The sequence below is a fragment of the Hypanus sabinus genome, assembly GCF_030144855.1.
Source record: "Hypanus sabinus isolate sHypSab1 chromosome X2 unlocalized genomic scaffold, sHypSab1.hap1 SUPER_X2_unloc_30, whole genome shotgun sequence".
Taxonomy (NCBI): Eukaryota; Metazoa; Chordata; class Chondrichthyes; order Myliobatiformes; family Dasyatidae; genus Hypanus; species Hypanus sabinus.
The window spans coordinates 21,758-93,846 of record NW_026779002.1 but is presented as its reverse complement, the minus strand read 5'-3'; the positions used below and the strand labels follow the sequence as shown (position 1 = coordinate 93,846).

Sequence of the window (72,089 nt, the reverse complement as noted above, 5' to 3'; positions counted from 1 at the left end):
AGAGATTTCTTTGTTTGAATTTAAGAAGTCTATTAATAATGCAGGTCAGGGGTCTCCAGGAAAGAGCGATATTTGAAATTGTAATTGTATATAATTCACTTTTGTAAAATATTATATGTTTGAATTGTGCATCTACTTTCCTCATGGAAAATGGAAATAGCAGTGCCTGTTCTAAAACCTGGCTGATCCCCATTTGATCCTTCTAGTCATGGGCCTATATCGTGAATGTCTCATTTAAGTAAACTTATGGAATGTATGGTAATCAAGTATATTTTGGAAAGAGTGGTAATGAAGTTTTTTATTCGAGTTGATTTTTGAAGGGTGAAATGACATAAGAGTCAGTTTTAGGTTTGGAAGATGATATTCGGAAAACACAATTAAATAACGATGTTGTAATAGCAGTATTTCTTGATACTGAAAAGGGAAATGATATGGAAGAAAGGACTTTTGATTAAATTAGGAGTGAGGGGGACATTGTATAATTTTTCTGAGTTTTTTTTTGGATGGACTGTCCAAGTACCGGTCAGCATGTTATGTGTGTGTTTCTATGAGATAGAGAATGGGATCCATCTTCAAATTAACAATGTTTGTATGTGATACAATTACAGGCAGTATTTGTAGCCCTTTATTATTTAATATTATGATGGGAAAATGGGATTCCCTGGGTAAATCACAATATACAGATGACGTAGCTTTATAGATTAGAGGTATTAATCGTAATTTGCAATTAATAGGTCACAGTGGACAGATTGATGAGGATTTTAAGCTTTCAGTTGTTAAAACACATTATGTGGTTTACAAACAGCATTAATAGGCTTGCACTTGATTTTAAATTATATGATTAATATCCTGAGGAAGTGTATGGATGGATAATAAGCTAACGGGGAAGCACCTATCAGTGAAATAATTGATAAATGTAAAGGAGCTTTAAATCTCCTCAGACATCTATGTGGGTATTCTGGGGTGCAACATGATTATGTTATATTATCTGTACTTGATTATGTCTGTGTGGCTTGTGGATCACTTTCATCTTCAAATTAGAAATGTTTGTATGTGATACAATTACAAACTTTAAGATTATGTTCTGGTGTGGTAATATTATCTCCTGTTTTGGCTTTACTGATTGCAATGGGACAATTGCCCTCAAAGTAACAGAGGTTCAAGTTGATGTCAATATACTGGATTAATTTGCAGGGGCAAGGAAATGATCATCCTGTTAAAGGTGTGCTGGAGGATGGTTGGGGACATCACAAGAAGAGTGTTTTTTTTTTTGTTTTGTGTGGCTTGGTTCTTACCACGCTGCGAATATGGGTGTATTTGATGATACAGTATGTCCCACTGTAGCTTTCTCCGTAACCCCACCTTGTTTTTTCCAATGACTTCAATTGATTTTATGTTACACGATCGGATTCAGTTCTGCCTGAGAGTCTGTTGGTTCATCAGTATATTCATGAAAGTTATTATCATACAGTAGCCATTTTTACAGATGAATCAAAAGGTAAGTTAACTGGGGATGTTGGTGTGGCTGTTTATGCGTGCCTGAATTGCAGGTAATGATAAAGAAATTACTTATAGCCATTTATCAACACAGGAAGCAGAATTCTTTCCCAATAGGAAATTGGTCCTTATAATTTGTTCAGAATACATTTCGGTTTTGATGACTCTTAAACAGGTCATTCTGGCAGTAGGTCAGATTGACTGTTGGAAACTTGTCAAACGGTATTTCATATATAAAGTTTGATTTATATGTCTGCACATTATGGGCCCTGCACATCACACTGTTGAGGGAAATGATGATGTTGACTGTTTAGCACCAAAAGCTGTTAAATGTTCTGTGGATATAGATCTTCCACTTAGCAAATTAGAAGCTAAAAGGTTGGTAGTGTTAAGAATTAGGGGCTTATGGCAAGACGTAGGATAATGGACGTAAAGACAGACACCTTTCCAGAATACATAAACCTGTTGGGTTTATAGAAGAAGGGCTTAAAACAACTGAAGGAATGATATTCACATGACAGAAATATCCACACTATGCTTAATTATGCCTTGTAACTAATTGGAAAACTTCATTCTGTGTCGTGTACATTTTGTCATTATGAAACCGTCGAAACACATACTATTTCAATGTGAAGCGTACAAGGCTGAAGAAAAATCAAATGCAGTCTTCAGTACAATCTTTGCGAGGGTAGATAGTTCCAGATAAAAACTTAATTAAATTATGGGAATGACTAATTCACCGTTTGAGCTGGAAAAGGCTTGTAATAATTGTGTTAAACCTCAGGAAATGGCATATAGGACCCGGGGGAGCTCAGGACCGGCCGCCCGCAGCTGCTGCTGATTCCCCGGTGTTTCTGTTCGGTTGACAGATGCGGTGAACAAGTTAAAATTAATTGATCGATAATTCTCATGTTGTGTTTATTTCACTCCATAAAACCATAGAACACTGCAGCACAGAAAGCAAGCCATTTGGTGTTTCTAGTCTGTGCGGAAACTTTTATTCCGCTCGTCCCATTGACCTGCACCCAGTCCGTAACCCTCCAGACCTCTCCCATCCAGGTACCTGTCCAATTTATTCCGAGAACTTAAGAGTGAGCCTGCATTTACCATGTCAGATGGCAGCTCATTCCACACTCCCACCATTCTCTGCGTGAAGACGTTCCTCCTAATGTTCCCCTAAACCTTTCCCCTTTCACCCTAAAGCCATGTCCTCTCATATTTCCTAATCTAAATGGAAAGAACCTACTCGCAGTTTCTGTCTATATCCCCCATAATTTTGTAAACTATCAAATCTCCCCTCATTCTTCTACGCTTCAAGGAATAAAGTCCTAACCTGTTCAATCTTTCCCTGTAACTCAACTCCTGAAGACCTGGCAACATCCTAGTAAATCTCTGCACTCTTTCAATCTCTCCAACCTCTCCATGGATACCTCATGTCTGAACTTTCTGAACTAACCTCACATGTGGGACCTTGTCAAAGGCCTTACTAAAGTTCATGTAGACAACATCCACAGCCTTTCCTTCACCTACTTTGTTGGTAACCTCCTCGAAAAACTCTTCAAGATTCATTAAACACGATCTACCATGCACAAAGCCATAGTGACTATCCTTAATCAGCCCTTGGCTGTCCAAATACTTGTAAATCTAATCTCTCTGAACATCTTACAATAATTTACCCACTACTGATGTCAGGCTCACTGGGCTGTAATTACCTGGTTTACTATTGGAGCGTTTTTTAAACAATGGAATAACAAGAGCTACCCTCCAATCCTCCGGCACTGCACCCGTGGCTGAGGACATTTTAAATATTTCTGTCGGGGACCCTGCAATTTCAACTCTAGTCTCTCTCAAGGTCCGAGAAAATATCAAGTCAGGCCCGGGGGATTTATCTACCTTTATGCGCTGTAAGGCAGCAAGCATCTCCTCCTCTTTAATCTACAGATGTTCTATGACACTACTGCTTGTTTCCCTTCCTTCCATATACACTATGCCAGTTTCCTGAGTAAATACCGATGCAAAAAAACTGTTTAAGATCTCCCCCATCTCGTGAGGCTCCACACATAGACGACCACTCTGATCTTCTAGGGGACCAATTTTGTCCCTTACTATCCTTTTACTCTTAATTTACTTTTGGAAACCCATCAGGTTTTCTTTCACATTATCTGCCAAAGCCACCTCATGTCTTCTTTTTGTCCTTCTTTTGTATTTTCTTACGTATTCTATACTCTTTAAGTAACTCATTTGCACTTTGTTGCGTCTACCTGCGATACACTTCTCTCTTTTTCTTAACAAGATCACCAATATCCCTTGAAAACCAAGGTTCCCTATGCCTCTTAACTCTGTCTTTAATCCTGGCAGGAAAAATACAAACTCTGCACCCTCAAAATTTCACATTTGGAGGCCTTCCACTTACTGAACACATCCTTGTCAGGAAAAAAAAAATTATCCCAATCCACTCTTCCTAGATCTTTTTTCATTTCTACAAAGTTGGCGCTCAACTCGAGGACCAGACCTATCCTTATCCATAATTAACTTGAAACTGATGACATTATGGTCACTGGACCCAAGATGTTCACCTACAGATACTTCTGTCACCTGACCTGTATGGTTTCCTAATTCGAGATCAAGTATTGCATCCAATCTCATAGGTACCTCTATATATTGATTTAGAAAACTTTCCTGAAAACATTTCACAAATTCCAAGCCATTTAGCTCTATTACAGTTAGGGAGTCCTAGTCAATATGTGGAAAGATAAAATCCCCTACTATTACAACTTCCTGTTTCTTACATCGGTCTACTATCTTTATACAGATTTGCTCCTCCAATTCTCTCTGACTATTGAGCGGTCTATAATACACCCCTATTAGTGTGGTCATACCTTTCCCGTTCCTCAGCTCCCCCCATATGACCTCTGTAGACAAGCCCTCCGGGCTGTCCTGTCTAGGCACAGCTGTGATATTTTCCCCGACTAGTAATGCCACTCCTCCCCCTTTCATCCCTCCCCCTCTATCATGTCTGTAACAACGAATACTTTAATCATGTATAAACCTTAGGTGAGAGGTTATCTTTTTGTATTAATGTATTAAAAATAAATTATAAATTCTACCAATGGAGCCTCTTACTAAAGGATTCATATTCAAAATAGTATCCAACAAATCAGATTCTTGCATATATGGAAACTGGGATAATTATTTTTGTAAAAAATATCTAACCTGAGGATCTTTCAGTAAGTGTGTATGAGAGAGAGAATATTTGCTAATCAAAAGTCATCAATCGACCATCACAAAATAAATGAAAATAAAAATAAATAAATCTGCAAAAGAAAGCAGATCCCCTTAATCACTAAAGATTAAACAAGTTTGGGAGAGAGAACTTAATATGACCTTTGTTAATGAAGATGGTCAATTCTTCTTTGATATGTGCCAATCAGTGTTTAATTCAATTTAAAATTGTTTACTGTTACTATTGAACAAAGGAGAGACTATCCAAAATATTTCCTAACATAGACAATTATTGCAATAGGTATAAAACTGAAGTAGCCACTTTTTCACATATGTTCTGGTCATGTTCTTCATCAAAATCTTTCTGGAAATCTTTATTTTCTACAATTTCTAAAGCTCTGAAAATTAATTTACAACCTAATGTACACACCTTTGATTTCTGTCTATATATGCAGTCCTCGCATGACCTTTAGCCTCCTCCACCTCACTATCTACTCTAACACTCTGGTTCCCCTCCTTCTGCAAGTCATTTTTACACACCCCCCCCCCCTCCCAGCGGAACTGCAAATTTACCTGCCAGGATGTTAGCACCCTCCAGTTCAGGGGCAAAACGTCCCGTCGGAACAGGTCCCACCTTCCCGGGAACAAAGCCCAATTGTCCAGAAACATGAAGCCCTCCCTCCTGCACCATGTATTTAGCTGCACTCTCCGCACATTTATATTTACAGGGACTTTACTCCGGACGCCGGTCCCGGGACACGACCCGTTTACAGACCCGGAGCGGAACCGGAGCAGATTCTCAGCCACTGATTCACATCCACAGTCCGGAAGAGAGGATAAAGTTTCCCCGTGAATTTATTCCCAGTGAAGGTGTGGAGATGGGACATAGTCTCCGCGTTGTAAAAGGAAACTGCCCCGGACTCGTAACTAAGATAAACTCCCACCCTCCCGGGGATGGGACCGGCAGGGAGACGGGCCCCGGGGGAGGTGAGATCACGGGACACGTCACAATCACGATGTAACACGTCACAATACCGCCCGATGACCCAGAACCCGGTCTCCGGACTCAGTCTGACCCATTCCTTCCTCTCCACAGACTCTGCGGCGACTCCCAGACCCCAGAACCGATTCCCCGTCACCTCCACCTCCCAGTAATGTTTCCCCGATGTGTATCCCTCCGATCCCAGCACACAAGGCCAGATTGTGAATCTCTTCCCGGAGTCATGGAGATTCCTCCAGGTCTCGGTCCGTCTCACACTCTTCCGATCCTCAGACACCTCGAGACACGGACCCGCCGTTTCCACATCCAGATTGACAGAGACTGGGGGGAGAAGCAGAGAATTAGAGAGTCCCCGGGGATCGGGGGGGGAGACTCGGACAGCGCGGCCCCGGGGATCGGGGGGAGACTCGGTCAGCGCGGCCCCGGGGATCAGGGGGAGACTCGGGCAGCGCGGCCCCAGGGATCGGAGGGAGACTCGGGCAGCGCGGCCCCGGGGATCGGGGGGAGATTCGGGCAGCGCGGCCCCGGGGATCGGGGGGAGACTCGGACGGCGCGGCCCCTGGGATCGGGGGGATACTCGGGCAGCGCGGACCCCGGGATCGGGGGGAGACTCGGGCAGCGCCGTCCCGGGGATCGGGGGGAGAATCGGGCGGCGCGGCCCCGGGGATGGGGGGTGGCGGAGACTGGGACAGCGCGGCCCGGGGATCGGGGGGGAGACTCGGGCGGCGCGGCCCCGGGGATGGGGGGTGGCGGAGACTCGGACGGCGCGGCCCCGGGGATGGGGGGGGGGGGAGACTCGGTCGGCGCCGTCCCGGGGATCGGGGGGAGAATCGGGCGGCGCGGCCACGGGGATGGGGGGTGGCGGAGACTGGGACAGCGCGGCCCGGGGATCGGGGGGAGACTCGGACGGCGCGGCCCCGGGGATCGGGGGCAGACTCGGGCAGCGCGGCCCCGGGGATCGGGGGGAGAATCGGTCGACGCCTTCCCGTGGGTCGGGGGGAGAATAAGGCGGCGCGGCCCCGGGGATGAGGGGTGGCGGAGACTGGGACAGTGCGGCCCGGGGATCGGGGGGAGACTCGGGCGGCGCGGCCCCGGGGATGGGGGGTGGCGGAGACTTGGACAGCGCGGCCCGGGGATCGGGGGGTGACTCGGGCAGCGCGGCCCCGGGGATCGGGGGGAGAATCGGTCGACGCCTTCCCGTGGGTCGGGGGGAGAATAGGGCGGCGCGGCCCCGGGGATGGGGGTTGGCGGAGACTGGGACAGCGCGACCCCGGGGATCGGGGGGTGACTCGGGCAGCGCGGCCCCGGGGATCGGGGGGAGACACGGGCAGCGCGGCGCAGGAGATGGGGTGGGGGGGGGGGGAGACTCGGTCGGCGCGGCCCCGGGGATGGGGGGTGGCGGAGACTGGGACAGCGCGGCCCGGGGATGGGGGGTGGCGGAGAATGGGACAGCGCGGCCCGGGGATCGGGGGGAGACTTGGACGGCGGGGCCCCGGGAATCGGGGGGTGGGGGGAGACTCGGTCGGCGCCGTCCCGGGGATCGGGGGGAGAATCGGGAGGCGCGGCCCCGGGGATGGGGGGTGGCGGAGACTGGGACAGCGCGGCCCGGGGATCGGGGGGAGACTCGGGCGGCGCGGCCCCGGGGATGTGGGGTGGCGGAGACTGGGACGGCGCGGCCCCTGGGATCGGGGGGATACTCGGGCAGCGCGGCCCGGGGATCGGCGGGGAGACTCGGACAGCGCGGCCCCGGGGATCGGGGGGAGACTTGGGCAGCGCGGCCCCGGGGATCGGGGGGAGAATCGGTCGGCGCCGTCCCGTGGGTCGGGGGGAGAATCGGGCTGCGCGGCCCCGGGGATGGGGGGTGGCGGAGACTGGGACAGCGCGGCCCGGGGATCGGGGGGTGACTCGGGCAGCGCGGCCCCGGGGATAGGGGGGAAAATCGGTCGACGCCTTCCCGTGGGTCGGGGGGAGAATAGGGCGGCGCGGCCCCGGGGATGGGGGTTGGCGAAGACTGGGACAGCGCGACCCCGGGGATCGGGGGGTGACTCGGGCAGCGCGGCCCCGGGGATCGGGGGGAGACACGGGCAGCGCGGCGCAGGAGATGGGGTGGGGGGGGGGGGAGACTCGGTCGGCGCCGTCCCGGGGATCGGGGGGAGAATCAGGCGGCGCGGCCCCGGGGATGGGGGGTGGCGGAGACTGGGACAGCGCGGCCCCGGGGATCGGGGGGATACTCGGGCAGCGCGGCCCGGGGATCGGCGGGGAGACTCGGACAGCGCGGCCCCGGGGATCGGGGGGAGACTTGGGCAGCGCGGCCCCGGGGATCGGGGGGAGAATCGGTCGGCGCCGTCCCGTGGGTCGGGGGGAGAATCGGGCTGCGCGGCCCCGGGGATGGGGGGTGGCGGAGACTGGGACAGCGCGGCCCGGGGATCGGGGGGAGACTCGGGCGGCGCGGCCCCGGGGATGGGGGGTGGCGGAGACTGGGACAGCGCGGCCCGGGGATCGGGGGGAGACTCGGGCGGCGCGGCCCCGGGGATGGGGGGTGGCGGAGACTGGGACGGCGCGGCCCCGGGGATCGGGGGGATACTCGGGCAGCGCGGCCCGGGGATCGGCGGGGAGACTCGGACAGCGCGGCCCCGGGGATCGGGGGGAGACTTGGGCAGCGCGGCCCCGGGGATCGGGGGGAGAATCGGTCGGCGCCGTCCCGTGGGTCGGGGGGAGAATCGGGCTGCGCGGCCCCGGGGATGGGGGGTGGCGGAGACTGGGACAGCGCGGCCCGGGGATCGGGGGGTGACTCGGGCAGCGCGGCCCCGGGGATAGGGGGGAAAATCGGTCGACGCCTTCCCGTGGGTCGGGGGGAGAATAGGGCGGCGCGGCCCCGGGGATGGGGGTTGGCGGAGACTGGGACAGCGCGACCCCGGGGATCGGGGGGTGACTCGGGCAGCGCGGCCCCGGGGATCGGGGGGAGACACGGGCAGCGCGGCGCAGGAGATGGGGTGGGGGGGGGGGAGACTCGGTCGGCGCCGTCCCGGGGATCGGGGGGAGAATCGGGCGGCGCGGCCCCGGGGATGGGGGGTGGCGGAGACTGGGACAGCGCGGCCCCGGGGATCGGGGGGATACTCGGGCAGCGCGGCCCGGGGATCGGCGGGGAGACTCGGACAGCGCGGCCCCGGGGATCGGGGGGAGACTTGGGCAGCGCGGCCCCGGGGATCGGGGGGAGAATCGGTCGGCGCCGTCCCGTGGGTCGGGGGGAGAATCGGGCTGCGCGGCCCCGGGGATGGGGGGTGGCGGAGACTGGGACAGCGCGGCCCGGGGATCGGGGGGAGACTCGGGCGGCGCGGCCCCGGGGATGGGGGGTGGCGGAGACTGGGACAGCGCGGCCCGGGGATCGGGGGGAGACTCGGGCGGCGCGGCCCCGGGGATGGGGGGTGGCGGAGACTGGGACGGCGCGGCCCCGGGGATCGGGGGGATACTCGGGCAGCGCGGCCCGGGGATCGGCGGGGAGACTCGGACAGCGCGGCCCCGGGGATCGGGGGGAGACGGGCAGCGCGGCCCCGGGGATCGGGGGGAGAATCGGTCGGCGCCGTCCCGTGGGTCGGGGGGAGAATCGGGCTGCGCGGCCCGGGGATCGGGGGGAGACTCGGGCGGCGCGGCCCCGGGGATGGGGGGTGGCGGAGACTGGGACGGCGCGGCCCCGGGGATCGGGGGGATACTCGGGCAGCGCGGCCCGGGGATCGGCGGGGAGACTCGGACAGCGCGGCCCCGGGGATCGGGGGGAGACTTGGGCAGCGCGGCCCCGGGGATCGGGGGGAGAATCGGTCGGCGCCGTCCCGTGGGTCGGGGGGAGAATCGGGCGGCGCGGCCCCGGGGATGGGGGGTGGCGGAGACTGGGACGGCGCGGCCCGGGGATCGGGGGGTGACTCGGGCAGCGCGGCCCCGGGGATCGGGGGGAGACACGGGCAGCGCGGCGCAGGAGATGGGGTGGGGGGGGGGAGACTCGGTCGGCGCCGTCCCGGGGATCGGGGGGAGAATCGGGCGGCGCGGCCCCGGGGATGGGGGGTGGCGGAGACTGGGACAGCGCGGCCCGGGGATGGGGGGTGGCGGAGACTGGGACAGCGCGGCCCGGGGATCGGGGGGAGACTCGGGCGGCGCGGCCCCGGGGATGGGGGGTGGCGGAGACTGGGACGGCGCGGCCCCGGGGATCGGGGGGATACTCGGGCAGCGCGGCCCGGGGATCGGCGGGGAGACTCGGACAGCGCGGCCCCGGGGATCGGGGGGAGACTCGGGCAGCGCGGCCCCGGGGATCGGGGGGAGAATCGGTCGGCTCCGTCCCGTGGGTCGGGGGGAGAATAGGGCGGCGCGGCCCCGGGGATGGGGGTTGGCGGAGACTGGGACAGCGCGACCCCGGGGATCGGGGGGGGGGGGTGGTGGACAAAAGCGGGTGGAAAACTAATGTCTCCCCAAGGGTTTTCTGCTGGACAGGGGAAATATCCTCCCTCATTCCTGCCTGTTGACCCCTGAAAGAATTTTGTGTTTCCATGAGATCTCCTCTCATTTTCCGAAACTGGGAACAGAGAACATAGAGCAGTACAGCACAGGAACAGGCCCGTCATACAATGTTCACATTCATTTGTGAGTGTGAAGTGGGGCAGTGTGATGGTTTGAGACAGTAAAGGAGGTGATAATGGGAACCAGTAGGGGAGTGATGAATGGCAGATTGAACCAGGAGGGGGAGGGGTGGAAACCCCGTAGGTGAACTGTGTGTGTAGACGTAATGAGAAGATAGAGGGGGCAAAGATGGCAGATGAGGATGACTTTGTCCCCTTTCCCACAACCCATGCCCCGCAGGCCCTCATTAGGACAGATGTCGAAGAGATCTGGCGAGACCCTTCATCAGGACCTGTGTGGCTTGGATTACCAGCATCTGCAGATTTTCTCCTGTTTGATTTTTAAAGCGGAAGTTAATAAGTAAACTTCTTGATCGTATGGGGAGGAGGCCGGAGAATAGGATTGAGAGGGATAGTAAATCAGCTATTCTGCTAAACTCCGGTGAGTACAGGCCCAGAACCATCTAACACTCCTCATATGTTAACTGTTTCATTCCTGGAATCATTCTTGTAAATCTTCTGGAACCCCTCCAATGCCAGTACATGTTTTCCGATAGAAGGGACCCAAAATTGCTCACAATACTCCAAGTGTGGTCTGACCGATGCATTATAAAACCTCAGAATTACATCCTTCCACTTGTATTCTAATCTCCTCGAAATGAAAGCAAACATTGAGTTTGCCGATCTTACCACTGACACAAATTGCAAGTTAATCTTATGGGAATTTTCGCCCTGTTTCCAGAATTGTCTCTGCCTTTATTCCTTCGACCAAAGTCATACCTGCCTAAGTTTGTACCTGTCAAACTCTACCTGTGCTACAAGATTCTTATTCCGTATACTGGTGCATTCAAATAAGACCATAAGACAAAGCAGCAGAAGCCGGCCATTCGGCCCTTCGAATCTGCTCTGCCATTTTATCATGAGCTGATCCATTCTCCCATTTAGTCCCGCCCCCCGCCTTCTCACCATGACCGTTGATGCCCTGGCTACACACATACCTATCAATCTCTGTCTTAAATGACCTGGCCTCCACTGCTGCAAGAAATTCACAGATTCACCACCCTCTGGCTAAAAAAATTTCTTCGCATCTCTGTCCTGAATGGGCGCCCTTCAATCATTAAGTCATGCTCTCGTACTAGACTCCCCCACCATGGGAAACAACTTTGCCACATCCACTCTGTCCATGCCTTTTAACATTCGACATGTTTCTGTGAGTTCCCCCCTCATTCTTCTAAACTGCACGGAGTACAGTCCAAGAGCGGTCAAATGTTCCTCATATGTTAACCCTCTTATTCCTGGAATCATTCTAGTGAATCTTCTCTGAACCCTCTCCAATATCAGAACATCCTTTCTTAAATAAGGAGCCCAAAACTGCACACAGTATTCCAAGTGAGGTCTTACCAGTTCCTTATAGAGCCTCAACATCACATCCCTGCTCCTATACTCTATTCCTCTAGAAATGAATGCCAACATTGCATTCGCCTTCTTCACCACCGACTTAACCTAGAGGTTAACCTTAAGGGTATCCTGCACGAGCACTCCCAAGTCCCATTGCATCTCAGAACTTTGAATTCTCTCTCCATTTAAATAATAGTTTGCCCGTTTATTTCTTCCACCAACGTGCATGTCCATACACTTTTCAACATTGTATTTCATTTGCCACTTCTTTGACTATTCTCCTAATCTATTCAAGACTCTCTGCAGACTCTCTGTTTCCTCAGCACTACTGTCCCCTCCACTTATCTTTGTATCATCAGCATACTTAGCCATAAAGCCATCTATTCCATAATCCAAATCGTTGATATACAACGTAAAAAAGAAGCGGCCCCAACATGGACCCCTGTGGAACACTACTGGTAATTGGCAGTCAACCAGAATGAGATCCTTTATTCCCACTTTCTGTTTCCTGCCTATCAGCCAATGCTCTATCCAGGATATGTAAATTTCCCATAATTCCATGGGATCTTATCTTGTTTAGCGACCTCATGTGCGGCACCTTGTTAAAGGCCTTCTGAAAATCCAGATACCGAACATCTACTGCATTTCCCTTGTCTAGCCTACTTGTAATCTCCTCAAAAAATTTCAGTGGGTTTGTCAGGCAGGATTTTCTTTTAAGGAAACCATGCTGAGCTTGGCCTCCAGATACTCAGTAACCTCATCCTTGACAATTGACTCCAACATCTTCCCAACCACCGATGTCAGGCTAACAGGCTAATTTACTTTTTGCTTCCTTGCCCCCTTCTTAAATACCAGAGTGGCATTTACAATCTTCCACTCCGCCGGAACCATGCCAGAATCTATTGACTTTTGAAAGATCATTGCTAATGCCTCCGCGATCTCCACAGCTACTTCCTTCAAAACACAAGGGTGCATTCCATCTGGTCCTGGAGATTTATCTACCCTCAGACTATTCCGCTTCCTGAGTACTTTCTCTGTCGTAATTATGACTGCGCACACTTCTCTTCCCTGACACCCTTGAGTGTCCGGTATACTGCTGATATTTTCCTCAGTGAGGACAGATGAAAATACTCGTTCAGTTCCTCAGCCATCTCCTTATCTCCCATTACAATTTCTCCAGCATCATTTTCTATCGGTCCTATATCCACTCTCACCTGTTTTTTTATTCTTTATATACTTGAAAAAGCTTTTAGTATCTTCTTTGATATTATTTGGTAGCTTCCTTTCATAATTCATCTTTTCCCTCTTAATGGCCTTCATGGTTTCCTTTTGTAAGCTTTTAAAAACTTCCCAATCCCCTGTCTTCCCACTAATTTTTGTTTCCTTGAATGCCCTCTCCTTTGCTTTTACTTTGGCTTTGACTTCTCTTGTCAGCCACGGTCGCAACGTTTTTCCATTTGAAAATTTCATCTTTTTTGGAATATATCTGTCTTGCACATTCCTCACTTCTCGCATAAACTCCAGCCACTGCTGCTCTGCCGTCCTCCCGCTAGTGTCCCTTTCCAGTCAAATTTGGCCAGTTCCTCTCTGTCTCCACTGTAATTTCCTTTACTCCACTGCAATACCGACACATCGGATTTCGGCTTCTTTTTCTCAAATTTCACAGTGAACTCTATCATGTTACGATCACTCCCTCCTAATGGTTCATTCACCTCAATCTCTCTAATCACCTCTGGTTCATTACACAATATCCAATCCAGTATCTCTGATCCCCTAGTGGGCTCAACAACAAGCTGTTCTGAAAAGCCATCTCGTAGACATTCTACAAATTCTCTCTCTTGAGATCCAGTGTCGACCTGTTTTTGCCAATCCACTCGCATGTTAAAATCCACCACAATTATCATAACACTACCCTTCTGGCAAGCCTTTTCTATTTCCTGTTGTAATTTGTAGTCCACATCACTGCAGCTGTTAGGAGGCCTGTAGATAACTGCCATCAGGGTCCTTTTACCCCTGCGATTGCTCAGCTCAACACAGAAAGATTCTGCACCTTCTGATGCTATGTCACCTCTTTCTAATGATTTAATATCATTTCATACCAATAAAGCCACGCCACCCCCTCTGCCTACCTGCCTATCCTTCCGATACACCGTGTATCCTTGGACGTTCAGCTCTCAGAGACATGCATCCTTTAGCCACGTCTCAGTGATGGCCACAAAATAATACCTGCCAATCTGTAGCTGTACGACAAGATCATCCACCTTATTCCTTATGCTGTGTGTATTTGAGTATAACACCTTAAGCCCAGTATTTGGTACTTTTTCTTTTGATTGCACTGCAACCCATCCCAGTGGCTCCAAATTTGCTCCATCACCTGCCTGTCCTTCCTGACATCTTTACTGCTCACTATCTTAGATTTATTTCTGCTTTCCCCCTCCTCCACTCTATCATTCCGGTTTACCACCCCCCTGCCAAATTAGTTTAAACCCTCCCTACCAGCTCTATTAAACATTCCCGCAATGGTTCCGGTGTAACCCGTCCTTTTTGAACAGTTAATACTTCCCCCTGAAGTATTACCAATAATCCATGAATCAGAAGCCCTGCCTCCTGCACCAGTCTCTCAGCCACGCATTCATCTGCCTGATCCTACTATTCTTGCCCTCGCTAGCACGTGGCACAGGCAGCAATCCTGAGATTACTACCCTGGAGGTCCTGCTTCTCAGCTTCATTCCTAACTCCCGGAAATCTCTCTTCAGGACCTCCTCCATTTTCCTCTCGATGTCATTGGTACCAACATGTACCAAGACAGCTGGCTGCTCGCCCTCTCCCTTCAGAATATTCTGGAGCCGATCCGAGACATCCTGTACCCTGGCACCTGGGAGGCAGCACACCATGCGGGTATCTCTACCAGGCTCACAGAATCTCCTGTCTGTTCCCCTGACTATGGAATCCCCTATGACTACCGCATTCCTCTTCTCCCTCCTTCCCTCCTACACAACAGCGCCAGACTCCGTGCCAGAGACCCGGTCACCGTGGCCGTCCCCTGTCAGGTCATCCCCCTCAACAGCATCCAAAACGATATACTTGTTGCTGAGGGGGGCAGCCACAGGGGTGCTCTCCACTCTCCGGGCATTTCCCTTCCCTCTCCTGACAGTCACCCAGTTTTCTGACCCCTGTAGCCTATGGATGACTACCTCCCTGTAGCTCCCGTCTATCGCCTCTTCATTTTCTCTAATAAGCAGTAGGTCATCAAGCTGCAGCTCCAGATCCCTAACACGGTCTCCGAGGAGCTGAATCTCGGTTCACCTGGTGCAGATGTGGCTATCAGGGAGGCTGGAGGTCTCCCAGGATTCCCACATCTGACACCCTGAACAAAGCACTAACCCTGCAGACATGCTACCTAATTCTACAGGAATGAAACAAAGAAAGATAGGTCTACTCACCCACTTACTTCGGCAAGCACACGGACTTTTTAAACCGTTAGCTAATGTGCCCTGCTGTTCCCCCGTCCGTCCAGGCCGATTTGCCAAGGGGAGAAAAAGAGTCGGTGCCTCGCTATCGCCTCTTCCCGTTACCGCCTAAGCCCGTTGAGCCAAAGCCCTACACTCTGCTACCACCCACTCCGCTGCCCGCTGTATAGGGTGGTCATCTTTTTAAACTCTCCGCGCTGTCCTGCGCAGTCTCGCCGTTCTTGTACGCAAAGTTTTTTAAAAAACTGCCTTCCTTCAGAATTTAGCTCCCACGCCGCCCTTCTTGTCCCAATCTAAAAAAAAAACACCTTCAGTCGTGTATTCATCAGCCTATTCCACACAGTCCACATGAAATTCAGCAAGGCCTTTGATGTCGATGACAGACCACACTTGGAGCATTGTCTGCATTTCCGGTTCCCGAATATGGGGAGGATGTCATTACACTGGACAGGAGGCTTCAGGAGGACGTTACCAGGACTGGGGGCTTGGGTTAAAAGCAGAGAGTGGATAAGCTTGGGCTATTCACCTGTAGTGTAGGATGTTCAGGTATGACCCCTTATCGAGGTAAATAATTCATAAGGAGCTTAAAGTTTCTTTTTCCAAGAACTGGGAGCACAGAACCAGAGGCCTCAGACTGAATGTGAGACGGGAAATTTTTCTGAGTGGTCTATCGGGTAACATTCTCATAGAGAGGGAGGTTGGTAAATGGAATTTGCCGTCAGACACTGTAGAAACAGGTAAAAATAAAATATTTTAAAATAAATTTCGGCTGGTACACAGATGGGAAATGGTTAGAGGAATGGTGGGGGGAAACACACACAAATGGGCCATGCTCAAGAAGACATCTTAGTCTTGCAGATTGATGAAGTGGGCTGTGAGTTCAACATCCATCAACATTCCTGAAGAATCTCACCCGGGAGTCTGTCTGTGAAGTGTTGATGTGACGTCACATCAGAGGGCAGCTCAGTGACACAGAACAGACAGGCTGGGTAAGGACGGCAGATTTCAATCCCAAATGGGAATTTGTGCCTATTTCTGTGGCCGTGTGTCACACTCTGATAGTATATCCGTGTGTGTGTGTGTGTGTGTGTGTGTGTGTGTGTGTGTGCGCGCGCGCGCGTGTTGATTGTGCTAAATATCCGTCTGGTGCGTATACACATTGAAGGAGAGTGTGCACATTGAAGAATTTGTATGTCACAGTGAGTCATCACATGTCTGGTGTGTGTTGACAATGTGTCACACGTGATTGAATTGTTTAAATCAATAAATGACTGTCGCTGAAGAGACTGGTTTCCAGGTTACTGAGGGAAATAACTACGTACATTGCTGAGGCTCTGACTACAATCTGCCAATCCTTCCTGTGTGTGTGTGTGAGGGAGCTTTGCCAGGCCGGTTATGCTGTGTGTGCTTCTCCCGAGATGAAATCTTGACCCATGTCAATGCTTGTTGGTGTGTCCGAGCTCATTCTCTCAACACTTCAATGTAGTGGTCTGATCACCAAGGCATAGGAGCAGAATTAGGCCATTTGCCTATCGAGTCAGCTCTGCCATTCAATCATGGCTGATCCTTATTTTTCCTCCTCAGCCCCACTCCCTGGTCTTCTCCCCGTAACCTTTGATGCTGTGTCCAATCTGGAACCTATCAAGCTCTGCCTTAAATACACACAACAAGTTCCACAAATTCACCAGCTGCTGGCACAAATTTCTCCGTATCTGTTTTAAATAGACCCCCCCCCCCTCTATCTTGAAGCTGTGCCCTCTTGTCCTGAACTCCACCACCATGGAAAACATCCTTTCCACATCTACTCTGTCTAGGACTTTCAACATTCAAAATGTTTCTAGGACTTTCAACATTCGAAAGGTTTCAATGAGATCCCCCCTCATCTTTCTAAATTCCAGCGAGTACAGACACAGAGCTATCAAACGTTCCTGGTATGATAACCCTTTCATTCCTGGAATCATCCTTATGAAATGAACCTTCTGCAATGCCAGCACATCTTTTCTTAGATGATGAGCCCAATATTGTTCACAATACTCAAGGTGAGGCTTCATCAAATCCCTGCTCTTGGATTGAATGCTAACATTAGGGTTTAACCGCAGATTAAAATCCAGGAGCAACAGCCTCCAGGACAGCTTCTTCAACCAGGCCATCAGACTGATTAACTCATGTGGACACAGCTGTATTTCTCTGTTATATTAACCAGTCTGTTATGCATATTATTCTTCATAAATTGCACATTGCACATTTAGACGGAGATGTAACGTAAAGATTTTTAATCCTCATGTATATGAAGGATGTAAGTAATAAAGTCAATTCAATTCAAATCAATTTCTTGTTTATTTTTTTCATCTCAATCATTCTTTCAGTTCCTCTCTGTAGATATTTAAAAGCTTCCCAATCCTCTGTCTTCCTGCTAATTTTTGTTTAGTTGTATGCTCTCTCTTTTGCCTTTACATTAACTTGTCTTCCCTTATCAGCCACGGTTTTACTATTATGCCATTTGAGTATTTATTTATTTTTGGAATACATCTATCCTTCACCTTCCTCATTTTCCCAGAAACTGACACCATTTCTGCTCTGCTCACATCACTGCCAGCATCTCCTTCCAATTTGCTTTGGCCAACTCCTCTCTCAGACCACTGAAATTTCTTTCACTCCTCTGAAATACTACAATTTCAGAGGATTTTGAAATTCAGATCTCCCCCCACCTCGTCACTGTCTCACCGCCCACCTCGTCACTGTCTCACACCCCCACCTCGTTATCTCCTTATCAGATTTCAAGTTGAACTCAGTCACGTTGTGAGCACTGCTTCCTAAGGTTTCTTTTCACTACTCCCCTCTGGTTCAATACATAACACCCAATCCAGTAGAGCTGTTCCCCGAGTAGGCTCAACGACAAACTGCTCCAGAAAGCCATCACATTGCATTCAACAAACTCACTCTCTTGAGATCCTTTATCAACCTGATTTTCCCAATTGACCTGCATGTTGAAATCTCCCATGATTATCATAACATTGTCCTTTTCATCAGCCTTTTCTATTTCCAATTGTAATCTGTGGGCCACAACCCACTGACTGTTGGGAGGCCTGTATATGACTGGTGTCAGTGTCATTTTTACTTTTGCAGTTCCTTACCTCAACCCACAAGGATTCAACATCCCCCTATCCTATGTCACATCTTGCTGCTGATTTACCAGCAGAGCCACACCACCCCATCGGCCTTCCTTCCTTCCTCCGATACATTGTGTAATCTTGAACATTCAGCTCCCAACTACAACCATCCTTCAGTCACGATTCCGTGATGGCCACAACATCATACCTGACAATCAATAATAGTGCAACAAGATCATCCACCTTATTTCTCATACTCCATATATTGAGATATAACACTTTGTGTACTGTATCTGCTACCCTTTTTAATTCTGCATCCCTAATGCACTGATACTCACCTTGCTAGCTGCAATTTTCTCATCACATCTGTCCATCCTATCTGACAGTTTGACTGCACGCTATCTTTGCATTTTACCATCAGTTCTATCGCTTCACTCCACTTCCAACCCCTCACCCCACCAAATTAGTTTAAACCCTCCCCGAGAGCTCTATCAAACCTCTCTGTGAGAATATTGTTCTCCCTTGGGTCCAGGTGCGACCCATCCCTTTTGAGCAGGTCATTCCCCCACCAGAAGAGATCCCAATGATCCAAGAACCTGAAGCCCTGCCCCCAGCACCATCTCCTCAGCCATGTTTATCTGTCAAATTATCCCATTTCTACCCTCACCAGCAATCCAGAAATTACTACCCTGGGGGGTACTGCTTCTGAGCTTTCTACCAAGCTCTCCAAATTGTATTTTCAGGACCTATTTGCTTTTACTTCCAATATCATTGTCCCCAAATTTGCCAAGATATCTGGCTCTTTTCCCTCCCTCTCTAAAATGCTGCGGACCCGATTCGAGGCATCCCTGACCCTGGCACCCAGGAGGCAACAAACCATTCGGGTGTCCCGTTCACATCAATAGATCCTACTGTCTGTTCCTGATACCTGCTTTTATTCCCTACAATATTATCGTTAGTATTAAATTCCCTGTTCCTCTGGTTGATCCAAACACATGTCCTGGTGTGTTAGTGCATTGTGCCTGGGATCAGGACACAGTGGTTCATCTGCCAGTCCTGTGTATTGGTTGTATTGTGACCCTATGCTGGTGTGTCCAGGGGTCTGACATCTCCAGCTGACCATGTGACAGTGATGCCTCCCAGTTAGTGGGGCAGATGTGGAATAAACTTCAGTTCCCCTTCAGCCCAGTATTACAGACAATCTTTGCCTCAAATTGGAACGAAATTGAGCTTCATAAACAAGGGGAAATGAATCTTTGTAAGTTTTACCTCGATTAATAGCATCAAGTGATTCTCTCAGCACTGTGTTCAATAAATAGAGGTGATCGAATTTTTCAACCGGTAGGGTCTCATCTGTCACTGACAATTCCTGGACATCGTCATTAATCCTGTAAATATTAAACTGCTGGTTATAAATTGCTATTCTGAACTACTTTACAAATCCATTCAGGGTTTCAGTAAAGAGCGTGTCCTACCTGCTGTTCCGACGAGCTTCCTCCTGAAATAAATAAAACATAAATCTGATTAGACTTGGACTTACTGTCCACATCCTGAATTTCATCCAAATCATTACAAGGTGCTGAAAATTCCAACTCCCACAGTCACTCACACACACAGACAATACAGAACCATGGGGTAAATTACAGGGAAAGTTTCTGAATGTGAAACCATTACTGAGAGGATGAAACGTACAGGGAAGACAGGACAGGCTGTGCATTATCATCTGGATATGACGTCAGTGTGATAGGATCGAGGAATTTAAGATCAGTGATGTATGTGATTGTGTGCGGGTGGAGGAAGTACCTCTATTTATGGGGAGACTTGTGGGGAGATGTAATTCCAGATGGATTTTAACAAATTCCACAATAAATTTTGTGAAGAGGATGAGGAACTCAGTGCCACAGGAGTGGCTGAAATGGAACAGCTGAGATTGACTGTAATGGGGAGGCTGGATAAACACGTGAGGGACCAGAGATTTCATGACACTGTTGCTGGTTGTGGTGAGTAGGTGGCAGGAGGATTGTGAAGCAGGGAAATTGCGAGGAGAAAATGGGCCGAATGGCCTGGATATGTTTTGAACGATTGAACGTTATCTGTAAAAGTAAAGAGACAATAATAGTTTCCCTAATTTAATGGAAACCGGATACAGAAGATGTCTGATGTGTGGGTCAAATTCTTTGTTCTCACTGATTGACAGAGAGACGCTCACACCCACCGCACCAGACACACTCACAGCCTTTGACTGGAAATGGGAGTTAATGAGAGTTTTAGAGGATATTTAATGAGGAATTAAGGAGACAGTCAGCAGCTGTCTGTTATGATCAGAGTAAATAATTTCAGAGAGATTTGCATTCTGTCCTGGGATGTACAGAAGTTGTGGAAGTCCACTTTTGGGACAATAGACAATAGGTGCAGGAGAAGGCCTTTCGGCCCTTCTAGCCAGCACCGCCATTCACTGTGATCATGACTGATGGTACACAGTCAGTACCCCGATCCTGCTCTCTCCCCATATTCCCTGACCCCGCTATATATAAGAGCTCTATCTAACTCTCTCTTGAAAGCATCCAGAGACCTGGCCTTCACTGCGTTCTGTGTGAGGTTGCCAGAGCGACAATTGATTTGTTAGAATTGGCTTCGGTGCTGTGTTTATTTCAAATAGACCACTGTTCATTTAGTGCCCTTTGACAGAAACAAATTGAAATATAATCCCTCACCTTGAGAAACATCACACTATCTTTTTGATCCATCTGTTCCTTTAACTTAGTGATTTCTTCCTGAATAATCCTTATATTCTCTTGAATCTTCCAATGATTTTTCTCCATTGGATTGAGAATCCTCTTCTCTTCTTCCCTGAGATCCCTGAGTAAGCTCTGCTCTTTCTCAGTGATAATCTGGCGCAGTTCAGCAAACTGGGATGTGATGTGGGACTGAACACTGTGTGACTGTTCCTGTCGAATGAAAGGTGAAGATTAATGTACTGCATTACTGTGCTCTGTTTCCTTTTGTCGTTCAGTTCGGTCAATTGGAGTCCATGCTACTTCTGAAAGCATTCCCATTAACACCATTCCCTCACCTTTTCATGAAACCTACTCTCACTGATTGACCCATAAACTCCCATCTGATTCACACACACAACCTTCCCACCTTCACAGGGTCAACGGTAATTAGCCATTCATCGGACATGTCATTGGGATGTGTCGGAGTCTCTTGTGGCCATAGGGAGAGCATGCAAACTCCACACAGACAGCAGCAGAGGTCAGGATCGAAACCAGGTCACTGGAGCTGCCATATTCGGCTATTCTGCATAAAAGGGAGCAAAACTCGACAGTAAAATCAGAAATCCCGCTCAGGAAGCCTCACCCAAACTCCGGAAATCTTCTCTTTCTGTTGCTGCTCCTTTTCCTGGAAGTCTGATTTCTTTTTTGTGAGAGAGTCTAAGGAAGATTTTAGCTGATCCTGGAAGTCAGTGAGTGAAGGAAATAGAAACAAAGATGCATCAAAAGAAACAGGTGATCAAACCCGATTATCACACAAAATGCCAGAGGAACTCAGTGAGTCAGGCAGCATCTATTCAGGGGAAATAAAACGGTCGGTGTTCCGGGATGAGACCCTTCATTAGGACTGGGAAGGATGGGACAGGACCCAGAATAAAAAGGTTGGGGATGAGAATCCGCCGACAGGTGACGGGTGAGACAACGTGAGGGGAAACGTGGGGGAGGGTGATGAAGTGAGAAGCTGAGAGGGGACAGGTGGAAGAGGTAAAGGGCTGGAGAAGAAGGAATCTAATACGAGAGGACATTCGACCATGGAAGCAACGGGAGGGACTGGGCTGTTTGCGGCCCTGAATAGTGACGAGGGAGGAGGTTAGGAGTCAGGTGTAGCACTTGTCCCGCTTGCAGGTGTCAGTGTCAGGAGGGAGATCAGTGGGGAGGTGCGAGTGGATCAGGGCGATACAGTAGGGGAAGCGCGATCCGTATAGAGAGCGGAGAGTTGCGGGGTGCGGCGGTTGGCTGTGGGACAGGTAGGTGCTAGAATCCCGTTGGATATGGCGGAAGTTGCAGAGAATGATGTGTTAGTTATAGAGGCTCGTGCGATGGTATGTAGGACAAAGGAAATATGTTAAGTATTAAATTAACGTTTAGTTTTTACCGTGCAGATTTTAACAGCTCCTTTAATCGGCCTGAAGCAGTGCTCTCTGTGTTCCTGCGCAGCTGCACAGATCACACAGATCAGTGTCTTGTCCGTTTCACAAAACAGCTTCAGTTCTTCCTCATGTTCCTCGCAGTGACGTTTACTTTGCTTCTCTTTCGGATTCAGGTTTAGATTTCGAGCTTTTTCAGCCAGATTTGCTAAGGCCCGATTCACCCTGAGGGTGCGGTCAGCAAACTCCTCTCTACATTCCGGGCAGGAGTTTCTCTCCTCCCTTTCCCAACACCGTGTGATACAAGAGCGACAGAAGTTGTGTCCACACTCCAGTATAACCGGATCGATGAAGAAATCCAGACAGACGGGACAAATTGCCTCCTCGCTCAAACTCTCGGCCTTTCTTTTCGAAGCCATGTTAACTCCAGCACTTGCTTATTCAGAATGCTTTCACGTTCAGGGAGCTGCTGATCCTCTGCAGTACCGGGATTGTCCACTACGCGCGCTGCAGACTCGGGGAATCAAACAACACACACACAATGCTGGCGGAACACAGCAGACCAGGCAGCATCTGTAGGGAGAAGCACTGTCGACGTTTTGGGCCGAGACCCTTCGTCATGACAGCTGTTGTGGTATTCCACCCTTTCCTCAGAGTAGTCCTTTCTTTTTAAATCTTTTTATTGATTTTAAGCAAACATAAATGAAACATGAATACAAAGAGCTTGAGATAACATAATTAATAGGTTAAAGTATAAATACAAATAGATGATAACAACCTCCCAAACTCATAGTGGTTACAAAAATTGGAGAAAATAAATTTTAAAAGTTCTAACCGACATGGGCCATTGCATTATATCACTTACACACAGTAGGATCAATAACTCTGCACCTACACCCAAATAATATAGGATATTAAAAGTAAGGTTTCGGAAAAGTAAGTTTAGCTCATATGAAAATGTTGAATAAGAGGTCTCCAAATTTCTTTAATTTTAACTGAAGGGTCAAAGACAACACTTCTAATATTTTCTAAACTCAAACAAGAAATGGTTTGAGAAAACCACTGAAATATAGTTGGAGGATTAATTTCTTTCCAATTCAATAGGATAGATCTTCTAGCCATTAATGTAACAAATGCAATCATCTGCCGGGCAGGTGGAGGGGGGGGGGGAATAAATGACTATTATCCACCATTGGTAAACTGAAAGTTGTAGTAATAGGATGCGGTTGCAATTTGATATTCGGAATTGTTAGAAATAATACCAAAAATATCTTTCCAATAATTTTGCAAACAGGGGCAAGACCAGAACATGTGGGTCAATGAAGCAACTTCAGAATGACATCTGTCACTGGTTCGATTAACATAATAATAAAATTGAGCGAGTTTATCCTTGGACATGTGAGCCCTATGAACAACCATAAATTGTATTAGGCATGTTTAGCACAAATAGAAGAAGAATTGACTAATTGTGAAATGTTCTCCCACTGCCCTGTGGGTATAAGAAAGTGAAGTTCTTTTACCCATTCCTTCTTAATTTTTTCTGATACTCCTGGCTGTATTTTCATGATCATATTATAAATGATGGCTACTAAACCCTTCTGGCAAGGATTCGAGCCTGATTTTTTTCTGTAATGTCCATTGGACACAATTTCAGAAAAGACTAACATTCAAGAAATTTCTAACTTGCAAGTATCTAAAAAAAATGAGTTTTAGGCTGGACAGCTGTTCAAAGGACAGAAAACTGTTATCTAAAAATAAATCAGAAAAACATGTTATACCTTTTGTTTTCCATAACACAAAGGCCATAAACTCAATAACACAAAGTCCATAAAAGAGGGCTGGAAAAAAAGTTAGATATAAGATGGCTTGATAAGATAAACTTATTCAAGCCGAAGAATTTACGAAATTCAAACCATATTCTTAATGTATGTTTAACTATAGGATTAGTTATTTGTTTATTCAGTTTAGATAAAACAAAAGGAGGCAAAGGTTCTAAAGTAGAAAACAATGAGAAGTCTTGTACAGATTTACACTCCAAATTTACCCATTGTGGGTAAATTTACCCATTACACCAATTCTCGTGTCCAAAATATTAACTATCGGATGTTAACTGCCCAGTAGTAAAATCTTAGGTTTGTCAAAGCCAGAAAACCTTCCTACTTAGGCTTCTGTAAATATTTCTTACTTAATCTAGGATTATTATTCTGCCACATGTATGAAGACATTTTGCAATCAATAATATCAAAAAACGATTTAGGAATAAAAATTAGTAATGCTTGGATTAAATATAAAAATATGGGTAATACTATCATCTTGATAGTATTAATTCGACCAACCAATGACAGAGATAATGGGGACCACCTGGTAACAAGTTGCTTGATTTGGTCAATTAAAGTTAAAAAAATTAACTTTAAATAAACCCTTATGTCTCTTGGTAATTTTAATACCCAAATAAGTAAAATGATCTGTGACAACTTTAAATGGTAAGTGTTTATAAATTGGAATTTGCATATTTAATGGAAATAATTCACTCTTATTAAAATTCAGTTTGTAGCCAGAAAAGCTACTAATCTGAGCAAGCAAGGATGAAATAGGGGTCTCGGGGTCAGATACGTATAGAAACAAATCATCAGCATATAATGATAAATTATAACTCCCTTACCCACAGGTAATACCAAAAATATTAGGTGATTCACAAATGGCAAAGGCTAAAGTTTCCAAAGCAATGTCAAATAATAGAGGACTTAAAGGGCAGCCTTGCCTCGTACCACAGGACAACCGAAAAAATGGAGATCTTCGATTATTGGTAAAAAGTGAAACCAAAGATTTATAATACATTAATTTAATCCATGATATAAACTTCAAGCTAAAATTAAAATTCTGCAACGTATTAAATAAAAACAACCGTTCAACTCTATCAAACGCTTTTTCAGCATCTCAGGTAATGACATTCTGGTATTTTAGATGAAGAAGTATAAATTATATTCATTTATTTTCTAATGTTAAAAGATGAATAGCAGGTTTTAATAAATCCGGACTGATCTTCAGAGATAATTTGAGGTAATACATTTTGTCATGTAGTGGCCTAACTTTTGGTAAAAATCTTAGAATCCGTATTCAGCAAGGATATTGGCCGACAGGATGCACATTCAGTGGGGTTTTTATCTTTTTTAAAAATTGGAGTAATGGAGGAATCATAAAAAGTTTGTGGTTATTTACCTACAGCTAACGCATCATTAAAAATATTACAAAGACAAGGAACGAGTATAGAAGAAAAGGATGAAAAAGATTCAGCAGTATAACCATCCGGACCAGGGGCTTTACCTGAATTCATTGAAAAAGGGAGTGGGTTCCCCTTTCCAGACCCTGCCTGTGGACATGTGCCACTCCTCAGGGTTATATATGGAACCTCTTGGGCAGGGACAGGGAGTCAGTTCCCCTTTCCAGACCCTGCCCGTGGACTTGTGCCACTCCTCAGGGTTATATATGGAACCTCTCGGGCAGGAACAGGGAGTAGGTTCCTTTCTGGAGCCTGCCCGGGGACTTGCGCCACTCCTCAGGGTTATATATGGAACCTTTCGGACAGGAACACGGAGTGGGTTCCCCTTTCCAGACCCTGCCCGGGGACTTGCGCCACTCCTCAGGGTTATATATGGAACCTTTCGGACAGGGACACGGAGTGGGTTCCCCTTTCCAGACCCTGACCGGGAACTGACCTGCACTCCTCAGGGTTATATATGGAACCTTTCGGACAGGAACAGGGAGTGCGTTCCCCTTTCCAGACCCTGCCCGCGGACTTGCCTGCACTCCTCAGGGTTATATCTGGAACCTCTCGGGCAGGAACTGGGAGTGGGTTCCCCTTTCCAGACCCTGACCGCGGACTTGCCTGCACTCCTCAAGGTTATTTATGGAACCTTTCGGACAGGGACAGGGAGTGGGTTCCACTCTCCAGACCCTGCCCGGGGACTTGTGCCACTCCTCAGGGTTATATTTGGAACCTCTCGGACAGGGACAGGGAGTGGGTTCCCCTTTCCAGACCCTGCCCGGGGACTTGTGCCACTACTCAAGGTTTATTTGGAACCTCTCGGACAGGGACAGGGAGTGGGTTCCCCTTTCCAGACCCTGCCCGGGGACTTGTGCCACTCCTCAGGGTTATATATGGAACCTCTTGGGCAGGGACAGGGAGTGGGTTCCCCTTTCCAGACCCTGCCCGGGGACTTGTGCCACTCCTCAGTGTTATATATGGAACCTCTCGGACAGGGACAGGGAGTGGGTTCCCCTCTCCAGACCCTGCCCGGGGACTTGTGCCACTCCTCAGTGTTATATATGGAACCTCTCGGACGGGGACAGGGAGTGGGTTCTCCTTTCCAGACCCTGACCGGGGACTTGCCTGCACACCTCAGGGTTATATATGGAACCTTTCGGACAGGGACTCGGAGTGGGTTCCCATTTCCAGACACTGCCCGGGGACTTGCCTGCACACCTCAGGGTTATATATGGAACCTCTCGGACAGGGACAGGGAGTGGGTTCTCCTTTCCAGACCCTGACCGGGGACTTGCCTGCACACCTCAGGGTTATATATGGAACCTCTCGGACAGGGACAGGGAGTGCGTTCCCCTTTCCAGACCCTGCCCGCGGACTTGCCTGTACTCCTCAGTGTTATATCTGGAACCTCTCGGGCAGGAACTGGGAGTGGGTTCCCCTTTCCAGACCCTGACCGGGGACTTGCCTGCACTCCTCAAGGTTATTTATGGAACCTTTCGGACAGGGACAGGGAGTGGGTTCCCCTTTCCAGACCCTGCCTGGGGTCTTGTGCCACTCCTCAGGGTTATATATGGAACCTCTCGGACAGGGACAGGGAGTGGGTTCCCCTTTCCAGACCCTGCCTGGGGTCTTGTGTCACTCCTCAGGGTTATATATGGAAACTCTCGGACAGGAACTGGGAGTGGGTTCCCCTTTCCAGACCCTGCCCGGGGACTTGCCTGCACTCCTCAAGGTTATTTATGGAACCTTTCGGACAGGGACAGGGAGTGGGTTCCCCTTTCCAGACCCTGCCTGGGGTCTTGTGCCACTCCTCAGGGTTATATATGGAACCTCTCGGACAGGGACAGGGAGTGGGTTCCCCTTTCCAGTCCCTGCCTGGGGTCTTGTGCCACTCCTCAGGGTTATATATGGAAACTCTCGGACAGGGACAGGGAGTGGGTTCCCCTCTCCAGACCCTGCCCGGGGACTTGTGCCACTCCTCAGGGTTATATATGGAACCTCTCGGACAGGGACAGGGAGTGGGTTCCCCTTTCCAGACCCTGCCCGGGGACTTGTGCCACTACTCAAGGTTTATTTGGAACCTCTCGGACAGGGACAGGGAGTGGGTTCCCCTTTCCAGACCCTGCCTGGGGTCTTGTGCCACTCCTCAGGGTTATATATGGAAACTCTCGGGCAGGGACAGGGAGTGGGTTCTCCTTTCCAGACCCTGCCCGGGGACTTGTGCCACTCCTCAGGGATATATATGGAAACTCTCGGACAGGGACAGGGAGTGGGTTCCCCTCTCCAGACCCTGCCCGGGGACTTGTGCCACTCCTCGGTTATATATGGAACCTCTCGGACAGGGACAGGGTGTGGGTTCCCCTTTCCAGACCCTGCCCGGGGACTTGTGCCACTACTCAAGGTTTATTTGGAACCTCTCGGACAGGGACAGGGAGTGGGTTCCCCTCTCCAGACCCTGCCCGGGGACTTGTGTTACTGCTCAGGGTTATATATGGAACCTCTCGGACAGGGACAGGGAGTGGGTTCCCCTTTCCAGACCCTGCCCGGGGACTTGTGCCACGACTCAAGGTTTATTTGGAACCTCTCGGACAGGGACAGGGAGTGGGTTCCCCTTTCCAGACCCTGCCCGGGGACTTGTGCCACTCTTCAGGGTTATACATGGAAACTCTCGAGCAGGGACACGGAGTGGGTTCCCCTTTCCAGACCCTGCCCGGGACTTGTGCCACTCCTCAGAGTTATATATGGAACCTCTCGGACAGGGACAGGCAGTGGGTTCCCCTTTCCAGACCCTGCCCGGAGACTTGTGCCACTCCTCAGGGTTATATCTGGAACCTCTCGGACAGGAACAGGGAGTGGGTTCCACTTTCCAGACCCTGCCCGGGGACTTGTGCCACTCCTCAGGGTTATATATGGAACCTCTCGGACAGGGACAGGGAGTGGGTTCCCCTTTCCAAACCCTGCCCGGGGACTTGTGCCATTCCTCAGGGTTATATATGGAACCTCTTGGGCAGGGACAGGGAGTGGGTTCCCCTTTCCAGACTCTGCCCGGGGACTTGTGCCACTCCTCAGTGTTATATATGGAACCTCTCGGACGGGGACAGGGAGTGGGTTCTCCTTTCCAGACCCTGACCGGGGACTTGCCTGCACACCTCAGGGTTATATCTGGAACCTTTCGGACAGGGACACGGAGTGGGTTCCCCTTTCCAGTCCCTGACCGGGAACTGGCCTGCACTCCTCAGGGTTATATATGGAACCTTTTGGACAGGGACAGGGAGTGGGTTCCACTTTCCAGACCCTGCCCGGGGACTTGTGCCACTCCTCAGTGTTATATATGGAACCTCTCGGACGGGGACAGGGAGTGGGTTCTCCTTTCCAGACCCTGCTCGGGGACTTGTGCCACTCCTCAGGGTTATATATGGAACCTCTCGGACAGGGACATGGAGTGCGTTCCCCTTTCCCTGGCAGACGCCCGAAGGTTACCGGGATCCACCAGAGGGGCTGATGTAATACAAGCCCTGGCACGGTTGGTCGCTGAGGTAAGGGAACCCATTTGAATGACTGCCCGACTGCACGCGGATTTTGGTGAATTTACCTGATAACTACAGGAAAAAGGAGAATCCCTTGGGCGCTTTCTAGCTCGTTTTAAGGATACGTGAGAGTCCAATGCCGGCAAACCCCTGGACAGATCAGTGTGTCCAGCTGGCAGTGCAGACTTTCCTAAACTGTCTCAGACCCAAGCCTGCCCACTCCTTTAAGTTAACTAATCTCAATTGGTTGTGTCAGACCTGGCCCCGGGTGACATAAATTCTGATGAATATGGAGCGCAATTGACTCTTTAAAGGGACTGGGGAAAAGCGAGAGTGTGCACAGAGAACCGGTAGTGAGGAGATGGAGTTCGGGTCCCGACGAAGAACCCAGAACGGGTGGCAGGATCGTGCGGACGGTGCAGATGAAGAGGACACTTGGCTAAGGACAGAAACGGAGTTTATAGAAAGAGGGGACATTGGGCCAGAGATTGTCGCACTGCAATCACAGACAAGAATAATAAGGGGCAGTAAGTGATCCTGGATGACAGTGACACTCGACAAGAGTGCCACATTTACTCTCCACAATTCCTTCGGTCCCGGATAGTGCAGGCCAGAGGGGACGGATCAGAGTAATACTCGACAGAGTACCACATTTACTCTCCACAATCCCTTTGGTCCCGGAAAGTGCAGGCCAGAGGGGACGGATCAGAGTAATACTCGACAGAGTAAAATATTTATTGTGCAGAATCCCTTTGGACCCGGATAGGACAAGCCAGAGGGGACGGATCACAGTGATACTCGACAGAGTACCACATTTACTCTCCACAATCCCTTTGGGCCAGTTTCCGGCAGGCCAGAGGGGACGGTGATACAGGCGGCTGTGATCAGGCTCACCACACGGGCAGGCTCTTTTCTAACTGCTGTGATCAGGTAGAAGGTACAAGAGCCTCAGGACTCGCCCCACCAGGGTCAGGAACAGTTACTACCCCTCAACCATCAGGCTGTGGTACACACAGGATAACTGCACTCACCTGCTGTCCATAGAGTTGCTCCCACAACAAATGATCGTACTGGGACTGTCTGAAACTGAGTGAAATAAGAGGTGGTTTAACTGAGACAGATTGAATTCCTGTCTCAGAATTAGAGAAATATAATCTCACAGGATATTTAAAGTGGAAATGCTGGAATGATGTTTCCCAGAAGGTGTGGATCTAGCACTCACAAACTCAGAATCCGAGGACAACTCAGCAGGACTGAGGTGAGGAGAAATTTCCTCACCCAGAGTGCAGTTAATCATTGCAATTATCTTCACAAGGTTTCTAAATTGAATAGACATATCCTGGGGCTCAGCGGTGATGGAAAGTTGCAGGAAAGTGGTGCTGAGGTCAAACGTCACGCATGTTCTGAGTTGAAGGGCAGTGGTAGCGCAAGGGGCCGAATGGCCACGCCTTCTCGATTTATTGTTTTCTGAAACACTCGGTTACCTTTGTGCCTCACTGTTTCTTGTCCTGTCAGATTGGACACGGAGAGCTGAGAGCACCGGACATCTATCGGCAGCCGCTGCGGTTATTTCATGTTCTCCTTGTTTATTTGCATTGGCGAAGTTTGTTGTCTTCTGCACTTTGGCTGATCTTTCAGTGATCCAAATATAGTTACCGTTCTGTAGCTTTGCTCTGCATGTTTGCAGGAGCTGCATGTGGCGACTTATATGTACTCTGTTAGTTTTTGGAATAGACGCTTGGGGAATCTGAGGTGGAGGATTTGGGGCTTATTTAAAATATACATAGATATTATCCAAATAGTGATTATTTGACAAGGGTTAATTCTGATATTGAAACTAACTGCTCTTTTTGTGGTTTATATCCAGAGGATTTATTTCATCTGTTTTGGGATTGTGAATATGTTGAAACATTTTAGGTTGATGTTTGTCAATTTATAGATCAATTTATTAATGTGGATTTTACTTTTTGTTTTGAAAATGTCTTATTGGGTTTACTAGTAATACCAAATCTCACAGGGATCACTTCTCTATCATAAATCTTTTGTTAATTTACAGCAAATTTTATATCCATAAATGCAATCACAGCAATAAGAAACCTTCATTTAGATTTTTACCTCAGACTTCTGAACACTTCCCGTAACTGGAAAGCTGTAAAGACTGGACAAATCTGTCAACATTTTGTGTTATCTCTGTAAATGTTCCTGCTTTGTGACTCCTCTCAGATACAGTTCCCTCCGTCCAGCAGTATTTAGAGCGGATTTCCTTGTTTATTTGCATATTTAAAGTTAATGGTTATATATTCGTTGCTGCTTTTGTGTGATTTCCTGGCTTTGTTAGCATATGTTTAGTGTTTCTGTTTTTGTTTGTGTTCAATAAAAATTTAAAATATTAAAAAATAAAAATAAAATTTACTTTGAACTTTGAGCCTCGGGGAACTTGCTATGAGACTGGGAACAAACGGTGACTGACATCTCCAGCTCCCGGCAGCAGTCCGCCCTCGGACACACTCCCAGCCAATCAGCGAACACCGCTGGTAGAATCTTGCTTCCATTGGCTGAGGAGTATCAGTGGGCGGGACACTGGGCGGACCGAAGTTTGGAACCGGGAACGAGTGGACCCGGTGAGAACCCGAGATTGGGAGGAGCTCCCGGGGTAAAGGCTGCAACAGCGGCCGGTGTTTTGAACCCTTCCGATGGCGGAGGTGAAGATTCGGGCGGAGATTCCGTGAGATGTTTCAGCCACACAGGGGGTGCCCGGTCTTTCCCCGCCGTGGATCGGGGCCTGTTGTCGAGCGCTCCCCTGTGCAAAAGGACAGGCTGAAGGTCAAGGGAGAACCAGGCGCAAAGGTAAACTCGGACTTTAGAAACAAATAAAACAGGAGCAGGCTAGGCCACTCGGCCCGTTCCGCCTATTCCACCCTTTCCTCAGAGTAGTCTTTTCTTTCTAAATCTTTTTATTGATTTTAAACAAACATAAATGAAACATGAATACAAAGAGCTTGAGAGTACATAATTAATAGGTTAAGGTATAAATACCATATTAATATTAATCTCCCAAACTCATAGTGGTTACAAAAAATGGAGAAAATAAGAAACCCTCCCCCTCCCAAAAAAATGGAAAAAAATCCTAACCGATATGGGCCATTGCATTACATCAATTATACACAGTAGCGTCAATAACTCCGCACCTCCATCCAAATAATTAAGGACAATAAAAGTAAGGTTTAGGAAAAGTCAGTTTAGTTTTTATGGAAATGTTGAATAAACGGTCTCCAAGTTTCTTCATATTTAACTGAAGGGTCAAAGACAACACTTGTATTTTTTATTAAACTTGAACAAGAAATAGTTTGAGAAAACCACTGAAGTATAGTTGGAGGATTAATTTCTGTCCAGTTCAATAGGATAGATCTTTTAGTCATTAATGTAACAAATGCAATCATCTGCAGGGCTGAGGGGGGATAAACGACCATTATCCACCATTGTTAAGCCAAAAATTGCAGTCATAGGATTCAATTTGATATTCAGAACTGATGAAATAATACCAAAAATATCTTTCCAGTAATTTTGCAAATAGGGGAAAAACCAGAACATGTGGGTCAATGAAGCAACTTCAGAATGACATCTGTCACTGGTTGGATTAACATAAGAATAAAATTGAGTGAGTTTATCCTTGGACATGTGAGCCCTATGAACAACCTTAAATTGTATTAGGCATGTTTAGCATAAATAGAAGAAGAATTGATTAATTGTAAAATGTTCTCCCACTGCCCTGTGGGTATAAGACAGTAAAGTTATTTTACCCATTCCTTCTTAATTATTTCTGATACTCCTGGCTGTATTTTTATGATTGTATTATAAATGATGGCTACTAAACCCTTCTGGCAAGGATTCAGAGCCTGAATTTTTTCTGTAATGTCCATTGGACATAATTTCAGAAAAGACTAACATTCAAGAAATTTCTAACTTGCAAGTATCTAAAAAAAAAAGGGTTTTAGGCTGGATAGCTGTTCAAAGGACAGAAAACTGTTATCTAAAAGTAAATCAGAAAAACATGTTATACCTTTTGTTTTCCATAACACAAAGGCCATAAACACAATAACACAAAGTCCATAAAAGAGGGCTGGAAAAAAAGTTAGATATAAGAGGGCTTGATAAGATAAACTTATTCAAGCCGAAGAATTTACGAAATTCAAACCATATTCTTAATGTATGTTTAACTATAGGATTAGTTATTTGTTTATTCAGTTTAGATAAAGCAAAAGGAGGCAAAGGTCCTAAAATAGAAAACAATGAGAAGTCTTGTACAGATTTACACTCCAAATTTACCCATTGTGGGCAAATTTACCCATTACACCAATTCTCGTGTCCAAAATATTAACTATCGGATGTTAACTGCCCAGTAGTAAAATCTTAGGTTTGTCAAAGCCAAAAAACCTTCCTACTTAGGCTTCTGTAAATATTTCTTACTTAATCTAGGATTATTATTCTGCCACATGTATGAAGACATTTTGCAATCAATAATATCAAAAAACGATTTAGAAATAAAAATTAGTAATGCTTGGATTAAATATAAAAATTTGGGCAATACTATCACCTTGATAGTATTAATTCGACCAACCAATGACAGAGATAATGGGGACCACCTGGTAACAAGTTGCTTGATTTGGTCAATTAAAGTTAAAAAATTAACTTTAAATAAACCCTTATGTTTCTTGCTAATTTTAATACCCAAATAAGTAAAATGATCTGTGACAACTTTAAATGGTAAGTGTTTATAAATTGGAATTTGCATATTTAATGGAAATAATTCACTCTTATTAAAATTCAGTTTGTAGCCAGAAAAGCTACTAATCTGAGCAAGCAAGGATGAAATAGCAGGAATAGATCTCTCGGGGTCAGATACGTATAGAAACAAATCATCAGCATATAATGATAAATTATAACTCCCTTACCCACAGGTAATACCAAAAATATTAGGTGATTCACAAATGGCAACGGCTAAAGTTTCCAAAGCAATGTCTAATAATAGAGGACTTAAAGGGCAGCCTTGCCTCATGCCACAGGACAACCGAAAAAATGGAGATCTTCGATTATTGGTAAGAAGTGAAGCCAAAGATTTATAATACATTAATTTAATCCATGATATAAACTTCAAGCTAAAATTAAAATTCTGCAACGCATTAAATAAAAATAACCATTCAACTCTATCAAACGCTTTTTCAGCATCTCAGGCAATGACATTCTGGTATTTTAGATGAAGAAGTATAAATTATATTCATTTATTTTCTAATGTTAAAAGATGAATAGCAGGTTTTAATAAATCCGGACTGATCTTCAGAGATAATTTGAGGTAATACATTTTGTCATGTAGTGGCCAAAATTTTGGTAAAAATCTTAGAATCCGTATTCAGCAAGGATATTGGCCGACAGGATGCACATTCAATGGGGTTTTTAATTTTTTTAACAATTGGAGTAATGGAGGCATCACAGAACGATTGTGGTTATTTACCTACAGCTAACGCATCTTTAAAAATATTACAAAGCCAATGAGCGAGTATAGAAGAAAAGGATTTAAAAAATTCAGCAGTATAACCGTCTGGACCAGGGGCTTTACCTGAATTCATTGAAAAAGGGAGTGGGTTCCCCTTTCCAGACCCTGCCCGGGGACTTCTGCCACTCCTCAGGGTTATATATGGAACCTCTCGGGCAGGAACAGGGAGTGCGTTCCCCTTTCCAGACCCTGCCCGCGGACTTGCCTGCACTCCTCAGGGTTATATCTGGAACCTCTCGGGCAGGAACTGGGAGTGGGTTCCCCTTTCCAGACCCTGACCGGGGACTTGCCTGCACTCCTCAAGGTTATATATGGAACCTTTCGGACAGGGACAGGGAGTGGGTTCCCCTTTCCAGACCCTGCCTGGGGTCTTGTGCCACTCCTCAGGGTTATATATGGAAACTCTCGGGCAGGGACAGGGAGTGGGTTCTCCTTTCCAGACCCTGCCCGGGGACTTGTGCCACTCCTCAGGGATATATATGGAAACTCTCGGACAGGGACAGGGAGTGGGTTCCCCTCTCCAGACCCTGCCCGGGGACTTGTGCCACTCCTCATGGTTATATATGGAACCTCTCGGACAGGGACAGGGAGTGGGTTCCCCTTTCCAGACCCTGCCCGGGGACTTGTGCCACTCCTCAGGGATATATATGGAACCTCTCGGACAGGGACAGGGAGTGGGTTCCCCTTTCCAGACCTGACCGGGAACTTGCCTGCACTCCTCAGGGTTATATCTGGAACCTCTCGGGCAGGAACTGGGAGTGGGTTCCCCTTTCCAGACCCTGACCGGGGACTTGCCTGCACTCCTCAGGGTTATATATGGAAACTCTCGGGCAGGGACAGGGAGTGGGTTCCCCTTTCCAGACCATGCCCGGGGACTTGTGCCACTCCTCAGGGTTATCTATGGAACTTTTCGGTCAGGGACAGGGAGTGGGTTCCCCTTTCCCAGGCAGACGCCCGAAGGTGACCGGGAGCCACCAGAGGGGCTGATGTAGTACATGCCCTGGCACGGTGGGTCGCTGAGGTAAGGGAACCCATTTGACTGACAGCCCGACTGCATGCGGATTTTGGTGAATTTACCCGATAACTACAGAAAAAAGGAGAATCCCTTGGGCACTTTCTCGCTCGTTTTAAGGATACGTGAGATTCCAATGCCGGCAAACCCCTGGACAGATCAGTGTGTCCAGCTGGCAGTGCAGACTTTCCTAAACTGTCTCAGACCCAAGCCTGCCCACTCAATTAAGTAAACTAATCTCAATTCGCTGTGTCAGACCTGGCCCCAGAGTGACATATATTCTGATGAATAGGGAGCTCAATTGACTCTTTAAAGGGACTGGGGAAAAGCTAGAGTGAGCACAGATAACCGGTAGTGAGGAGATGTAGTTCGGGTCCCGACGAAGAACCCACAACGGGTGGCAGGATCGTGGGGACGGTGCAGATGAAGAGGACACTTGGCTAAGGACAGAAAAGGAGTTTGTCGAAAGAGGGGACATTGGGCCAGAGATTGTCGCACTGCAATCACAGACAAGAATAATAAGAGGCAGGAAGTGATCCTGGATGACGGTGATACTCGACAAGAGTGCCACATTTACTCTCCTCAATTCCTTTGGTCGGATAGTGCAGGCCAGAGGGGACGGATCACAGTGATACTCGACAGAGTACCACATTTACTCTCCACAATCCCTTTGGTCCCGGATAGGGCAGGCCAGAGGGGACGGATCACAGTGATACTCGACAGTGTACCACATTTACTATCCACAATTCCTTCGGTCCCGGATAGGTCAGGCCAGAGGGGACGGATCACAGTGATACTCGACAGTGTACCACATTTACTATCCACAATTCCTTCGGTCCCGGATAGGACAGGCCAGATGGGTCGGATCACAGTGATACTCGACAGAGTACCACATTTATTCTCCACAATCCCTTTGGTCCCGGATAGGGCAGGCCAGAGGGGACGGTGATACTGGCGGCTGTGATCAGGCTCACCACACAGGCAGGCTCTTTTCTCACTGCTGTGATCAGGTAGAAGGTACAAGAGCCTCAGGACTCGCCCCACCAGGGTCAGGAACAGTTACTACCCCTCAGCCATCAGGCTGTGGTACAACACAGGATAACTGCACTCACTTGCTGTCCATAGAGTTGCTCCCACAACAAATGATCGTACTGGGTCTGTCTCAAACTGAGCGAAATAAGAGGTGGTTTAACTGAGACAGATTGAATTCCTGTCTCAGAATTAGAGAAATATAATCTCACAAGATATTTACAGTGGAAGTGCTGGAATGATGTTTCCCAGAAGGTGTGGAACCAGCACTCGCAAACTCAGAATCCGATGACAACTCAGCAGGACTGAGGTGAGGAGAAATTTCCTCACCCAGAGTGCAGTGAATCATTGCAATTATCTTCACAAGGTTTCTAAATTGAATAGACATATCCTGGGGCTCAGCGGTGATGGAGAGTTGCAGGAAAGTGGTGCTGAGGTCAAAAGTCAAGCATGTTCTGAGTTGAAGGGCAGTGGTAGCGCAAGGGGCCGAATGGCCACACCTTCTCGATTTATTGTTTTCTGATACACTCGGTTACCTTTGTTCCTCACTGTTTCTTGTCCTGTCAGATTGAACAGGGAGAGCTGAGAGCACCGGACATCTATCGGCAGCCGCTGCGGTTATTTCATGTTCTCCTTGTTTATTTGCATTGGCGGTTTGTTGTCTTTTGCACTTTGGCTGATCTTTCAGTGATCCAAATATAGTTACCGTTCTGTAGCTTTGCTCTGCATGTTTGTAGGAGTTGTATGTGGCGACTTATATGTACTCTGTTAGTTTTTGGAATAGTCACTTGGGGAATCTGAGGTGGAGGAGTACTTGGGGCTTATTTTAAATTATACATAGATATTATCCAACCAATGTTTATTTGACAAGGGTTAATTCTGATATTGAAACTAACTGTTATTTTTGTGGTTTATAACCAGAGGATTTATTTCATCTGTTTTGAGATTGTGAATATGTGGAAACATTTTAGGTTGATGTTTGTCAATTTATAGATCAATATATTAATGTGGATTTTACTTTTTGTTTTGAAAATGTCTTATTGGGTTTACTAGTAATACCAAATCTCACAGGGATCATTTCTCTATCATAAATCTTTTGTTAATTGACAGCAAATTTTATATCTATAAATGCAACCACAGCAATAAGAATCCTTCATTTAGATTTTTACCTCAGACTTCAAACTATACGTTTATACTCTGAAAACTTCCCGTAACCAGAAAGCTATAAAGACTGGACAAATCTGTCAAAGTTTTGTGTTATCTCTGTAAATGTTCTTGTTTTGTGACTCCTCTAAGATACAGTTCCTTCTGTCCAACAGTATTTAGAATGGGTTTCCTCGTTTATTTGTATATTTAAAGTTAATCGTTATATATTTGTTGCTGCTTTTGTTAGCATATGTTTCGTGTTTCTGTTTTTGTTTGTGTTCAATAAAAATTTAAACTATTAAAAATAATAATAAAATTTACTTTGAACTTTGAGCCTCGGGGAACTTGCTTTGAGTCTGAGAACAAACTGTGACTGACATCTCCGGCTCCCGGCAGCAGTCCGCCCTCGGACACACACACAGCCAATCAGAGACCACCACTGGGAGACTCTTGCCTCCATTGGCTGAGGAGTGTCAGTGGGCGGGACTCTGGGCGGACCGAAGTTTGGAACCGGGAACGAGTGGACCCGGTGAGAGACCCGAGATCGGGAGCAGCTCCCCGGGTAAAGGCTGCAACAGCGGCCGGTGTTTTGAATCCTTCCGATGGCGGAGGTGAAGATTCGGGCGGAGATTCCGTGAGATGTTTCAGCCACACAGGGGGAGCCCGGTCTTTCCCCGCCGTGGATCGGGGTCTGTTGTCCGCAGTTTCCTCCCGGTCCTGTCTCCTGCTGCTGGGATACGGGAGCTGGCCCGCAGCGGCTGCCGATGGAGCTCCGGTGTGCGAGCGCTCCCCTGTGCAAAAGGACAGGCTGAAGGTCAAGGGAGAACCAGACGCAAAGGTAAACTCGAACTTTAGAAAATAAGAAACAGGAGCAGGCCAGGCCACTCGGCCCGTTGCGCGTATTCCACCCTTTCCTCAGAGTAGTCCTTTTAAAAATCTTTTTATTGATTTTAAACAAACATAAATGAAACATGAATACAAATAGCTTGAGAGTACATAATTAATAGGTTCACGGTATTAGCCTCCCAACTCATAGTGGTTACAAAAAATGGAGAACATAAGAAACTCTCTCCCGCCCCCCAAAAAATGAAAAAAATCCTAACCGACATGGGCCATTGCATTATATCAATTATACACAGTAGCGTCAATAACTCCGCACCACCATCCAAATAATTAAGGACAATAAAAGTAAGGTTTAGGAAAAGTCAGGTTAGCTTATATGAAAATGTTGAATAAATGGTCTCCAAGTTTCTTCATATTTAACTGAAGGGTCAAAGACAACACTTGTAATTTTTTCTAAACTCGAACAAGAAATAGTTTGAGAAAACCACTGAAATATAGCTGGAGGACTAATTTCTTTCCAATTCAGTAGGATAGATCTTCTAGACATTAATGTAACAAATGCAATCATCCGCCGGGCTGAGGGGGGATAAACGACTATTAACCACCATTGGTGAACCGAAAATTGCATTAATAGGATGCGTTTGTAATTTGATATTCAGAACTGCTGAAATAATACCGAAAATATCTTTCCAGTAATTTTGCAAATAGGGGCAAGACCAGAACATGTGGGTCAATGAAGTGACTTCAGAATGACATCTGTGACAGGCTGGATTAACATAAGAATAAAATTGAGTGAGTTTATCCTTGGACATGTGACCCTATGAACAACATTAAATTGTATTAGGCAAGTTTAGCACAAATAGAAGAAGAATTGACTAATTGTAAAATTTTCTCCCACTGCTCTGTGGGTATAAGACAGTAAAGTTCTTTTACCCATTCCTTAATTTTTTCTGATACTCCTAGCTGTATTTTCATGATCATATTATAAATGATGGCTACTAAACCCTTCTGGCAAGGATTCAGAGCCTGAATTTTTTCTGTAATGTCCATTGGACATAATTTCAGAAAAGACTGACATTCAAGAAATTTCTAACTTGCAAGTATCTAAAAAAAAGAGTTTTATGTTGGATAGCTGTTCAAAGGACATAAAACTGTTATATAAAAGTAGATCACAAAAACATGTTGTACCTTTTGTTTTCCATAACACAAAAGCTTGGTCCTTAAAGGAGGGCTGGAAAAAGAAGTTGGATATAATAGGGCTTGATTATTCAAGCCAAAGAATTTACGAAATTGAAACCATATTCTTAATGTATGTTTAACTGTAGGATTAGTTATTTGTTTATTCGGTTTAGATAAAGCAAAAGGAAGCGAAGATCCTAAAATAGAAAACAATGAGAAGTCTTGTACAGAGTTACACTCCAAATTTACACATTGTGGGCAAGGTACTATGACCGATTCTTGTGTCCAAAATATTAAATATTGAATATTAACTGGCCAACAGTAAAATCTCAGGTTTGGCAAAGCAAAACCACCTTCCTTCTTAGGCTTCTGTAAATATTTTTTACTTAATCTAGGATTTTTTTATTCTGCTACACATACGAGGATATTTTGGAGTCAATAATATCAAATAAAGAGTTAGGAATAAAAATTGGTAATGGTTGGAATAAATATAAAAATTTGGGTAATACTATCAACTTGATAGTATTAATTCAACCAAACAAGTTGCTTGATTTGTTCAATTAAAGGTAAAAAATTAACTTTAAATAAACCCTTATGTTTCTTGGTAATTTTAATACCCAAATAAGTAAAATGATCTGTGACAATTTTAAATGGTAAGTTTTTATAAATTGGAACTTTCATATTTAATGGAAATAATTCACTCTAATTAAAATTCAGTTTGTTGCCAGAAAAGCTACTAAACTGAGCAAGCAAGGATGAAATAGGAATAGATCTCTCAGGGTCAGATATGTATAGTAACAAATCATCAGCATATAATGATAACTTACAAGTCCCAATACCAAAAATATTAGGTGATTCACGAATGGCAACGGCTAAAGGTTCCAAAGCAATGTCAAATAATAGAGGACTTAAAGGGCAGCCTTGCCTCGTACCACAGGACAACTGAAAAAAAGATCTTTGATTATTGGTAAGAACCGAAGCCAAAGGTTTATAATACATTAATTTAATCCCTGATATAAATTTCAAGCTAAAATTAAAATTCTGCCACATATAAAATTAATATAGCCATTCAACTCTTTCGAACGCTTTTTCAGCATCTAAGGAAATGACTCTGCTATTTTAGATGAAGAAGTATAAATTATATTAATAAATTTTCTAATGTTAAAAGATGAATAACAGTTTTTAATAAATCCGGTCTGATCTTCAGAGATAATTTGAGGTAATACTTTTTCTAATCTAGTGGCAAGAATTTTGGTAAAAATCTTAGAATCCGTATTCAGCAAGGATATGGGCCGATAGGATGCACATTCAGTGGGGTCTATATCTTTTTTAAGAATTGGAGAAATGGAGGCATCATAAAAAGATTGTGGTTATTTACCTATGGTCAACGCATCTTTAAAAAGTTTACAAAGCCAAGGAGCGAGTATAGAAGAAAAGAATTTTAAAAAATCAGCAGTATGAGCATCCGGACCAGGGGCTTTACCTGAATTCATTGAAAAAGGGAGTGGTTCCCCTTTCCAGACCCTGGCCTGGGACTTGAGCCACTCCTCAGGGTTATATATGGAACCTTTCGGACAGGGACAGGGAGTGCGTTCCTCTTTCCAGACCCTGCCCGGGGACTTGTGCCACTCCTCATGGTTATATATGGAACCTTTCGGACAGGGACAGGGAGTGGGTTCCCATTTCCAGACCCTGCCCGGGGACTTGTGCCACTCCTCAGGGTTATATATGGAACCTCTCGTACAGGGACAGGGAGTGGGTTCCCCTTTCCAGACCCTGCCCGGGGACTTGTGCCACTCCTCAGGGTTATATATGGAACCTCTCGGACTGGGACAGGGAGTGGGTTCCCCTTTCCAGACCCTGCCCGGGGACTTGTGCCACTCCTCATGGTTATATATGGAACCTTTCGGACAGGGACAGGGAGTGGGTTCCCATTTCCCAGGCAGACGCCCGAAGGTGACCGGGATCCACCAGAGGGGCTGATGTAATAAAAGGCATGGCACGGTGGGTCACTGAGGTAAGGGAACCCATTTGAATGACAGTCCGACTGCACGCGGATTTTGGTGAATTTACCCGATAACTACAGAAAAAAAGGAGAATCCCTTGCGTACTTTATAGCTCGTTACGTGAGAGTCCACTGCCGGCAAACCCCTGGACAGATCAGTATGTCCAGCTGGCAGTGCAGACTTTTCTAAACTGTCTCAGACCCAAGCCTGCCCACTCCTTTAAGTTAACTAATCTCAATTCGATGTGTCAGACCTGGCCCCAGAGTGACATAAATTCTGATGAATATGGAGCGCAATTGACTCTTTAAAGGGACTGGGGAAAAGGAGTGTGTGCACAGAGAACCGGTAGTGAGGAGAGGGAGTTCGGGTCCCGACGAAGAAGCCAGAACGGGTGGCAGGATCGTGCGGACGGTGCAGATGAAGAGGACACTTAGCAAAGGACAGAAACGGGGTTTGTAGAAAGAAGGGACATTGAGCCAGAGATTGTCGCACTGCAATCACAGACAAGAATAATAAGGGGCAGGAAGAGAGCCAGGATCACAGTAATACTCGACAGAGTAAAAAAATTACTCTCCTCAATCCCATTGGTCCCGGATAGGACAGGCCAGAGGGGACGGATCACAGTGATACTCGATAGAGTACCACATTTACTCTCCACAATCCCTTTGGTCCCGGATAGGGCAGGCCAGAGGGGACGGATCACAGTGATACTCGACAGAGTACCACGTTTACTCTCCACAATCCCTTTGGTCCCGGATAGATCAGGCCAGAGGGGACGGATCACAGTGATACTCGACAGAGTAGCACATTTACTCTCCACAATCCCTTTGGTCCCGTATACGGCAGGCCAGAGAGGACGGTGATACAGGCGGCTGTGATCAGGCTCACCACACAGGCAGGCTCCTTTCTCACTGCTGTGATCAGGTAGAAGGTACAAGAGCCTCAGGACTCGCCCCACCAGGGTCAGGAACAGTTACTACCCCTCAGCCTTCGGTCTGTGGAACAACACAGGATAACTACACTCACTTGCTGTCCATAGAGATGGTCCCACAACAAATCATCGTACTGGGACTGTCTCAAATTGTGTGAAATCAGAGGTGGTTTGACTGAGACAGATCACATTCCTGTCTCAGAATTAGAGAAATACAATCTCACAGGATATTTACAGCGGAAGGGCTGGAATGATGTTTCCCATAAGGTGTGGAACCAGCGGTCACAGACTCAACATCCGAGGACAACTCAGCAGGACTGAGATGAGGAGAAATTTCCTCACCCAGAGTGCAGTGAATCATTGCAATTATCTCCACAAGGATTAGAAATAGAATGGACATATCCTGGGGCTCAGCGGTGATGGGAAGTTGCAGGAAAGTGGTGCTGAGGTCATAAGTCAAGCATGTTCTGAGTGAAGGGCAGAAGAGGTGCAAGGGGCCGAATGGCCACACCCTCTCTATTTCTTATTTTCTGAAACACAAGTTTACCTTTGTGCCTCACTATTTCTTGTCCTGACAGATTGAACAGGGAGAGCTGAGAGCACCGGACATCTATCGGCAGCCGCTGTGGTTATTTCATGTTCTCGTTGTTTATTTGCATTGGCGAAGTTTGTTGTCTTCTGCACTCTGGTTGATCTTTCAATGATCCAGATATAGTTACCATTCTGTAGCTTTTCTCTGTATGTTTGTAGGAGTTGTATGTGGCGACTTATATGTACTCTGATAATAAATTTTACTTTGAACTTTGAGCCTTTGGGAACTTGCTTTGTTTCTGATATCAAACCTTGACTGACAGCTCCAGCTGGGAGAACCAGGCGCAAAGGTAAACTCGGACTTTAGAAACAAATAAACAGACTTTCCGTCTTTTCCGCGTTTCACACAGAACATGCCTGATCTTTGACCTCAGTGCCACTTTCGCGCAACGTTCCCAGCATCGCAGAGCCCTACAATTTGTCCTTCAAATTTAGAAACCTTGTGGAGAAAATTCCAAAGTTTCACTGCCCTCTGGATGAGGAAATTCCTCCTCATTTCAGTCGTGCTGAGGTGAACTCGGATTCTGTGACCCCCATTCCTCACCACAGCCAAAGGAAACATCATTTCTCCCTCAAGACTGTCAATACCCTGTGAGACTGTGTCTGTCTCAGTCAGACGGCCTTTTATTTCTCTAATTTTGAGACAGGCCCGGTCAGTATAATCTCTCCGAGGACACTACCTCACCTCCTAAATCAATCTGGGAAATCCCTTCATTCCCTTCATCCCACAGCCTGACTCCATGAGTGAGACCAGACCTGTGCACAGTGTTGCATGTACGCTCTCACCAGGGCCCCATATACCTTCAGAGGAGATCTTTATTCTTCTATTCAAACCTTCCTTCCCATTCAATGCTCTTCATTTAATATCGAACTCCAACAGTGAACAGACACGACACAGCCTCAGCCATGAATTTAAAGGGCAGGTGTTGCAACAGTTTGAGCTTCATACCGGGGGCCACGGAGCAAGCAGGGTGTCATAAAGGGAGGAATGTGGGAGTGTTGTATGTCTGAGCCCAGCTGTGTGTGTTTGTGTATCAGAATCAGGTTTAATATCATCCGCATATGTGGTGAAATTTGTTCCTTTGTGTCTGCAGTACATTGCAATACATAGTAATAAAAACTATAAATTACAACAAGTATTTATAAAATTAAATTTGAATTGTAGTGCAAAACGTGATGGAAAATACTGAAGAAATATTCTTGAGTTCATTGTCCATTCAGAAATCTGACAGTGGGGAAGAAGCTGTTCCTGAACCAGTGAGAGTGTCTCCAGGGTCCTGTACATCCTCCTTGATGGTAGCAATGAGCCGAAGGCATGTCCTGGGTGATGGGGGTCCGTAATGATGGATGCCACCTTTTTGTGGCATCATCTTTTGAATGTGTCCTGGATGCTGTGGAGTCCAGTGCCCATGAAGGAGCTGGCTGAGTTTACAACTTTCTGCAGCATTTTCTGATCCTGTGCAGTGGCCTCTCCACACCAGGCAGTGATGCAACCAGTTAGAATGCTCTCCACAGTACATCTGTAGAAATTTGCAAGAGTCTTTAGTGACAGACTGATTCCCCTCAATCTCCGAATGAAATATAGCCGATGTTGTGCCTTCATTGTAACTGCATCAACATGTTGGGCCCAGGATAGTTCCTCAGAGATGTTGACAGGCAGGAAATGGAAACTGCTTACCCTTTTCACTTCTGATCCCACGATGAGGACTGGTGTGTGTTCCCTCGACTTCCCCTTCCTGAATCCACAATCAGTTCCTTTGTCTTCATGATGTTGAGTGCAAGGTTGTTGCTGCGACACCACTCAACTTGCTGATCTATCTCACTTCTGTACGCCTCCTCATCACCATCTGAAATTCCACCAAAAATAGTTGTGTCCTCGGCAAGTTTATAGATGAACCCAGACACAGAGATGTGGTGTAGAGAGAGTAGAGCAGTGGACTGAGCATGCATCGTTGAGGTGTGCTGGTGTTGATTGTCAGCAAGGAGGAGATGTTATTTCTGATCCACACAGACTGGGGTCTCCTGGTGAGGATCCAGTTGCAGAAGGAGGTACAGAGGCCCAGGTTTTGGAGCTTGTTGATTACAATTGAGGGTCTGATTGTGTTGAACGCTGAGCAGTAATCAGCAGCTTGACTTGTGTATTGCTATTGTCCAGGTGATATAAGCCTGAGTGGAGAGTCAGTGAGATTGCATCTGCTGTAGGTATATTGTGGCAATCGGCAGATTGCATTGGGTCCAGGTCCATGCACAGACAGGAGTTGATTCTAGACATGACCAAACCGTCAAAGCTCTTCATCACAGTAGATGTGAGCACCACTGAGGGATAGTCATGGAGGCAGTTCACCCTGTTCTTTTTGTGTGTGTGTGTGTGTGTGTGTGTGTGTGTGAGAGAGTGTGGGTGTGTGTGTGCGTGTGGGGTGTGTGTGTGTGTGTGTGTGAGTGTGTGTGTGTGTGTGTGTGTGAGAGAGTGTGGGTGTGTGTGTGGTGTGTGTGTGAGTGTGTGTGCGTGTGGGGTGTGTGTGTGTGTGTGAGTGTGTGTGTGTGTGTGTGTGTGTGTGTGTGTGTGTGAGTGTGTGTGTGTGTGTGATGCTGCAGCTTTGCAAACTTCAAAGGAAGGAGAGGCACTGCCGTGCTTTCTTCGTAATTGCACTTGCAGTGCTTATAAAAAGTATGCGGACACCTTGGAAGTTTTCATCTTTTATTGTTTTACAACATTGAGACACAGTGGATTCAGATTTGTTTTATTCACACTGATCAGCAGAAATAAAAACTCTTTTGTGTTAATGTGAAAATAGATCACCAAAAACTGGAAAAAAGTAATTACAAATACAAAATAGAAAATCTTTGAGTGCATCAGTATTCACCCCTCATACGTCAGTATTCTAAATCGTGCAATCCCATTTCACCAGGTAGAAGATTTGATTTCATTTTGACATACAGACCCTCCCCACACCTCTGCCTACCTGTCTGTCCATTCAGTACAATCTGTATCCTTGCACATGAAGCTATAATCTATAATCTTCCTTCAGCCACCATTCCGTGATGCCCACAATGCCAATCTGTAACTGTGACACAAGTTCATCTCCCTTACTCCATGTATTGCACGCTTTCAAATATAAAACCTTCAGTTCCGTATTCATCACATTTTTCATTTTGTCACCCTTTTGCATTGCAACTCATCCCGCCCACTGAAATTTTGCGCTATCGTCAGCCTCTCAATGGTGGCAGTCTAACTACACACTGCCGCTGTTTGAAAACTTAGAACATTCGCCTCAGCCCTATCACTCCAGTTCAGATCTGCTGCCAAATTAGTTTAAAACCTCTTAGACAACTCTAGCAATCCTACCCGCATGGACATCAGCAGACATTGACCACTTCCACCCCCCCCCCCCACCACCACCCACCGAGTTCATGTGTAAACTGTCCGTGTTGTGCAGGTCCTGTGTTCACTAATTGGCTCACACAGACTTGCCAAACTCTCCAGACCCTGCCCAGGGACTTGTGCCACTCCCCAGGGTTATATATGGAACCAGTTGGACAACGACAGGGAGTGGGTTCCCCTTTCCAGACCCTGCCAGAGTACTTGTGCCACTCCTCATGGTTATATATGGAACCTCTCGGACAAAAAACAGGGAGTGGGATCCTCTTTCCAGACCGTGCCCTTGAACTCGCCCCACCAGGGTCAGGAACAGTTACTGCCCCTCAACCATCAGGCTGTGGAACAACACAGGATAACTGCACTCACCTGCTGTCCATAGAGATGCTCCCACAACAAATCATCGTACTGGGACTGTCTCCAAATGAGTGAAATAAGAGGTGGTTTGACTGAGACAGATCACATTCCATATAACCATATAACCATATAACAATCACAGCACAGAAACAGGCCATCTTGGCCCTCCTAGTCCATGCCGAACCCTTAATCTCACCTAGTCCCACCTACCCGCACTCAGCCTATAACCCTCCACTCCTTTCCTGTCCATATACCTATCCAATTTTACCTTAAATGACACAACTGAACTGGCCTCTACTTCTTCTACAGGAAGCTCATTCCACACAGCTATCACTCTTTGAGTAAAGAAATACCCCCTCGTGTTTCCCTTAAACTTCTGCCCCCTAACTCTCAAATCATGTCCTCTAGTTTGAATCTCCCCTACTCTCAATGGAAACAGCCTGTTCACGTCAACTCTATCTATCCCTCTCAAAATTTTAAATACCTCGATCAAATCCCCCCTCAACCTTCTACGCTCTAATGAATAGAGACCTAACTTGTTCAACCTTTCTCTGTAACTTATTTGCTGAAACCCAGGTAACATCCTAGTAAATCGTCTCTGCACTCTCTCTAATTTATTGATATCTTTCCTATAATTCGGTGACCAGAACTGCACACAATATTCCAAATTTGGCCTTACCAATGCCTTGTACAACTTTAGCATTACTCAATGCTTTGATATATAAAGGCCAGCGTTCCAAAAGCCCTCTTCACCACCCTATCTACATGAGACTCCACTTTTAGGGAACTATGCACAGTTATTCCTAGATCTCTCTGTTCCTCTGCATTCCTCAATGCCCTACCATTTACTCTGTATGTTCTATTTGGATTATTCCTGCCAAAATGTAGAACCTCACACTTCTCAGCATTAAACTCCATCTGCCAACGTTCAGCCGATTCTTCTAACCGGCATAAATCTCCCTGCAAGCTTTGAAAATCCACCTCATTATCCACAACACCTCCTACCTTAGTATCATCGGCATACCTACTAATCCAATTTACCACCCCATCATCCAGATCATTTATGTATATTACAAACAACATTGGGCCCAAAACAGATCACTGAGGCACCCCGTTAGTCACCGGCCTCCATCCCGATAAACAATTATCCACCACTACTCTCTGGCATCTCCCATCTAGCCACTGTTGAATCCATTTTATTACTCCAGCATTAATACCTAACGACTGAACCTTCTTAACTAACCTTCCATGTGGAACTTTGTCAAAGGCTTTGCTGAAGTCCATATAGACTACATCCACTGCCTCGTCAACATTCCTCGTAACTTCTTCAAAAAATTCAATAAGGTTTGTGAAACATGACCTTCCACGCACAAATCCATGCTGGCTACTTCTAATCAGATCCCGTCTATCCAGATAATTATACATACTATCTCTAAGAATACTTTCCAGGAATACATTCCTGTCACAGAATTAGAGAAATACAATCTCACAGGATATTTACAGCGGAAGGGCTGGAATGATGTTTCCCATAAGGTGTGGAAACAGCACTCACAGACTCAAAATCCGAGGACAACTCAGCAGGACTGAGATGAGGAGAAATTTCCTCACCCAGAGTGCAGTGAATCATTGCAATATTCTCCACAAGATTTCTAAATTGAATAGACATATCCTGGGGCTCAGCGGTGATGGAAAGTTGCAGGAAAGTGGTGCTGAGGTCAAAAGTCAAGCATGTTCTGAGTGAAGGGCAGAAGAGGAGCAAGGGGCCGAATGTCCACACCTTCTCTATTTCTTATTTTCTGAAACACGAGTTTACCTTTCCGCCTCACTGTTTCTTGTCCTGTCAGATTGAACAGGGAGCGCTGAGAGCAGCGGACATCTATCGGCAGCCGCTGCGGTTATTTCATGTTCTCATTATTTATTTGCATTGGAGAATTTTGCTGTCTTCTGCACTCTGACTGATGTTTCAGTGATCCAGATATAGTTACCATTCTGTAGCTTTGCTCTGTATGTTTGTAGGAGTTGTATGTGGCGACTTACATGTACTCTGACAATAAATTTTACTTTGACCTTTGAGCCTCGGGTAACTTGCTTTGTTTCTGAGATCAAACCTTGACTGACAGCTCCAGATCCCAGTAGCAGCCCGTCCTCAGGCACACTCACAGTCAATCAGAGAACACCACTGGGAGGATCTTGCCTCCATTGGCTGAGGAGTGTCAGTGGGCTGGACGCTGGGCGGTCGGAGTTACGAATCGGGAACGAGTGGACCCGGTGAGAGACCCGAGATTGGGAGCAGCTCCCCGGGTAAAGGCTACAACAGCAGCCGGAGCTTTGAGCCCTTCCGATGGCGGATGTGAAGATTTGGGCGGAGATTCCGTGAGCTGTTTCAGCCACACAGGGGGTGCCCGGTCTTTCCCCGCCGAGGGTCGGGGCCTGCCGTCGGGAGTTAACTCCTGCTGCTGGGATACGGGAGCTGGCCCGCAGCGGCTGCCGATGGAAATCCGGTGCTGTGAGCGCTCCCCTGTGTTAAAGGACAGGCTGAAGGCCCAGGGAGAACCAGGCGCAAAGGTAAACTCGTACTTTAGAAACAAATACACAGACTTTCCGTCTTTAACGCCTTTCACACAGAACATGCCTGATCTTTGACCTCAGCTCCACTTTCGCGCAACGTTCCCAGCATCGCAGAGCCCTAAAATTTGTCCTTCAAATTTAGAAACCTTGTGGAGAAAATTCCAAAGTTTCACTGCCCTCTGGATGAGGAAATTCCTCCTCATTTCGGTCCTGTTGAGGTGACCTCGGATTCTGTGACCCCCCATTCCTCACCACAACCAAAGGAAACATCATTCCTGCCTCTACCCTGTCAATACCCTGTGAGACTGTGTCTGTCTCAGTCAGACGGCCTTTTATTTCTCTAATTTTGAGACAGGCCCAGTCAGTATAATCTCTCCGAGGACACTACCTCACCTCCTAAATCAATCTGGGAAATCTCTTCATTCCCTTCATCCCACAGGCTGACTCCGGGAGGGAGACCAGACTTGCGCACAGTGTCCCATGTACGCTCTCACCAGGACCCCATATACCTTCAGAGGAGATCTTTATTCTTCTATTCAAACCTTCCTTCCCATTCAATGCTCTTCACTTAATATCGAACTCAAACAGTGAACAGACACAACGCAGCCTCAGCCATGATTTTAAAGGGCAGGTGTTGCAACAGTTTGAGCTTCATACCGGGGGCCAGGAGCAAGCAGGGTGTCATGAAGGGAGGAATGTGGGGGTGTTGTATGTCTGAGCCCAGCTGTGTGTGTTTGTTTATCAGAATCAGGTTTAATATCATCTGCATATGTGGTGAAATTTGTTCCTTTGTGTCTGCAGTACATTGCAATACATAGCAATAAAACCTATAAATTAGAACAAGTATTTATAAAATTAAATTTGAAATGTAGTGGCAAACGTGCGGGAAAATACTGAGGAAGTATTCTAGAATTCATTGTCCATTTAGAAATCTGACGGTGGAGGGAAGAAGCTGTTCCTGAGACATTGTGTGTCTCTTCACGGTCCTGTACATCCTCCTTGATGGTAGCAATGAGCTGAAGGCATGTCCTGGGTGATGAGGGTCCGTAATGGTGGATGCCACCTTTTTATGGCATCATCTTTTGAATTTGTCCTGGATGCTCTGGAGTCCAGTGCCCATGAAGGAGCTGGCTGAGTTTACAACTTTCTGCAGCATTTTCCGATCCTGTGCAGTGGCCTCTCCACACCAGGCAGTGATGCAACCAGTTAGAATGCTCTCCACAGTACATCTGTAGAAATTTGCAAGTGTCTTTCATGACAGACCGATTTTCCTCAATCTCCGAATGAAATATAGTCGATGTTGTTCCTTCATTGTAACTGCATCAACATGTTGGGCCCAGGATAGTTCCTCAGAGATGTTGACAGGCAGGAAATGGAAACTGCTCACCCTGTTCACTTCTGATCCCACGATGAGGACTGGTGTGTGTTCCCTCGACTTCCTCTTTCTGAATCCACAATCAATTCCTTTGTCTTCATGATGCTGAGTGCAAGGTTGTTGCTGTGACACCACTCAACTTGCTGATCTATCTCACTCCTGTACTCCTCCTCGTCACCGTCTGAAATTCCGCCAACAATAGTTGGGTTGTCAGCAAGTTTGTAGATGAGTCTAGACACACAGACGTGGTGCAGAGAGAGTAGAGCAGCGGGCTGAGCACGCATCGTTGAGGTGTGCCAGTGTTGATTGTCAGCAAGGAGGAGATGTTATTTCTGATCCACACAGGCTGGGGTCTCCTGGTGAGGATCCAGTTGCAGAAGGAGGTACAGAGGCCCAGGTTTTGGAGCTTGTTGATTACAATTGAGGGTCTAATTGTTTGAACGCTGAGCTGTAATCAACAGCCTGACTTGTGTATTGCTATTGTCCAGGTGATCTCAGGCTGAGTGGAGAGTCAGTGAGATTGCATTTGCTGTAGACAGATTGCGTTGATCGGCAAATTGCAGTGGGTCCAGGTCCATGCACAGACAGGAGTTGATTCTAGTCAGGACCAACCCCCTCAAAGCTCTTCATCACAGCTGTGTGTCTGTGTGTGTGCGTACACGCTTCAAACAGTGATCCCAGTTTGATTCAGGAATCTTTCCTGTAGCTGGGGTACCTCAGAAGAGGGGTCATTGTGATGGGATGATCATTCTGATCCGAGCCAAATCATTTAGCCAGTCGATGCTGAACCTTTAGAAATTACAAAGCACATGTGTGTTTGAGAGAGTAATTTAAATGTAGAATTCAAAATTTACAAAGTAAGTTTATTATCGAAGTTTACGCTTGTCACCATGTTCAATCCTGAGATATTTTTTTTTCGGACAAACTCAGTAAATCAAAGAATCATGATTGAATCAATGAAAGCCCGAACCCAACATTGGAGACAAAATACAATGTGCAAAAGACAACAAACTGTGCAAATACAAAAGAAAAAAAAAGTGATAAATAATTACCATGAACAGGTGATGAAGAATCCGTGAATGTGTCCATGGGTTATAGGAACAGTTCAGTGATGGAGCAATTGAATTTGAGTAAGATTATCTCCTCTGTTTGAAGAACTTGATGTTTGAAGGGTGATAACAGTTCCTGAACCTGGTGGTGTGGGTCCTGAGAATCCTGCACTTTCTTCCTGATGGCATCAGTGAGAAGAGATCATGTTTCACTTGGTGGGTTCCTTGATGATAGTTGTAGCTTTCCTATGACAGCACACCAGAGAAATGTGCGCAGTGGGGGGAGGGTATTACCCGTGATGTACTGGGCCATATCCACTACTTTCTGCAGGATTTTCCTTTGAGGGGCTTTGGTGTTTCCATACCAGGCCATGATGTAACCACTGAACATATTCTCCACACACACCTGCAGAAGTTAGTCAAGGTTGTAGATGTCATGCTGAATCTTTGCAAGCTTCTAAGGAAATGGAGATGTTGCTGTGCTTTCTTCGTAATTACACTTCCATGCTGGGCTCAAGACACATCCTGGAAAGTGATGACATTGAGGAATTTAAGGTTGCTGACCTTCTCCGCCTTTGATCTCTGATGAGGACAGGCTCACAGATCTCCTGGTTCCTCCTCCTGAAGTCAATAATTAGCTCCTGGCTCTTGCTGATGTTTAATGAGAGGTTGCCATAAGACCATCAGATATAGGAGCAGAATTAGGCCATTTGGCCCATCGAGTCTTCTCCGCCATTTCATTTTAGCGGATCCAATTTCCCTCTTGGCCCCAATCTCCTGCCTTCTTCTGGTAGCCCATCATGCCCTGACCAATCAAGAAACTATCAACCTCTGCCTTAAATGTACATGAAGATTTGGCCTCCACAGCTGCCTATGATTCACTATCCATAGAATCCATAGATTCATTACTCTCTGGCTAAAGAAATTCCCCCTCATCTCCATTCTAAAGACACCCCTCTATTCTGAGGCTGTGTCCTTTGGTCTTAGACTGTCCCAAAATAGGAAACATCCTGTCCATATTCACTCTATTAATCCTTTCACTATTTGATATATTTCAATTAGGTCTGCTCTCATTCTTTTGAATTCCACTCAACACAGGCCCAGAGCCATCAAATACTCCTCATATGACAACATATTTAATTTGGGAATCATTTACGTGAACCTCTTTTGGATACTCTCCTGTTTCAGCACATCTTTTTCTCAGATAAGGAGTCCAAAACTGCTCACAGTACTCCCAGTGAGGCCTCACCAGTGCTTACAAAAATTTCAAAATTACATCCCTGCGTTTATATTCAATTCCTCTTGAAATGAATTATGACATTACATTTGCCTTCTTCACCACAGACTCAATCTGCAAATTGACCTTTAGGAAGTATTTGGAAAATAGTCAGCCCTTTCATTTCTTCTACCAAAGTGCATGCTGATACCCTTGGCTGACACTGTATTCCATCTCCCACTTCTTCGCCCATTCTCCTCATCTGTTGAAGACCTTCCATAGTCTCTCTATTTCCTCAAAACGACATAACCCTCAACCATCTTCATAGCACCTGTAAACTTTGCAGCAAGGTTATCAATTTCATCATGCACATCACCGACATTTAACAGAAAGAGTATCAGTCCCAACACAGACGACTGTGGAACCCACTCATCAAGAGGCTCCGTTTATACCCACTCTTTGCTTCCTCTCAGTCAGCCACGGCTTTGTCCATGCTGGAATCTTTCCGGTACTACCATGGGCTCGTGGGTTGTTAAAGCAGCCTCATGTGTGGCATCCGCTCAGAAGCCATCTGAAAATCCAGGTAAACACCATCAATCGATTCTCCTTTGTCTGTCCTGCTTGTTATTTCTTAAAATAATTTCAACAGGTTGGTCAGGCAAGGTTTTCCCTTCAGGAAAACATGCTGACTGTGGTCTATTTTATCTTGTGACACGGTACTCTCAGACCTCATCATTAATAATCGACTCCAACATCTTCCCAATCACTGCGGATAGACTAACCACCTATAGTTTCCTTTCTTCTGCCTCTCTCCCTTCTTGAAAAGTGGTGTGACATTGGCAATATTACATTCTTGAGGAACCATTGCGGAACATTGTGATTCCTGAATGTTCATTACTAATGGGGCCACAATCTTTTTAGCCACCTCTTTCAGAAAGCCGGGGTGTACACCATCTGGGTCACGTGACTTATCTAACTTGGCCTTCCAGTTCCTCAAGAACCTTCACTCTGGTTCTGGTAACTTTGCACACTTCTGACTCCTGACACCCGGAAGTTCCACCATTCTGCTGGTGTCCTCCTCAGTGAAGACAGACACAACATACTTATTCAGTCTGTCTGCCATTTCTTTGTCTCCCGTCACTGCCTCTGCAGCATCGTTGTCCAGCCACCCTAGACGTTTTATTCGATAAAAATTGGGGTGCAAGTGCTTTAATTGGGCAAGAATGTTGCACCAACACACCAGACAAAACTGAAAATGTAACTCACCTGATGGATTATATTTGAGAGGCAGCAGATAGAATGAGAGAAGTGGGAGAGCAGTTCCACAATGATAACCCCTCAGGAAGCCGGTGGCCATTTGGGACTCTGGGAGGATGGTGGGATACTGGTTTACATTGTACAGTTCCACAATGATAACCCCTCAGGAAGCCGGTGGCCATTTGGGACTCTGGGAGGATGGTGGGATACTGGTTTACATTGTACAGTTCCACAATTAAACCCCTCAGGAAGCCGGAGGCCATTTGGGACTCTGGGAGGATGTTGGGATACTTGTTCACGTTGTAGAGTTTATCAATCATAACCCCTTAGGAAGCTGGTGGCCATTTGGGATTCTGGGAGGATAGTAGGATACTGGTTTACATTGTACATTTCCGCAATGATAACCCCTCAGGAAGCCGGTGGCCATTTGGGACTCTGGGAGGATGGTGGGATACTGGTTTACATTGTACATTTCCGCAATGATAACCCCTCAGTAAGTCAGTGGCCATTTGGGACTCTGGGACGATGGTGGGATACTGGTTTACATTGTACATTTCCACAATGATAACCGCTCAGGAAGCCGGTGGCCATTTGGGCCTCTGGAAGGATGTTGGGATACTTGTTCACGTTGTAGAGTTTATCAATCATAACCCCTTAGGAAGCTGGTGGCCATTTGGGATTCTGGGAGGATAGTAGGATACTGGTTTACATTGTACATTTCCACAATGATAACCCGTCAGGAAGCCGGTGGCCATTTGGGACTCTGGGAGGATGCTGGGATACTGGTTTGCATGATGGAATAACCATTGGAGCAATAATAATACAAACAATCTGATTACGATTCTCGTGCTCATTCGGGTGTCTGAAAAGGAGGAGATATCAGGGTTCTGGCTCCTCATGGGGAATGGACGGGGAAAAGAAAGCCCTGAGATCTGAAGTATTTTCACTTTAAAGACATCATTCACTTCGTAAGTTCTGATGATATTGGATGTCTGTTGTCATGGGACAACAAAGAGGAGGGAATGGGGAAATATGTACTGAACTTTAGATTTTATTGTAAGTATCTGATGAGACAAAATGGAGCTGTACAAACCCCGGAGTGCTGAGCTAGTATATGCGATATATGTAGGTGGGAACAGTAACCTCGTCTCGTTCTTATGTACAGAAGGAATATTTTGTAAACGCTGTGTTTGAGGTCCCCTCCCATCCCTGGTGAGAATGGAGGTGAACTTACCCCCGGCAGGTAATAAAGAATAAAGCTGCTTGATGAAGAAACACTCAGTGTTGGGATTGCGTTCTGTGAGTCTCAGCAGAGAGATACTTGACAGGGGGTTAAGGGTGAAAGGTGGGGAGTTTATGGGGCACATGAGGGGATACCTCTTCACTCAGAGGGTCACAGGAGTGTGAAATGAGCTTCACCCACCCACAAAACGTCTCCCCCCGAATGAGGCGGAGCCCAAATGTCGGGTCCCTCAAATGAGCTGCTGCCAACCGGAGACCGGGGTCTTCGGGCTGGTTTGTTGCCGCCAGAGAACATGATGTGTGCCCCTGGTGATGGACACACTGACGGTAGGTGTCGGCGATTGAAATCCCGTGTTTCCCTGCACCCCCCCCCCCCCACGGATCCAGCCAGTCTCGTTCCCCCTGGGAGATGAAAGAGAAAGTAAATTCATCCGCTTACAACTGGACAATGATGTGTGTTAATTATTTGGACAATGCAGTTCAAACAATTAGTGAGGTTGTGGATGTCACCAAAACCGGTGTGTGGAGAAAGTGAGGGTTGTCTAAGGTTCCAGTGGGATCGAGACCAGTTGGGAAAGTGGGCCGAGGAATTGCAGGTGGATCTTAGCTGTCACTCAGAAACAGTTCTTCAGGGGGTCAAAGACGACTGAGACACGAAAGAGAGCTTTTCTTGGGCTCTGGATTCAAACAGACAAGACTGGTGCACTCGTACCAAGGCAGAATATAAGTTGTTGCTCCGCCACCCTGAGGGTGCAGTCATCAATTAGGAGCAACTTCGCACCATCCTCCACAAGTCTGACTTACCAGTCAGCACGCATTTTAATTCTTCATTCCCAGTCCTGTTCCGCCGTGTCGATCCATGGACTCCTCTTGTGCCAAGATGAGCTCCCATCCCCCCACCCCAGGGTGGTGGAGCAACACATTATATTCCGTCTGGGTACCCTCCAACCTGACGGCATGAACATCGATTTCCCCTCCTGTGAATAAATTACCGTCACCCTCCTCTATGCCCCACTCTGACCTTGTACTTCTCACCTTCCTACATTCCTCCCGGGACCCTCCTCCTGCCCTCTCTCTGGTCCACTCTCCCCTCCTATCAGATTCTTTATTCTCCAGCCCACCCTTTCTTGACCTTCCCCACCCACCCGGCATCAAATTCCAGCTCGCCTCTTCCCCTCCCCCACCATATTTCTATTCTGGCACCTTCCCCTGTGCTTCTCTGCCCTGCAGAAGGCTTTCTGCCAAAAAACGCCGTCTGTTCATAATTTTCTATAGATGCTGCCTGAGGTGCTGAGTTCCTGCAGCGTTTTGTGTGAGTCGCCTTGAATTTCCAGCATTTGCAGACTTTCTCCTGTTAGTTCCAGAAATCGCCGTCCGTGACCAGACGATCACATGCGCATGCGTAAGGTCGCGGTGAGTTTCGCGCGTGCGCACGGTGGACAAAAAGCTCGGAGACTCGCTGCAGGTAGGAGCGGGGATCCGGGCGGATTATCATCGGTACCGGCGTCCGAACCGCGACCGGCCACACCTTTCTTCCCCACCCCGAGTTAGTCCAAGTCCTTACCCCTCTCTCTACGGGGGCTCCGGGGAATTTGCTGCTGAGGAGCGGAGACGCTGGAGCCGTGGCGGATAGATGGGTCTCTTCTTCGTGTAGGTTTCTGGGTAATGAGGCAGCCATTGATGACAGGGCCAGCGTTTTCCCTGTTAGTCCGTAGGCCGTATTTGGAATCGCAGGGGGAGGGAAGGGGAGTAGATGGATCACTCGGGCACCACCGAGCACTGAGGAGCTGACCTTCCAGTCAATGAAAATGTCAATTTTTACTGTATGAAAAGAAGGAAACAAAATCCTTACATCAGCTTTAGTCCTTGTGGAAATCACCTTTGTTCCATCTTGATCTGGACCTTTCTACCTGTGAGAACTTGTTTAGTACCATTCGCTTTGGGTACATAATAATACCAATTACCTTTGGCCTGGTTAACAAGTGACCTGTAGCGTTCTCATCACAAATATGCCACTCTCCAATGAGAACAAGGACTGCCCTCCCCATCATGTTCATTGGCATTGCCGCTGACGGGCTCTCCACCGTCAATCACCTGTGCGGAGGGGCAGAGTAATTTGAAACTCTCCAGGGTTTGCTATGTAACATCACATGCTCTTTGTAGTGCTGCCGTACACGATCAGAACTTGAAATAATACCTATGTTTTCTCTAATTTATTTTTCTCAGAACGTATGGACCGACCATTTGTCTGAAAGTTAAATGTTTAAACAGCCTGAAAACAGCACGGCATCAACAAAACACCAGCTGTGCAGCAGCAAAGGCTGTCTGTGTGGGAACATTTCAGTTACTGCGCAGCTCGGAATAATATGGGACAGAGAATAATACTAATGGAAGGAATCAGACTGAGCTAAGTCACAGATTGAAATTCCCATTCTCACACAGACAGGAAATCTGTTGGGGAATTAGATGGACAGACCAGTTGCCGGCGTCATGAGCAGTTAGAAGGTGAGTTTTTCCCCCAACTTGGGTTGATCCTCGCTGTAACACTGTGATGTCAGAGTTCAGAAAGGAGATTAAAATTATCTCACAATATATCGGCTGTGAAAATTAATCAGATACAGGAGCCGAATGAGGTTGTTTGGCCCATCGAGTCTGCTCATATAACCATATAACCATATAACAATATAACCATATAACAATCACAGCATGGAAACAGGCCATCTTGGCCCTCCTAGTCCGTGCCGAACCCTTAATCTCACCTAGTCCCACCTACCCGCACTCAGCCCATAACCCTCCACTCCTTTCCTATCCATATGCCTATCCAATTTTACCTTAAATGACACAACTGAACTGGCCTCTACTACTTCTACAGGAAGCTCATTCCACACAGCTATCACTCTTTGAGTAAAGAAATACCCCCTCATATTTTCCTTAAACTTCTGCCCCCTAACTCTCAAATCATGTCCTCTAGTTTGAATCTCCCCTACTCTCAATGGAAACAGCCTGTTCACGTCAACTCTATCTATCCCTCTCAAAATTTTAAATACCTCGATCAAATCCCCCCTCAACCTTCTACGCTCCAATGAATAGAGACCTAACTTGTTCAACCTATCTCTGTAACTTAATTGTTGAAACCCTGGTAACATCCTAGTAAATCGCCTCTGCACTCTCTCTAATTTATTGATATCTTTCCTATAATTCGATGACCAGAACTGCACACAATATTCCAAATTTGGCCTTACCAATGCCTTGTACAACTTTAGCATTACATCCCAACTTCTGTACTCAATGCTTTGATTTATAAAGGCCAGCGTTCCAAAAGCCCTCTTCACCACCCTATCTACATGAGACTCCACTTTCAGGGAACTATGCACAGATATTCCTAGATCTCTCTGTTCCTCTGCATTCCTCAATGCCCTACCATTTACTCTGTATGTTCTATTTGGATTATTCCTGCCAAAATGTAGAACCTCACACTTCTCAGCATTAAACTCCATCTGCCAACGTTCAGCCCATTCTTCTAACTGGCATAAATCTCCCTGCAAGCTTTGAAAATCCACCTCATTATCCAAAACACCTCCTACCTTAGTATCATCGGCATACTTACTAATCCAATTTACCTCCCCATCATCCAGATCATTTATGTATATTACAAACAACATTGGGCCCAAAACAGATCCCTGAGGTACCCCGCTAGTCACCGGCCTCCATCCCGATAAACAATTATCCACCACTACTCTCTGGCATCTCCCATCTAGCCACTGTTGAATCCATTTTATTACTCCAGCATTAATTCCTAACGACTGAACCTTCTTAACTAATCTTCCATGTGGAACTTTGTCAAAGGCTTTGCTGAAGTCCATGTAGACTACAGCCACGTAGACTACATCCACTGCTTTACCCTCGTCAACATTCCTCGTTACTTCTTCAAAAAATTCAATAAGATTTGTCACACATGACCTTCCACGCACAAATCCATGCTGGCTACTTCTAATCAAATCCCGTCTATCCAGATAATTATAAATACTATCTCTAAGAATACTTTCCATTAATTTACCCACCACTGATGTCAAACTGACAGGTGTATAATTGCTAGGCTTCCTTCTAGAACCCTTTTTAAACAATGGAACCACATGAGCAATACGCCAATCCTCCGGCACAATCCCCGTTTCCAATGACATATTAAAGATCTCCGTCAGAGCTCCTGCTATTTCTACACAAACTTCCCTCAAGGTCCTGGGGAATATCCTGTCAGGTCCCAGAGATTTATCCACTTTTAAATTTCTTAAAAGCGCCAGTACCTCCACCTCTTTAATTGTCATTGGTTCCATAACTTCCTTACTTGTTTCCCACACCTTAGACAATTCAATATCCTTCTCCTTAGTGAATACCGAAGAGAAGAAATCATTCAAAATCTCTCCCATCTCCTTCGGTTCCACACATAGCTGACCACTCTGATTCTCTAAGGGACCAATTTTATCCCTCACTATCCTCTTGCTTTTAATATAACTGTGGAAACATTTCGGATTTACTTTCACCCTATTTGCCAAACCAACCTCGTATCTTCTTTTAGCTTTTCTAATCTCTTAAGATTCCTTTTACACTCTTTATATTCATCGAGCAATTCCTTTACTCCATGCTGCCTATATCTATTGTAGACATCCCTCTTTTTCTGAACCAAATTTCTAATATCCTTTGAAAACCATGGTGCTCTCAAACCTTTAACCTTTCCTTTCACCCTAACAGGAACATAAAGATTCTGTACCCTCATAATTTCACCCTTAAATGACCTCCATTTCTCTATTACATCCTTCCCATAAAACAACTTGACTCAATCCACTCTCTCTAAATCCCTTTGCATCCCCTCAAAGTTAGCCTTTCTCCAATCAAAAATCTCAACTCTAGGTCCAGTCCTGTCTTTCTCCATAATTATATTGAAGCTAATCCATTTCCATCTCAGCCGCACTCTCCTGCCTTCTCCCCATATCCCTTCCTGCCCTGACTAATCAAGAATCCATCACCCTCTTCCCGAAAATAGACCCAATTACTTGGACTCCAGAGCAACTCATAGCAGCAAATCCCCCAGAGTCACCACGCTCCGGTTAAAGAAATTCCTCCTCACCTCCATTCTGAAAGAACAAAGCTCGATTTTGATGCTGTGTCCTCTGGTTTTGGACTACCCCACTCTTGTCAACATACTCTCCATATCCACTATATCGAGACTTTGCAATGTTCGATAGATTTCAATGAGGGCCCCTTCATTTTTCTGAACTCCAGTGAGTAGAGGCCCTGAGCCATCAAATGTTCTTCATCTGACAAACCTTATAAGTCCTGAAATATTTTTGTAAATTTCCTTTGAACGCTCTGCAATGTAAGTACATCTGTTCTACTTAAGGGGCCTGAATCTGCTCTCAACAGTCCAAGTGAGGCCACATTTTATAAATACTCAACAATACATCCTTGCTTTTATATTCTCCTACTCTTCAACATTATTTCCTCTCTATTGAGAAAACAGTCTGCACTCTCATTGCCTCTAACAAAGTGGATGACCATACACTTCTCTGAATGATGACTTTCATTCATTGATGTCTTTTGTAAATCTTTTTTACAGGTTAGAAATGACAAAAATTGTGTACGGGAATTTTAAACAGAACAACATGTCAGTTTGCTGTCTCTGCCCAGATATTTAAGGAGTTACTAGATATTTAACAATGTATCACTGTTGATCCTTGGAGATGAAGAATTTTGTCATCACAGCTGGAAAAGTGCTTTGTGTCTGAAATTAAGTTTTCTGTTGTAACTCACTGAAATCCACTGGAACCGGGGAACTGAGAACACACCAGCATTTGTTCACTGGAGATCAGTTCTTCAACTACTTTGATTGTGCAAGGGGTTTACTACATCTGATATTTGACTTATGAATTGACAAAGAACTGTGGGAAGGGATTCACTCTTCACTCACTCATCTCACCTGCATGCACAACAGCGAGTTCACACTGATAAGATGTCTTTCACCTGCGCTGATTGTGGGAAGGGATTCACTCGGTCATCCTGCCTACTGACACACCAGCGAGTTCACACTGGTGAGAAGCCATTCACCTGCTCAGACTGTGGGAAGGGATTCACTCAGTCATCGCAACTGCGGAGACACCAGTCACTTCACACTGGGGAGAAGCCATTCGCCTGCTCAGACTGTGGGAAGGGATTCACTTGGTCATCTGAACTGAAGATACATCAGCGAACTCACACTGGAGAGAGGCCATTCACCTGTTCAGACTGTGGGAAAGGGTTTATTCGGTCATCTCAACTGAAGGTACATCAGCGAACTCACACTGGGGAGAGACCGTTCACCTGCTCAGTCTGTGGGAAAGGATTCACTCAGTCTTCTGTACTGAAGGAACATCAGCGAATTCACACCGCAGAGAGGCCATTCACCTGCTCAGACTGTGGGAAAGGATTCACTCATTCATCTGTACTGAAGGTGCATCAGAGAATTCACACTGGGGAGAGGCCGTTCACCTGCTCAGACTGTGGGAAGAAATTCACTGACTCATCCAGGCTACAGGCTCACCAGCGAGTTCATACTGGAGAGAGGCCGTTCACCTGTTCAGACTGTGGGAAGGCATTTACTCGGTCATCTCAAGTGATGGTACATCAGCGGATTCACACTGGGGAGAGGCCATTTTCCTGCTCTGAATGTGGGAAGAGATTTATTCATTTATCTGACCTGCAGGTGCACCAGCGAGTCCACACTGGAGAGAGGCCGTTCACCTGCTCAGACTGTGGGAAGGCATTTACTCGGTCAGTTGAACTGAAGACACATCAGCGAATTCACACTGGGGAGAGGCTGTTCATCTGCTCAGACTGTGGGAAAGGGTTTATTCGGTCATATCAACTGAAGGTGCATCAACGAGTCCACACTGGGGAGAGACCATTCACCTGCTCAGACTGTGGAAGGGGATTTATTCAGTCATCTCGACTGATGATACATCAGCGTATTCACACTGGGGAGAGACCGTACGCCTGTTCTGATTGTGGAAAGAGATTCAGTCAGTCATCCGACTTACAGACACACCGACGAGTCCACACTGGAGAGAGGCCATTCTCCTGCTCCCAATGTGGGAAGAGATTCTCTCAGTCATCCCACCTTGTGATGCACTACCGAGTTCACACTGGGGAAACTGTTTAAACAGGCGACAGGCTACAGGCTGGATATTTCACCATCACAGTTGCTGAATCAAGTTCAAAAGTGACTGTTGGTGCCGAACTCGGCAATTACTGCTGCTGTTTATCAAACCCAGTTCCGCACTCTGGTCACTGGGCGTGGGAGTTATTCCTCAGCGAATGTTCACGTTTAATGGGACTGGAATTTAATGGTTTGGATCTGTGACGCAGAAATCAGTTCTAATTTAAATCCTGTCCACACCTACAGAATCTCCTTTCTCTCCCCAGAATATCATCTCTTATAACTGCCACAAGGGCTAAATTTACACTTCCCTGTTAAGCTTCAGAGTGGACAGTGCTGCCGGCCTTTCTGTTGCTTCCATGCCCCAATGGATCAACTCCCCACCCACTGAGCAGTATCCAACAAGGTGTTCTGCTGTGGAGAATGCCCACAGGACAGCCCTGCACTGTCTTCCTAATGACCCTTACCTCTGCTGGTGGTCACGCTTCTCCTGTCCGAAGCTTGTACTCTGGGTGTGGCCACCTCTTCAGATGTTTCATTGACAGTATCTTCAGGCTCCCGAATGATCCTGAGTACATCCAACTCCCTGAACCAGTCAGTCAGGCGCTGTGATTGGGTGCACTTCCTGCAAATAGTCATCGGCAAACTGTCGGATGTCCAGAGTTCCCACATCTGACTGGAGGAGCATCCCATCCTGACTGCTCTGCACCAAAATACACCACTGTCTGAATGAATTAACATACGCAAGAAAACATCGAACGGGAATGGGGCAATGACAGTGGAAGTAGAGTGTTCAATTACCTGTGTTTTTGCCATGAGGTCGAAGGAATAGAGGCTGCCATTTTGTGAAGCTGTTCTGTCACCCCCATTTTGTGCACTGATTGCTGTGGGATAACCTGATCAGATCAACTGAACACAAGAAGTTACTGGTATTCCCATTGTAAGCCTGAAATCACTCTCACATAATCTGTCTATTATGTACACTGTCAGGTTTTCAGAAGTAATCTCGTTATCTCTGAACCTGAAGTCACTCTGAGATAAAGTGTGTATTACGTACAGTGGCAGTTCTGCAGAAGGAATCTCGATATTTCTGCTGAGAGTCTGAGCGACACAGTTTGTCTGTTTGAAACCATAGTGGAGGAGAACAAAATAAATTGCCTTTGACATGATGTTGTGTAGCCCTTGGACTACATCCAATGGAAATCTGTTAGTCATCAGCCTGATGGACCTCAGCCAACAAGAATGAGATGCGTCCTCTGAACTGATAAGAGTTGTGTCAAATGTTTCAAATCATGCTTGTTTCAAAACAAGTAAAGAGTTTCAAATGCAAAGGTGTGATAACTCCGGAGACTAACTATCACAAGGAAGAACCCCCATGGAAGGGATAGGAGAAGAAATGATCGATCATTTGGATACAGTGGGATCCCCTGTTTCAGTGTTGTGAATTTGAGAAGTGGTCAGGGTGTTTATTAATACAGAGGCAGCAGTGGAATTCATGTTTCAGTTGTTAGCCTGGGGTTTTCATTGTTACTTTGTTGTTTGTGCAGGAAAATTAAAGAGAGAGCTGTAACAATTACGAGTTTCCTGATGAGGTTCCAAACTGATCTCAGTTGATGAACGGTGAACATATTTTCGCGCCCTGGGTGCACTCGGAAAGAAGGAAAAGTGGTCTGGGACCCTGGTGTCGAGTTGACCCACACAGTAGATTAGGATATTAAACTGTGAAAGGGAAAGGACAGGAGGAAGAAACCAGGGATTCAGAGGATTTCAGAGATTACTTTCATCGTTAATTATTAAGGAAATGGTCAAATTATGAGGCGTGGTTAGAAAAGTTTGACAGCCAAGGTTCCGGGACTGTGGAGGAAGAATTGTGGAAAATAGTTCGTGAAAATAAGTTAAAGAAATTACCAGGGATTAAAAATGTTGTAATGTGATGTTTGTTGGATGATCTAATTGAAGTGAAGAGAGAAAAAACTGAAATTGGCAGAGAAATTGTGTAAGTGTAGGGAAGAGTTAGAAATTGTGACGGAGCAGGATCAGGTGAATTTGATCCACATGAGTCAGTTTCAGGCTCAGTGTGAAAGCGTTAACAAGAGAAAATGAGAAAACAGAAGAGGAGGATAAACAGGCGGATACAGAATTAGAGAAAGGAAAAGTCAGGGTCGGGATTTACGGCTGTTACGAATGTCATGAAGAAATTGGCAGCTGAGAAGAAAGGCTGCGCTGATCACAAGTGTTTAAAACAGATGGAAAATCTGCAAAGTGAACTCTCAGCTCGGAGAGGAGTGATATCTGCGAGGACTGACGATGATGGTGATGCAGATTGGGGTGATTTAACGTATGAAGAGACGCTGATGAGGTAATCGTAGCCTTTGGCCTGAGTCAGATATGGTCAGGTAGTGTCCAAATTTCATAGAGTGTTTCAACCCTTAACCTCTACACTGTCCAGCTGGTGGATCAGAAGTCAGGGCCAAGTCACTGCCCATATAACCATATAACAATCACAGCACGGAAACAGGCCATCTTGGCCCTCCTAGTCCGTGCCGAACCCTTAATCTCACCTAGTCCCACCTACCTGCACTCAGCCCATAACCCTCCACTCCTATCCTGTCCATTCCTCCCATCTGTTCCTGACCTCGAGCTCAACCCCTCTCTCCAGCTCCGTACCCAGTATGGGGCTCTTTCTGCTCCCTCCCCCATCCTGCTTCCTTGTTGTTCTTTTCATCAAGGCCCAGCACAGACAGTAGCCTCCATGCTGACCGTGCCGGGAACCCACTACAGTCGATCTCCATGAGGAACAGCCACGTCCGCCACCTTTGTCCCTGCACTCCGGGACTAACAGTGTCAAAGCCAGGATTACTGGGGAAGTGGCCCGCCTCCCAGCAGGTTTTTCCGAGAGTGGGTGCCCCAATGGTACCTGTAGTAATGGAGGGACTGCAGGACACACCAGAGCCGGGGGTGTGGGGCGTGTGTGACACGGTATTCTGACCCTTTGACGTGGCCCAATTGAGTGCTGGAGTGGTGAATGAGATGATTCTCGGAAACTTTTCCAGTGCATTCAGCAGACAGGATAGCTCACGGTTTGTATGAAACGGAGGAAGGGAAGCTAACCCTTCTTTGTCTAACTTCAGCTTTCCCTTCAGCCCTGCCGGAGGAACAGGCACCCTCCCAGGGGACACGGGGTGATGTTCAGAAGGCACCATTAGAAGCTGCTGGACTAATAGAGGTGACAGTGGGGGTTTTGCATAACTGCAGACAGTGAAAAGGAAGGAACCTTCTATATTTGTGATGAGGTTGTGGCCGGTTTTCTCGAATGTTTTTGGTCCTACTTTGGATACGCAGAATTTGACGCCGTGACAGAGTAGGAACTGGCCGAGGAACTTGGTATCGCACAGTACCGAGGAAAGCAGAAGGGTGTGTGAAATGATTGATCCATTCAAATCCCACACATGCTGAAGCATGGGCTCTCAGAAGGATGATGCGAATGAGGGAAAGTGAGTGAGGGAGAAAGGTACTGAGGAGGATAAGGGGAAACAGGGTTCGAAAACGACCCGATAACAGAACAAAGTTTGCAGTGGCAGAATGAAGGGAGAAGGGGGTGGGGATGGCCAATCAGGATGAGCTCAACAACGCCACCTAATGGCTGAGTAGTCAAAGACGTGGTTGGAATATCTACGTTCCCCCTGTTGTGAATACTGGATCCACAAAGAAATGATGCAATTCTGGACACGAAGTTTATTTTGGCATTGATTGCCCACAACCCAGGTGGGTTGGGACTTGTCAGCATGTAACGATGGCCTATTGCCCCAAGAAGGTCAATTGTGTTAATATAATGCCCATGGTGCTGACGAAAAGCCACGACTTGAATCCAGAGTTACCTACGGGGTCTCCAAGTTACATGTGTGTTCACCACATGGTCGGATGATGCAGCTGGACCCCTTGTTGAAACTAAAGTAGGAATCCGCCCCATAAAATTTCTTGTAGATGATAATAAGGTAGATGGCGTTGTGGAAAGCTTGTTTCAAAGCTTGCGGAGTGATTTCGGTCAGTTAGAAGAGTGGGCTGAACGATGGCAGATGGAGTTTAATGCTGATAAGTGTGAGATCCTATATTTGGGTAGGAATAATCCAAATAGGACATAAATGATAAATGGCAGGACATTGAGGAATGCAGTAGAACCTGTAGAACCAAGGAATAATGGTGCATAGTTCGCTGAAGGTGGAATCTCATGTGGATCGGGTGGTGAAGAAAGCTTTTGGTATGCTGGCCTTTATAAATCAGAGCATTGAGTAATGTTAAAATTGTGCAATGCATTAGTAAGGCCGAATTTGGAGCATTGTGTACAGTTCTGGTCTCCGAATTATAGGAAAGAAATCAACAAAATAGACAGAGAACAGAGCATATTTATTAGAATGTTACCTGGGTTTCAGCACCTTATTTACACGGAAAGGTTGAACAAGTTACGTCTTTATTCTTTGGAGCAGGGGTCAGCAACCTTTACCACTGAAAGAGCCACTTGGACCCGTTTCCCACAGAAAAGAAACTACTGGGAGCCGCAAAACCCGTTTGACATTTAAAATGAAATAACACTGCATACAAAGTTTTGTTTTGCCTTTATGCTATGTATAAACAAACTATAATGTGTTGCATTTATGAAATTGATGAACTCCTGCAGAGAAAACGAAATTACATTTCTGCATGCAACAAAAACATTTTGAACTCCGAAAAAAAGACGTTGGGTTGAAGGTTACTTTTAAGTAAAATACTCAACGTCTATTTGAGTCCTTCTTGTATTTATGAAAAACGCCAAACTTAAATTTGCCGCCAGCAGCAAACCAAAAATAACGTCAGCCAGCTGTCAACCTGAAAAATAAAAGGACTATTTCACTGAACAATGAAAACATATGAATATACGTAAAATAATAGGCAATTAAAATATTTATCATACTTGTTCAGGTTGACTCACACCTGACAATGCAGTCGTATTCAGTAGAGATGAATCGATGCTTAGGGGAGTGACCGGGAAGGATAATGTGTTTTTTTCCTCTCTGAACTCACAAAAGCGTTTCCCAAACGATGTTTGCATTGCGATGATTGCAGAATGTAAATACTCCGAATTTATCATGTCGTGACCTTGTTTGAACTCTCTCAAATTGGGGAAGTGAGACAATGTGCCTTTCTGTAAATCTCTGGCAAGCAACGTCAACTTGCGCTCGAATGCCAAAACATCCTCCAACATGTGCAGGGCTGTACGTCCTTTCCCCTGAAGAGCTGTGTTCAGCGTGTTCAGGTGCGCTGTCATGTCTACCATGAAGTGTAGCTTTTCCAGCCACTCTGGCTGTTCCAGCTCAGGAAAGTTGAGCCCTTTGCTGCCCAGGAAAGTTTTCACTTCTTCCAGACACGCGACAAAGCGTTTCAGCACCTTCCCTCTGGACAGCCAGCGATAAAAACACGTTGTAGCGGTGTCAGTAAACTGCAGTCAAAGATAGCTTTATTCGAACTAAACAGCCTTGCTTTTAAGCCTCCCTCAACCCACCCCCCATGGGCGCGGATGCTGCAAAAGACACGTACTCACAAACCCCCGTAGGCTATCTCCCTCAGCCTGAACACTGGCTAATTGTGAGCCGGTTCGGATGTGTCAGGAAATGGGTCGCCACAACGTCTTATTTAGATTGTACAAGATCACCATAATCTTCAAATTTAGAATTACATTTCAAAAACTAACAAACTAACATAAAATACATTTTAATTAAATACTGACCATGTAGCGGTGTGCTACACGCAGCGCTAAAATTACGACACGGAGTCGGTAACTGCAGTCGTAGGAAAAAACTTTATTCGAAAACTTCAGCCTCACTTTTAAGCCTCCCTCAACCTGCCCCCCATGGCGCAGAGGCTCCAAAGCTCTGTGCTCGCAAACCCCCGTAGACTATCTAATTGTGAGTCGGTTCAGATGTGCCAGGAAAAGGGTCGCCACAACCAATTATTTCCCAAAGCAACAGGGAGCCGCAGCACAGACGTAAAAGAGCCACATGTGGCTCCGGAGCCGCGGGTTGCCGACCCCCACTTTGGAGCATAGAGGTTTGAGTGGGGACTTGATAGAGGTATTTAAAATTATGAGGGGGATAGATAGAGGTGACGAGGATAGGCTTTTTCCATTGAGAGTAAGGGGGATTCAAACAAGAGGACATGATTTGAGAGTTAAGGGACAAAAGTTTAAGGGTAACACTAGGGGGTATTTCTTTACTCAGAGAGTGGTAGCTGTGTGGAATGAGCTTCCTGTAGAAGTAGAAATAGTAGTGTATATATATACATATGGTTAATAATGCAGGAGAGTCTCGAACCACCCTAAATTGGCTTTTAATGCAACACATTGGGAAACAGAAGATGCAGTTATTATGAATGAATTTACGTGACACTCACGTGTGTGGGAGTACCGTTGATATACATTCGAAACTTTGAGATTTTTTAATATATTTAATCTTGTAATGTGCTCAATAGACCCTGCATTATCCCAGATTGCTTTGCTGTATGCTAACTGAGGACGTGGAAGGAGGCGTGTGACTTTGGCTTCGAAGGACAAAAAATAAGATGATCAAAGTAAATATGTTATTATGACCTGAATTCACTTTTGTGTTGAAAATGCATTTTTGTGTCAGTCTCCCACGCAGCTGTATCCACCCCCACCCCCACGTTTCTTTGTAACGTGTGAAAGTGCACTGTTTATTTTAAGTTTTGCAATTATTCTGTGGAACGAAACAGCTGTGGGATTGGGGACAATGTTTCTGTTGCGTTTTTATTTGTTTTTCTGCATTTCGTGCGGAAGAGGAGTTGTTGATGTTTTTTTCTTGGTTTCGAGGCTATATGGTGAAGAAGAATCACAGGATTGTGTACTGCATACATATTCTGATAATAAATATAATGAAATGAAGGAATGAAAGAATGATACAAACATGGATTTTTGTACTGTCTTGTGTGTGTGAGAGAGAGAGAGTGTTTGTGTGTGTGTGTGTGTGTGTGTGTGTGTGTGTGTGTGTGTGGGTGGGTGCGCGCGCGCGTGCGTGTGTGTTTCGTTGTGTTTCCTTATTTGTTTTCCATGTAATTGATATTAAGGACACCCGAATTCCACACTGGCAATGTGAAATCCTGGTTGAGCAGATGGAAATCCGTGCATCTGTATTCAGAGATAGATGCCTACATTTCAGGAGAAAGTTACTCATTGGTGTACCGTTACGTTTGGGAATTTGAAATTAACTATTTTGTTAAGACTGGAATAATTTGAGAGCAATCCTAAAAATTGCTTAACTAACAAGATATTTTTCTTTTATAGAACAGAAAAGATGTTCAAGACTTTTGACAACTTGGTTAGAGTCCCCCAAACACAAACTAATCCAAGAGTTCATACTCTCGAGGAGAATGATAATAGTAGGTGATTCAATACAATTTGACAAGCTACAATGACATAATTTACTTCAGTATAATGTTTCTCAATTGGCTCCATTGAAGTACATATTTAGAGTGGGAGAATATTGAATTGATAAGAAACCACTGAAGGTTCAGTCACCTTTGTTGGGACAAACTAATTCACACAAACAGTCCAAACATTGCACTAGTTAATTATTTAATCTCAATCTGTCACCACGGAGATTGCATCTGCCTGACGTAATTGGTTTGTAAATAATTTTAAAACAGCTATTTTTAAATCTGTTAAAATGTGTCCCTGTGGAGTCGCTAAATGGTATTAAAAACCGTAGGCATGGCTGCCTTTACATTTCATTCCAAGAGATCGCCTGTAGCACAGTGGGGACAGGTCATTGGACAGAGAAAATGCCGGCAATTTTGGATAGGTACAGAAGTGTGGAGAAAATACTGTACGTGTTCATCGCCGTCATTGGAGTTCCTGGTGAGTGAACAGAGCAATTCATGTCTGGTATTTCTGTGTGTTAACCATGTGAATCTGACAAGCTTCTAACTTGATGATCATTGTAGAAATATCCGTTAGAGATATTGATCCTGTCAGTTCAACACTCTGACTTTTCATATTTAATGACAAGCGGAGCTAAACTCCTGTCTCTCATCAAACTCACGGGATCGACTCGAACGTTGTTCTTGCCTTCAATGACACCCTGTCCGGAGTTGTCCCAGTGTGGGGACAGGCAGCTCTCCCGCAAGCTGTGACTGGGAGGGGATTACATTGTAAAGTTCACTGTTTCTGAGTTATCGATCAGAGAGAACCCCTGGTCCTGTGTTTCATGTCTCCCTGTGGAGTCTGTCACACTCGGATCTCACTGCCTGTCGGTCAATAATTGGGTCTGATCATCTGAACCAGGGTCCACGGATCTGCTGACGATAGTTATCGAATTGAACTGCGCTGTGGAATTAATCCATTAACGGAGCCGCTCAGCCTCAGGTTGCTCAGTTGTTCCTGCTTTCCCTCTGAGACGCGTCGTAAATTTTCACCAGGACACCTCTTCATCCTGGAGAAAAGACTCGGCCCAATACCAAAGTTTGTTCAATTCCATGTACAGAATGCTGCCTGGCCTGCTGAGTCCCTCCAGTGTTTTGTGTCTGTTCCTGTCCTCTGTATGCCTTATCGCCCCCCTCATTTTCGAGTTCCCAGGGGCCAGGTCAGTCACGGTTAAATCAGTGAAACCGGCCAGGTCAGGGACAGGAATCGGGATCAGCACCGACCTATGTTGTTCATGAAGATCGCTTTTATCGCCGACGATTGTCCACACATTGTCTTATCACCACACTGAAGAAGGCAGGTCAGAGACAGTGTGACCAGTGTTCCATGTTAGGTTAGCAGCCGTGCACTGACTCCACAACGCCTGGTCTTCAGCTGAAACCCGATCCCTTGAGGAATGCGTTCAGTAATGCCCACTGTCTGTTATCTCTCTCTCCCTCACTCTCTCTGCTCCCTCGCCCTCCCACCTCCCCT

The 72,089-nt window shown here is 46.4% G+C and overlaps 2 protein-coding genes across 10 annotated transcripts; one reads left to right on the top strand and one right to left on the bottom strand.

Annotated features, from left to right (window-relative positions):
• Positions 1-5,280: 5,280 nt before the first annotated feature.
• On the bottom strand, positions 5,281-23,249 carry LOC132385867 (zinc-binding protein A33-like). The gene is made up of 6 exons (XM_059958101.1): positions 22,451-23,249; positions 21,662-21,757; positions 21,016-21,249; positions 19,777-19,799; positions 19,571-19,689; positions 5,281-6,040 (listed from the first exon to the last, which is right to left on the bottom strand). The coding sequence occupies exons 1-6, from the start codon at positions 22,859-22,861 to the stop codon at positions 5,487-5,489; spliced, it is 1,437 nt and encodes a 478-aa protein (XP_059814084.1). The 5' UTR covers positions 22,862-23,249; the 3' UTR covers positions 5,281-5,486.
• An 8,580-nt stretch (positions 23,250-31,829) lies between these two features.
• LOC132385869 (zinc finger protein 234-like) lies at positions 31,830-67,881 on the top strand. Of its 9 annotated transcripts, XM_059958105.1 has the most exons (6): positions 31,830-32,081; positions 34,193-34,330; positions 53,937-54,046; positions 57,321-57,427; positions 58,189-58,467; positions 61,574-67,881. In XM_059958105.1, exon 6 carries the CDS (start codon positions 61,967-61,969, stop codon positions 63,149-63,151), a length of 1,185 nt encoding a protein of 394 aa, XP_059814088.1. In that variant the 5' UTR covers positions 31,830-32,081; positions 34,193-34,330; positions 53,937-54,046; positions 57,321-57,427; positions 58,189-58,467; positions 61,574-61,966; the 3' UTR covers positions 63,152-67,881. The 9 variants fall into 9 exon arrangements, with proteins under 9 accessions (XP_059814088.1, XP_059814094.1, XP_059814089.1 ...); XM_059958106.1 differs by lacking the exons at positions 31,830-32,081; positions 34,193-34,330 and adding an exon at positions 49,497-49,820 and having other exon boundaries at positions 57,238-57,427; XM_059958109.1 differs by lacking the exons at positions 31,830-32,081; positions 34,193-34,330; positions 53,937-54,046 and adding an exon at positions 49,497-49,820.
• Positions 67,882-72,089: the final 4,208 nt, after the last annotated feature.

What these genes read in the sequence shown, in the direction of transcription:
- LOC132385867 (XM_059958101.1), bottom strand. Translation starts at nt 22,861, where the DNA reads ATGGCTTCGAAAAGAAAGGCCGAGAGTTTGAGCGAGGAGGCAATTTGT. An exon ending in GAGCTGTTAAAATCTGCACG is followed by an intron (nt 21,758 to 22,450) that starts GTAAAAACTAAA and finishes ACTGACTTCCAG; the next exon opens with GATCAGCTAAAATCTTCCTT. An exon ending in ATAGTGTGATGTTTCTCAAG is followed by an intron (nt 19,800 to 21,015) that starts GTGAGGGATTAT and finishes TATTTATTTCAG; the next exon opens with GAGGAAGCTCGTCGGAACAG.
- LOC132385869 (XM_059958111.1), top strand. Translation starts at nt 61,967, where the DNA reads ATGTCTTTCACCTGCGCTGATTGTGGGAAGGGATTCACTCGGTCATCC.